Source organism: Helianthus annuus, chromosome 16, assembly GCF_002127325.2.
Source record: "Helianthus annuus cultivar XRQ/B chromosome 16, HanXRQr2.0-SUNRISE, whole genome shotgun sequence".
NCBI classification, from domain to species: domain Eukaryota; kingdom Viridiplantae; phylum Streptophyta; class Magnoliopsida; order Asterales; family Asteraceae; genus Helianthus; species Helianthus annuus.
Window position 1 is genome coordinate 111,209,011 of NC_035448.2, and position 72,089 is coordinate 111,281,099.

Sequence of the window (72,089 nt, forward strand, 5' to 3'; positions counted from 1 at the left end):
CCCGATCATATCCAACTCCACTAGGCAATAATGCCTCACCAATTCAGGAGGAAAAATATATTAAGAAGGGTAAATTACGCTTTTCGTTCTTTGTATTTATTCCTAATTGCAATGGATGCCCTTTACCTTTTAAAATTATATGAGTTGTCCTTTACGTTTTAAAAACCTTGGACCGTATGTCCTTTGACCCTAATCCAGTTAAATTTGGGCAATTTAGTCATTTTATCCATCTAGTATTTCACAACCCACGCGTTGCGACAAATCCGTTAAAAACAAATACAAAGTATTTCACAACCCGCATATTGCAGTGGATCCATTAAAAACAAATACAAACTTCACGCATTGAAAACAAATATATGAAATCTTATGTAAAAAGGTGAAGCGTGATGCATTGACAATATCTGAAATCTTATGTAAAAAGGTGAAGTGTTGCGGCAGTACCATTAAACTGAACGAAAAATTGTGGCATGTTAACTCGCAACTCAATCGGGTTTGAATGTATAAAATATATTATATAATTATATAATAATAATAACAATAATAGTGATTGTAACAATAATAATAATAATAATAATAATAATAATAATGATAATAATAATTAAATTTAGAAAGTATAGGGTTTATTAAAACTAGAGTAAATTGCCATTTTAGTCCCTGATTTTGTCTAAATTTGCCATTTTAGTTCAAATAGTTTTTTTTTGCCTCTGGGTCCCTGACTTTTCCTTTTTGTTGCCATTTTGATCACATGCACTAACTCCATCCAAAAACTCCATCTTTAACCAGGGGTATTTTGGGGATTTTCATTTTAAATGTTTTCAATTGCCATTTTGATCCAATTCCAAAAAATCAAAAAAATTCCAAAAAATTCTAAAAAATCATAAAAATTCTAAAAAATTCTAAAAAATCCAAAAAATCCGTTTCGGCGCGAACCGTTTCGAACCCGAACCGTTTTGAGCTGAACCGTTTCAACGCGAACCATTTCCTGAACCGTTTCGAGCTGAACCGTTTCGACGTGAACCGTTTCGACCCGAACCGTTTCGACCCGTACCGTTTCGACCCGAACCGTTTCGAGCTGAACCGTTTCGACCCGTACCGTTTCGACCGGAACCGTTTCAAGCTGAACCGTTTCGACCCGTACCGTTTCGACCCTTACCGTTTCAAGCTCGAAACGGTTTAGCTCGAAACGGTTCGGCTCGAAACAGTTCAGATCGAAACGGTTCAGCTCGAAACGGTTCAGCTCGAAACAGTTCAGCTCGAAACGGTACGGGTCGAAACGGTTCGCGTCGAAACGGTTCAGCTCGAAACGATTCGGGTCGAAACGGCTCGGGTCGAAACGGCTCAGCTCGAAACGGTTCGGCTCGAAACGGTTCGGGTCTAAACGGTTCGCGTCGAAACGGTTCAGCTCGAAACGGTTCGGCGGTTCGCGCCGAAACAGATTTTTTGTACTTTTTTAGAATTTTTTAGAATTTTTATGATTTTTTAGAATTTTTATTATTTTTTAGAATTTTTTGGAATTTTTTTGATTTTTTGGAATTTTTTTGATTTTTTGGAATTGGATCAAAATGGCAATTGAAAACATTTAAAATGAAAATCCCCAAAATACCCCTGGTTAAAGATGGAGTTTTTGGATTGAGTTAGTGTATGTGATCAAAATGACAACAAAAGGGAAAAGTCAGGGACCCAGAGGAAAAAAAAAACTATTTGGACTAAAATGGCAAATTTGGACAAAACTCAGGGACTAAAATGGCAATTTACTCTTAAAACTAAAAGTAAACCATAAGGGTTATTTCTTATTTATACTAATACTCTAAGAGAAACTATTTTACTTCTAGTAATAGTATAAGGGAAGAAAACATAATTATTTTATGGAATAAAAGCTTGTACTGTAATAACCCGATATTTTCAAACGAATCATAGCGTGACACATGTCTTGAAAACCTTCCACATAATTCAAATATGTTGAAAAGGAGGGATTATAATTGTAAAACGGGCAAAATAAAGAGTTAAGGGGCTAAATATGCCTAAAAGGCAATTATTTTGGTCACTGGCGGTCCCTTGCGGAACGCATAACAATCCCCTTGCGGTCCACAAGGGTGTTTAAAATAATATACACATCCCATTTCCAAAAGAGCTTTCAGCAACCTCTAGGAACTCGATTAAATTTTAGTATGCCTTACCATCCACAGACCGATGGTCAAAGTGAGAGTACAATCCAGACGTTGGAAGACATGCTTAGAGCATGCGTCGTTGATTTAGGTGGTATCTAGGATGACCACCTACCATTGATTGAATTATCCTATAACAAAAGCTACCACACTAGTATAAAAGCCGCTCCGTTTGAGGCTTTTTACGGAAGTAAGTGTAGGATGTCCGTATGTTGGGCAGAACTTGGAGAAAGTCAATTTTCCAGGCCTGAGATAGTTCTTGAGACTACGGATAAGATTATACAAATCCATGATAGACTCAAGGCTGCCCGAGACAGACAAAAGAGCTATGCTGACAAGAGGAGGAAACCTCTTAAATTCCAAATCGGTGATAAAGTCACCTTGGAAAGGTGTAATGAGATTTGGAAAGAAGGACAAGTTAAGGCCAAGATACATCGGACCATTCTAGATAATCGAATGTGTCGACTCCATTGCTTACAAGCTTAAGCTTCCTAAGGAACTAAGCGGAATACATGATGTAGTCCATATTTCAAATTTAAAGAAATGCTTGGCCGATGAGTCACTAGCAATACCTCATCAAGATGTTCAAATCGGTGAGAAGTTACCATTTATTGAAAAACCTTTATCGATCGAAGATCGACAATTTAAAAAGCTCCGCAAAAGAAGTTCCCCAATGGCATCAAACCATTGGAGCATTTTGGTTGCACCTTCTTCGCCTGTGAAGGGTAGCGGGTTACAAGAGACGAACTGCTTGAAGGTGAAAGTTGACTTACGCGGTTCGGACTTGGAGTCAACTGAAGCATAAGGGGATTCAGTGTTAGGTGGGGGTTGAATCTTGCTAACGATATCAGGTATAACTTTGACCATCTGCTTGGCCATGAACTTCATGAGATCCTTCTTCGACATCGAGTCAGAGTTGGAGTCCTTTTTGGTGCCATACTTGGAACCAGATTTGGATGCCTTGCGGGTGTTGGAGAGGCGTTGGGAAGACATCTAAATAATCGAAAATAGAGGGAAAGATGAGACTTTATCATAATATGTTTATAAAAATTACATTGTTTGCATATATGAGCATGTAAGTATTCACATAACACGTATGATTTACATAGATTGCATGAGTATAACAAGTATTTACAAAGCATACTCACATATAAATGCGAAAAGGAATATAAATTTAGTTTGTTCACAAGAATTATTATTGTTTTTGATTGCGAGAGACGTGCAAATTGTGCATTGGTTTTGAAACGAACGAAGGTATCAAGTATAAAACACATTAAAATTGAGATAACATAAAAGAGAGTTAACGTAAAATATTGAATGTCACGGAACGTAACTAAGATTATTCCAAAGTGAATCGAAGATCCTTTCAAATTAGGAACACATGTTTTGGCCTAATAGACAAAATACTCTCGTCGAGAAGCGATTAACGGTGTTTTACCCTTCCAGTTACTACACGTCCCTAATCGATTGAAAAATTGAAACTTTGGCGAGATTGAAAATCAAGGAGTGGGATTAGTTGACAAGATGCGGGTTTCATCCCTAACTTGACAACATCTGTCACGGCCCCCGACCCGGTTTGACCCGTTTCAGGAGCCGCGAGACAGAAATCCCGTGATATTTATGTGATTTTAGCAGCGGAATTCTTTAACATCAGGATCGTTATAAAGCTAAAAACTTTTCCCGATTATTTTATTTCACAATTCGGGCTAAAACCCCGATAATTTACAAAAATAAGATTTTTCTGATAAATCTTTATTTCAAAACATATTTCTTTATTTTATACTAAGCCACTATCTTAAGCTTGAAATGCACCCCGGCACTTTTCCTGAATTACAGTAGATCACCTGAAACATGTTTGAAAAAGGTTTTGTCAGTGGGGAAATACTGAGTGAATCATTCATTTTACTAAAACGACACAATTGTTATAATTCACAGTGTTAAGATCTTTTACACATGTTTCTGATATCAACCAACTACCCACAGTATTTGTCACTCGACCGGATCTGTGACAGTGGTCATATCACCATTAGCTGCCCCAATGAATGACGTATCACTAAATTTTAGGTTCGCCCACCTAAAGTGATAAAACAATAGTAATGTGCACAATACCCCACATACTGGCTGTAATTTGGTGATTACATCAACTTAATCACTGTAATTATAATTCTGAAAATAATTTGGAGTATTGTAAAATAGTTGATAAAAAGAGAATGACTCACATTGCAGATTTGATACAGATAGAATATGATTTAGCCTGGTTAACCTAATTGCAATAATAATGCACACAAAACTGGGTTAGTGATCAATACAGCAGTCACGATAACTCACGAAATCAAATTCTCACAATGAACGACAAAGTGCAATACTTAAACATTCATCGATTTAACGACGAACGACAAAGTATAACCCAATGTGGGCAGCACTTAAACATTCTTTGGATATATTGATCTCGGAAAATGAATCGTAATAGCGATCGAGTAATTACCCTGTTTTGCGGCAGCGATTCGAAAGCAGTGTGTGTTTAATTGTGATATTACTGATCTATCTCGACGTACACAGAGCGTATTAACGTCGTTTCAACTTCTAAAGGCTACTGCCAATGTCTGCTATTTATAGTGAAATTTGGGACTCCCTTACGGACCGTATGGCTTTTCCCTTTACGGTCCGTAAAGGGTGCAGTCTATATACCTATGCTAGTTGGTTTCGGGACTAGCTTGCATGAATCACCAAAAATTTGAATTTCAATCTGTACAACGCGATTTTAAGATAATTATCAACTAGGGTTTACCCCCCCTGAGTTTTAGGGGCCCTGATCCTGATTCCGATTGTTCCGAAAATTTTAGGATTAGTGCGGAATTACTTGGGTGTCTCAATTAGGGTTTCTTTATTGACTAATTATAATTCTAATTATAAATTTTAATGAGAGTTGTTACATCCTCCCTACCTTAAGAAAAATCTCGTCCTCGAGATTCATTGAAATAGATGAGGGTATTTCCGCTTCATTTCTGACTCCAGTTCCCAAGTATATTCTGGTCCTCTCTTTGAATTCCATTTGACTTTCACCAGTACTAGTCGCTTGTGTTTGAGAAACTTGATTTTCTTATCTTCTATTTGTAAGGGTTTCTCTATGAATTTTAGCTTTTCATTTACCTCCACATCTTGAAGAGGTACTACCAGGGATTCGTCTGATAGACATTTCTTAAGATTGGATATATGAAATACATCATGTACTCCAGCTAGTTCTTCTGGTAGTTGTAAGCGATAAGCAACTGGTCCGATTCGTTGAATCACTGGGAATGGTCCAACATATCTTGGACTCAGTTTTCCTTTCTTACTGAATCGTACGACTCTTTTCCAAGGAGAAACTTTTAAAAGTACTTTATCTCATATCTGGAATTCTAGTGGCTTGCGGCGATTGTCTGCATAGCTCTTCTGGCGATCTCGAGCCGTCTTTAGTCTTTCCTTGATTTGTGATATCTTGTCAGTGGTTTCTTGCACGATTTCTGGACCTGATAATTGACTTTCTCCTATTTCTGCCCAACATACGGGAGTTCTACACTTGCGTCCATACAGTGCTTCGAATGGAGCGGCTTCAATGCTTGAGTGATAACTATTATTATAGGAGAATTCGATTAATGGTAAATGGTTATCCCAATTACCACCAAAGTCAATTACACATGCTCGGAGCATGTCCTCTAGAGTTTGGATCGTCCTTTCACTTTGTCCGTCTGTTTGTGGATGATATGCAGTACTTAAATTGAGTCGGGTTCCCATTGATTCTTGGAAACTTGTCCAGAAACGGGAAGTGAAACGACTATCTCTATCCGATACAATGGAGAGTGGAACTCCATGTAAGGATACTATTTCATCTACGTACAACTTGGCTAACCTTTCCATGTTAAAGGTTTCCTTTATTGGTAGAAAATGAGCGGATTTGGTTAATCGATCTACGATCACCCAAATGGCATCATTACCTTTTCTGGTTTTGGGTAACTTAGTAACAAAGTCCATTGTTATGAGTTCCCATTTCCATACAGGCATTTCTAACTGTTGTAGCAGACCTGAAGGTTTCTGATGTTCGGCTTTAACTTGTGAACAAGTTAGACACTTAGATACGTATTCGGCTATATCCTTCTTCATTCCTATCCACCAGAAATTTTTTCTTAAATCTTGGTACATCTTATTGTTTCCTGGATGTACAGTATACCTAGATTTATGAGCTTCGTCTAAAATCTTTGACCTTAAATTTCCCTGTTTAGGTACCCAAATTCTGCTTTTGTGGAATTTCCAAATTCCATCATTTCCTTGTTCCAATTCTTTTAGGTAACCTTTCATTCCTTCGGCATCGTCCTTGATTGCCGTTTCGTGAATTTCTTTCAATTGTTCCATTAAATCTACTTGTAGATTTATTCTAAGGGCACGGACTCGCCTTTGCTTCTCATGATACTTACGACTTAAGGCGTCTGCGACTACGTTTGCCTTTCCTTCGTGATATTGAATATCACAGTCGTAATCACTCAGGATTTCCATCCATCTTCTTTGCCTCATGTTTAACTCTTTTTGCCCAAATATATACCTTAAACTCTTATGATCTGTATAAATAGTAAACTTACTTCCATACAGATAATGTCTCCATATCTTAAGGGCAAAAACTATAGCTCCTAATTCTAAATCATGAGTCGTATAGTTTTCTTCGTGCTTTTTCAATTGTCTGGAAGCATACGCAATTACCTTCTTGCGTTGCATCAACACACCTCCATATCCTAATTTTGAAGCATCACAATATACTTCAAAATCTTCTGTTCCTTCTGGTAAGGCTAAGATTGGAGCTTTGGTTAATTTCTGCTTTAAGATTCTGAAGGCTTCTTCTTGTTTAGGTCCCCACTCAAACTTAGTGGCTTTACAGGTTAGCTTAGTTAATGGTATAGCTATCTTGGAAAAATCCTTAATAAATCGTCTATAATACCCAGCTAATCCTATAAAACTTCTAATTTCCATTGCAGTTTGCGGAACCTTCCAATTGGTAATTGCTTCTATCTTAGCAGGATCTACGTGAATACCTTCGTGATTCACCATGTGTCCTAAGAATTGCACTTCTTGTAGCCAAAATTCACATTTCCAGAATTTGGCGTACAACCTTTCTTTTCTTAACAAAGTTAGGAGTGCATGCAAGTGCTGACAATGTTCGTCCTGACTTTTTGAATAAATAAGTATATCGTCTATGAAAACAATTACAAATTTATCCAAATATGGTTTACAGATCCTGTTCATCATGTCCATAAATGCTGCAGGTGCATTAGTTAATCCAAAGGGCATGACTGTAAACTCATAATGTCCATACCTAGTTCTAAAAGCAGTTTTAGGTATGTCTTCTTCTTGAACCTTTAATTGATGATATCCGGAGCGCAAGTCTATCTTAGAAAAATATTTAGCGCCTTGTAATGGATCAAAAAGATCATCAATCCTAGGTAATGGGTATCGATTCTTAATTGTAACCTTATTCAACTCTCTATAATCGATACACATTCTCATCGATCCATCTTTCTTTTTCACAAACAACACTGGTGCACCCCAAGCGGATGAACTAGGTTGTATAAATCCTTTGCTTAGTAATTCATCTAATTGCTTTTTCAATTCTAGCATTTCGGTAGGAGCTAATCGATAGAGTGCCTTGGCTATCGGTGTAATTCCTGGAATTAGATGAATTCTAAATTCTACCTCCCTATCTGGTGGTAACCCAGGTAAATCTTTCGGAAGTACATCTGGGTATTCTGAGACTACAGGAATTTCCTTAAGTTCTTTTCCTTTAGTACAAATGATTACTGAAATCATATATACTATTCCTTGTTTTCGTTCATAATTAGCAACTTTCATTACTGATATGAACTTCAGCGGCTTTCGAGGTTTATCTCCTGTAATCATGATTACTTTCCCAGTAGGTGATTGAATTTCTATAGAGTTTCTATCACGAATGATTTGAGCATGGTTGGCTATCAACCAATCCATTCCTAACACAACATCAAATTCAGCTAATTTCATAGGCAATAGGTTTGCAGCAAATTTATGACCTGAGAGTTCTATTTCTACTTTTTGCAAAACCTGATTGATTTTTACTGTACTCCCATCTGCAGTTTCGACTGTAAAAATCTGCCTAACGGTAGTTAAAGGTAACTTAAGAGCTTGACAGAATGAAGTATTTATAAAACTTTGGTTTGCACCAGAGTCAAATAATACTTTTGCATAAACCTTGTGAACTAGAAACGTACCGGCGATGACATCCGGAATGAGCTCTGCTTCTTGAGTGGTTAGCTGGAATGCTCTGGCATTCTTCTTAGTAGCTCCTTCGGTCGCTTTGGGTTTGTTGTCTACTGGGTTGGCTAACTTAGGACATTCTGTTTTGAAATGTCCGGCTTCTCCACAATTGTAACAAATTATGGATTTCTTCCTGCAGTTTTCTTCACGATGTCCTATCGTTTTGCAAAAATTGCAAAGTTTGTTACATTTTCCAAAATGATTCTTTTTGCAAATTTTGCAGAATGGCAAAGTTGAGGATTGCCATGTTCCTCTTTTCTTGAAATTCCTACTATTACCCACTCTAAATCCTTGGGTAATTTTCTGGGCTAGTTCCTTCTTCCTATCTTCATCTCTTGTACGTATCAGTTCATCAGTTAGGGTGTTAGCTAATTCTACTACATCGTCAATAGTGCGAGGTCTCGCAGCCTTAACGATATTGCGAATTTCGCTAATTAATCCCCAAATATAGCGAGAAATGAGTACCGGTTCTGGCGAAGCCAGGTTAGGTACCACTCTAGCATATTCGAAGAATGTCGAAGTATAACCACGACAATCCACACCTAACATCCGATGAGTTAGGAACTTATTTGCCATTTGTTCCTTTTCATACTCAAGACAGAATTTTCTTTCTACGAGATTCTTAAATTCTTCCCAAGTCATAGCATAAGCCCTATCTCTTCCTTTAGCTTGTAACACAGTGTTCCACCATTCGAGTGCTCCTTCTTTAAACAGATTTGATGCGTACATGACCTGATCATCTTTGGCACACTTACTTATTGCAATTACTGCTTCGGTTTTCTCTAACCAACGCAGTGATGCAGTTGCCCCTTCATTGCCTGCAAATTCAGTGGGTTTACAAGCAAGGAATTCTTTGAAAGTGCAACCAGGTGTTGCAGCCTTCCGTTTCTTAGGGAGCGGCGTGTGCTGGGATTCATTATCATGATTAACATGATTATGGCCACCGTTGATACTATTACTGAAGTTATCTTCAGTAGTACGTTTACTAGGAATGATATGTTGCGGTTCGATTGGACTTTTTACAGCAGCAACAAATGCTGGAATAGCATTGGCTATCCCTTGAGCAACAATATTTTCAATATCTTGTCTAGTCATATATTGATCTCCTGGATGTTGCTCCGACTGATTAACCTCATTTACTGGTTCATTACCACTATTTGCCATCTGATAATATATAATAATTTTTATTAGTATTTGATAAATAGTAATCATACATAAACAATCAGACAATTTATAATACATGTATAGTCAAAACTATCGATTTCTCGATTCCATTTCATATCCGTTATAGTATGCATCACTACACACAGATATTTTACAAAGTTTTATTCGAAGTTATGTTACAGACTGATTTCATTATATACTATTACACAACTATAGTTTTACCATCCTCCTATCCCTCACCATTTGTTGTTCTAAAAACGCATTTCCCTTTCATCATATTTCCAGGCAATCTGTCCCCCTATCTCCCTGATTCTATTCCCTGCATCCATCAACTCTTCACCGAAATGGCGAAGTTCGGCCATATTCTCAGTGCTCATTGGTGGATTAGGTAGGGGTTCTGGATCAAATTGCGGGAGGAAGGAATAAGGGTCGTTGACAATATTTTGAAATTGCCAATCATTCGTCCACCATTCTTCCATTTCTATAGGTTGAGCGTGGACTATTGGTTCTGGGATTGCTGGTGCAAAATTCATAGGGATTGGATTTTCACTAGGATGGGTAAAAACATTCGTATTGAAAGGCTGAATAGTTTCACAGTTTGCCAATAGAAAATCTATTTCATCCTGAAAAGTTATTTCCTGGTTTTGGTTTTGATTGGAGCTCTCTCCGATTTCTATCTGAGTTGGTCTAGAACCTTGTCCTATTTCCATTTCTATTTCCTTAGAATATTCCTCAAACTGTATCTCCATTTGCCTAGAATCTTTCTGAACTTCAATTTCCATTTCCGGCTGTTTACCAGTTTCTTTTGCTATTTCTAAAGGATTGTTTATTTTAGGAAGTTTCGGGACTGGCTTTTTCCTACGGATACGATGTCCCCACACGTAATTCTTCTTTTTCTTTCGTTTTGGCTTTGTCAAAGGTGGAGCATGGAATTCTACAGGTTGGTCCACATCAGCAAAATATCCAGTAAACTCTTGGGAAACTTCTATATTCACCGGGTAAAGATTGAGGTTCTGAAAAGCTTCAGATATCTCGCTCATGCTGTGTAGCATATATGCAAAATGCACAGAAATGCTAAGTTAAAACTTTGGAACAAAGTTTAACAAATAAACATCGAAGTTTTATTGCACACTATTTGTACAAAATAACAGGAAAGAACACACTCAGATTTATTTATTTATTTACTGGGAAATGCTATTACTAGATTTAGGGTATTTAAAGATTTGCATGTTCTGCTACAGTGGCTAGCATATACAAATTTGTCCATTTCTCATCTAGCTTGTCTTCCCAAGGTGATTTATTAATTAACTCCTGGGTTTCCTTTTTAATTCTCTTTTCCCGGATTTGCTCCTTACTTTTCTTAATAATCATACTCCTTTTTCTAGGAGAAAGCGGTTTCTCATATTGTGCTTTTCGCACAAATATTCCTTCTTCAGGGATTGTAGGGAGTTTTGAAAATTTAGTTTTGGATGAACTTCCCTCTTCGTAGACTGACCTATCTAATTTAAGATAGATATCTTGCAACTTTTGCTTACCCATACTGTAACTAACAAATAGTCAGTTTAATAAAACACATAATCACATAATAGTAATCAGGAAAAATTAAGTATCTGTTAAATACTTAATTAGCTTAACTCAGTGGCTCTGATACCACCTTATTTCTGTCACGGCCCCCGACCCGTTTTTACCCGTTTTTACCCGTTTCAGGAGCCGCGGGACAGAAATCCCGTGATATTTATGTGATTTTAGCAACGGAATTCTTTAACATCAGGATCGTTATAAAGCTAAAAACTTTTCCCGATTATTTTATTTCACAATTCGGGCTAAAACCCCGATAATTTACAAAAATAAGATTTTTATGATAAATCTTTATTTCAAAACATATTTCTTTATTTTATACTGAGCCACTATCTTAAGCTTGAAATGCTCCCCGGCACTTTTCCTGAATTACAGTAGATCACCTGAAACATGTTTGAAAAAGGTTTTGTCAGCGGGGAAATACTGAGTGAATCATTCATTTTACTAAAACGACACAATTGTTATAATTCACAGTGTTAAGATCTTTTACACATGTTTCTGATATCAACCAACTACCCCCAGTATTTGTCACTCGACCGGATCTGTGACAGTGGTCATATCACCATTGGCTGCCCCAATGAATGACGTATCACTAAATTTTAGGTTCGCCCACCTAAAGTGATAAAACAGTAGTAATGTGCACAATACCCCACATACTGGCTGTAATTTGGTGATTACATCAACTTAATCACTGTAATTATAATTCTGAAAATAATTTGGAGTATTGTAAAATAGTTGATAAAAAGAGAATGACTCACATTGCAGATTTAATACGGATAGAATATGATTTAGCCTGGTTAACCTAATTTCAATAATAATGCACACAAAACTGGGTTAGTGATCAATACAGCAGTCACGATAACTCACGAAATCAAATTCTCACAATGAACGACAAAGTGCAATACTTAAACATTCATCGATTTAACGACGAACGACAAAGTATAACCCAATGTGGGCGGCACTTAAACATTCTTTGGATATATTGATCTCGGAAAATGAATCGTAATAGCGATCGAGTAATTACCCTGTTTTGCGGCAACGATTCGAAAGCAGTGTGTGTTTAATTGTGATATTACTGATCTATCTCGACGTACACAGAGCGTATTAACGTCGTTTCAACTTCTAAAGGCTACTGCCAATGTCTGCTATTTATAGTGAAATTTGGGACTCCCTTACGGACCGTATGGCTTTTCCCTTTACGGTCCGTAAAGGGTGCAGTCTATATACCTATGCTAGTTGGTTTCGGGACTAGCTTGCATGAATCACCAAAAATTTGAATTTCAATCTGTACAACGCAATTTTAAGATAATTATCAACTAGGGTTTACCCCCCCTGAGTTTTAGGGGCCCTGATCCTGATTCCGATTGTTCCGAAAATTTTAGGGTTAGTGCGGAATTACTTGGGTGTCTCAATTAGGGTTTCTTTATTGACTAATTATCATTCTAATTATAAATTTTAATGAGAGTTGTTACAACATCGTACCCTAAGTGTGGTCGGTACTCGTCGAATGGGTCGAGAAAGTTAACTCCGACTCGTCGACAAGGGTCCACTGGATGAGATTAAGAAATTTTCCATTAAGGTGTGGATTTCACTCCTAACTTGATGGCATAATCTCGTGCAAAAATCGAATACACGGATTGGGAGTCGTTCACCAAATTGTGGGTTTCACGCCTATTTTGATGAAGTTATCTCGTTTGTATGATACGAGTGTCTTTGAGTCCTCAAATGTGTATTGTGTAAATGTCTTAGGGAAGACACATGTATAATTAAGACAAAAGTATAAGATAGAAGCAAATTAGGAAGAAATTGTAACATTTAAGCAAGGAAGCAAGAATGGTCAAGTTTGGTCACTTAAACTATAGACTAGGTCGAACATGGCAATTTTACCTAATTCCCTAAAGTTATGGCTCTTATACCAATATGTCACACCCCAACCGAAGGCGGAAACATCGGACTGAGACGAAAACGAGATTGCTCGAGACTTCATAACACTATTGCGATAATATTTAATTCAAAACTGATTTCATTCATCTCAAATAATTCAAGTTACAACAAATGAACTTTAAAGTACAACATTGGAAGGAAAAAGTACAACATTGTTTAAGACAAAATACAAAAACAATACAACAACATTATCTAGAATCTAAGTGTGTATCTAAGCATTTCCTACTAGATTCCATGAGCATCAATGTCATCAATCTACAATATGTTTTAAAGTATAGTTCAATACACAACGTATTGGCGAGTATACAAGTTTAATAATAGCATAAGTATATAAAATGGTTTAAACAAATCCACATGGCAAAAATTAGGGGTGAGCAGAAAACCGAAATAACCGAACCATAACCGAAATAACCGACAAAACCGAACCAAAAAAATCGAACCGAAACAAAAACCGACGGTTCGGATTTCAAATTTTTAATAACCGAAAATTTCGGTTCGGTTTTTGGATAACCATTTTCAATAACCGAAAAAAACCAAAACGAACCAAAACGAAAAAAAACATATATTTTTACGTTTAAGTTTAAGTTGTTTATGTGTTTAACCCATGGTACTAGAAATTATTAATTTCTATTCTTGAATATTAAGTATTTTATAATAAAACATTAACATGTTGTTTATAATTGAGATGATTTATTTATTGCCTACAACAAATAACAAAATTTAATATAAAATTAAATAATCTTCAAAGTATTATAAAAGAAAATGTCTTGATAAAAACTTTAGAGAAACATAAAAATATATTGGAAGATTAGGTTTATATAAACATTATTAATTAAAAAGGCTAAATATAACAACTTAGATCTAAATATATAATAAAGATCCTTGAATTTTAAATTATATCTTTTATTTTTTAATCTTACATAATTGTGTTTCAAAAATCGAAATAACCGAAAAACCGAACCGAACCGGTGAAAAAACCGAAACCGAACGGTTTTCAAAAACCGAAAACCGAAAACCAACATTTCGATTTCGGTTTTAGTTTTGCCCAAAAACCGAACCGAACCGAACCGTGCACACCCCTAGCAAAAATAGTTAACTAGACTAATGTAAACCTGGCATGCAACTATACAAGTCAATCCTCTAATTACCGCATGTTTTAAAGACTTAACATGACCACAAGACTACGGGCAGTGCATTACTCCTATAGCGTTATACATGTTAAGGGGAGGCTCGTACGAAGTTAATGACAAGTAAATTACATAAGAATGCTCCAATGAATATAAATCAAGTATAACGTATCTAAGCATGCATGATTGGATTGTTTGTGTTTGTATAAAGTATAAGTGTAAATGTGTAATTTGATAATGTAAACATATTGCACCCAAAAGTGTAAAATGGAAAAAGGGCGTTCGAGTATACTCACAGTTTTGCAAATCTTCGATTAATAAACCCGCGAGTTGTTGTGTAATTGGCGAGAGTGCTGGAACACCGAGGTTACCCTACATGGGGTGAACGAAGGTGTGAGTCGTTGGAGTTTGAAGGAAGGATTCAGATTTGGAATGTAAAGTAGATAAGTATATAAGTATAAAAGTATGATAACACAGAAATTATATTTCGTCCTGGCACTTGTTACAACACTGAGTTACTGTGATTTCATGGGTCCTGATTTGCCAGTCAGAATCAGTAACGAGGAACATGGAAACGAAATAAACGGAAACTGAGCATCACAACTCTGTTCGGGTGAATGGACAGGTCGAACGAATGGACAAGTACCCTTCGTGCGAGTGGGAGTCCCCTTCACGCGAATGGCGTCTGTTTCTGTGGACAGAACTTCGTTTCGAACGTTTTAACTATTAAACAGTGTTGTGAGTTCAGTTGGGTTATTTAGTTATATTATATAGTATAGTAACAGTCCTATAGTCATATAGATCACAGAAGTCATGTATGGAGGTAATAACCTCATTATAAGTTCACCAAAAGCACAAGTTCATTAACTAAGTTAACAAATAGGTTGGTCATGAATAACATAAAGTAAAAACAGAATGTAAAATGGCAGAATGTAAAATAACAGAATGTAAAATACCAAACGGCCGACCGAGGACAACCCGGGTGTGGCGTCTCAACATGGAAGGTATGAACAAAGTGTTGGAGGCTGGACGGGGTTAACTCAATCTAGGTCTAGGAGATCGTTTGGGAGTTCGTTTGCAAGTTTTTAAGTGAGGCGGTGGAACTAGATTGGAAGCCAAGGCTCCACAGTTCACACTCTGTTAGCACAGAATTGTCCATATTGAGAATGGGGATCTGAGTTACATTCAACACTTAGAAAAATGCCGGAACGAAAGGAAAACAGGCATTTCGCACGAAAGGGAAGTACCCTTCGCGTGAATGGGAAGACCCTTTGCAGAAAGGTCTAACCTTTCATGCGAATGGTCCTGTTTTGGAGACGCAACAGTTCGGTTTTGTTTGAACAGTTCATCTTATTGGCTGGAATCAACCTCAACACTATCCCACAGCTATAGACTTAGCTTGTGAGCTCGGTGGGTTCATGATCCTGCCAATATCAGATTGTTGTTTATAAAAGTTTTGAAGTAAAAAGGACTTCAATCCTAGCTTGAATCTCCAAAAATGGTGAGCTTCATTGTTCAGACTGCCATGGCAAGTTTGTGAATGCTCCCAAGAGGATAGATAAGCTGAAAGATGAAGAAGATAGTAGAAAAGTAGAAGGGAAATCATAGAAAGGATGATGTTAGTGAGCTTAGAACTCACTTAAAAGGTTCTGGAAGTGTTCTGCTCGAAATGCTCGATTTCAGTAAGTTGGGAGAGAAATTCGGAGGGTGGAAGGTGAGAAATGAAGGTGAGGGTTCGTATTTATAGGCTGAGATGGGCCTTGGAACGAGTGGGCTTTGGGCAAATGGGCTTTTGGGACTAAAGGGCTCCGGGCGAATGGGCCATTCGCATGAAAGGAAAGCCCTTTCGCATGAAAGGTCCAGTCGCTCGGAAAGTTAGGTTTTGGTCGATTTTGCGTATAATTAGTCCGTTTTTTAGCGTTTTAAGCGTGTAAATACAATGCATAAGTGTAATGTATGTGTCAACTGTATTCGCATGTATAACAAGTATGAGTTTGCTTATAAAAGTATCAAGTTCGCACGTATAACGAGTATCATAATGAATGTATAACAAGTATGTATGAAATGTGTATAGCACGATGTATAAAAATGATCAAGTTTTATTATGATCTAAGTCTCGGATTACAAAGCTTGGAAATGAAAGATGAATACAAGAGAATACAAGTTTCCATAAATAGAAATACAAACAAACTTTCTAAATGAGGAAAGTTTCAAAAAACGAAGCATTACAACAAACATGATTAGTGGTGCTATTTTAGTGGTGCTATTGAGTCGATATAAACTTAAACATATTTATTTGATACCTAAAACACTACACAAACTAAAAATGCAATTATATATTATAACTTAATTATTTACACTTAAAAGATTAGGTCACACTAAAATCATCCCATCAAAACAACTACACTAAAAGAATTTGGACACACCACCTAAATAAAAAAGGAGCAATTCAAAGTTAATTAAAATAATTAGAGCAACCATCACAATCATAGCAACAATAATGATTCACTGTTTTCGTATAACAAAATTGGTGTCAAATTAAAATTAGGATAGTATTTATGTCGTTATGATATGTTATTCTATGTCATCTTATGTTGCATGCACCATGTTGTCATATATTATGTTATATTAGATCATATTGTATCATAATCTATTCTATATATATAATGTATAAGATAATGACATTTTTAAGTATCCAAAAGTTAAAAACTTTTTGTTGCTTTAATGTATATATATAATGCATAAGATAATCACATTTTAGAGTACACAAAAGTTAAAAAAAAATTACTTTAATGTATAAGATACAACCTAAAATGAAGGTAAATTGGTTTTTTGAATACTAATTACATTTTAATATTTTCATCTTAATTACACTTCAATTCCCTTGTCTTTACATTTTAATCATTTCATCTTAATTACCCTTTAGTTCCCTAGTCTTTAACAATATCATTAGTTAATAGTTACACTTTACCATCTTATAAAAACTAAATATCTCCACGATTTTTAAACGATCATAACTTTTTTGAACGTTACATTTTTAATTAAAAAATTGATATGTTACGTGATTAACAGTGTCTAAGGGTGTGCAATAACTGAATCGCTAACTGAAACCGAACTAAAATCAACCAAAAACTAAATTAATTGAAAACCGATTAACAGAAATTAGAATTAACCAAAACCGGTTATCAATATCCTAGTTTAAACAAAATTAACTGAACCGAACGATTCATATTTTTATACATGTCTAGTTTATACCTTTCGTTTATGTATTTTATATATTATACCTCTGTTTTATGTATGTATGCATACATTTGATGTATTTATACATCTTTATACTTCAATTTCATGTATTTCTAAACTAAAGTTTTAGCTTTTGGTTTTGGCTATTAATTGAAATTAAATGAATGAAACAAAAAACCATCCGTCTAACCGAATTGATTAAATGAAAACTGATTGGTTAATAAAATAGACTAACGGATTACTTCGGTTTCAATTAAGAATAAAAACCAAACAACGCACACCCCGACAGTGTCTGTGTTTCCCGCCGCATCACGTGAGCACCCTTCTAGTATATATTTATTTATATGTTTAATATGGGGTAAGATTAAAATAAAAAGTTAAGTTTTTGTCTAAGTAGGCTAAGAATGCGACTTTTCCCTTTCATTTTTCAAATCAATGGTCAAAATTAAAGTGTACGGAAAAATGGGTGTAAGGGTACATTTGAAAAAAAAAATTACATATGTTAACTTTTTTCAACCTTCCTACCATTTTTCAAATGTTCATAACTTTTTAATGTCATTATTAAAAATAAATTAATTGAACCATAAAATGTAGCATATGTTTATCTTTATTTGAATACAATATTGCTTTACAGAAATGACAACTAAAAATAACACAAAAAAATTGTGTTTTAATTCTATGTTGCATAACGTTTTTGTGCTGGTCTTTTTATACTGCATTTTTTATTACCTTTTTGTACTAGATCTTTTATACTGTATTTTTTATGATATATTTTTTAGGATCATGATCAAATATGAAGTTTATTTTGGCTAGGAAGGATAGAACCAATAGGATTATGACAAGTGGCAAAATTTAAAATAAAGAGGAAGGGTATTTTAGTCAATTGTATCCAATCTTCTTCTTTCTTCTTTCCAGTCCGTTGCGTTTTAGAAAGTATATTTTGTTTTGTGTTTTTAGGCTATTGCATTTTAAAAATAAAACATTTCTTTGTGTTTCTGGCCAATGCGTTTTACCAATAAGACATTTCTTTATGTTTTTTGTGCATTGCATTTTAGGAAAAAAAGTCATTTTTTACGTTTTTTTTTCTATTGCGTTTTACGCAACTGGGTTTTCTTCCATTGCATTTTACGCAACTGGGTTTTCGAAAAAAAATCGAAAATTTAGCAATAGTATACTCGTTTTAAAGATCAAAAACTCTCGTTTTTTTTGGTGCAATTTTATAAAAAAAAATAATGTCGTATGAAAAAGTTATTAACGTTTAAAAAATGGGGGGAATTGGAGGAGAGGAAAACTATTGTCTTGGATTGATTACAATGCCCTTACACAAACCCACGCGCCTCTTTTCTTCTCTTCAATTTCACCCATTTAATCTTAGCCCTTGATTAAATCAATTGATGGTCAAGATTACTTCCTAGCCTTCCTAGCCAAAAAAACTTTCTATTATATCATAACCCTATTTTTTATTATATTTTGAGAAAATAAAAGGTGAAAGTTTATATTTTAAGATAAAGTCCTTTTTAATTATAATAACTAGGTTTAAATAAGTTCGCCGCGTTGCGGCGAATTTCTTTTGTTATTTAGTATGTGTTTACATGTGTTTTAAAATCACTACGAACGTGTTGCGAACAGAACTGCTAACAAGAATAAAAAGAAAATGAAGAAAAAAACACTAAAAGATAACCGAAAGAAAATCAACCAAAAAAGTTGTATGGTAACGAGGTTGTTCGTATGAAACTCGTGGTCAGAGATGAGCAAATTGTTCTGGGTACCGGTACCAAATTTTCCGAACCGAAAGATCTTAAGTACCAATTCATTACCGACTTTTGGCGTTCCTGGTACCGGTTCACTACCATTTTTTACCTTCATATACTGGTACCGTAACCGGTATTTTCGGTATCAGTACCGATTCTGTATCGGTTGGCACCGAGCTCACCCCTACCCGTGAAACGAAAAAAGAAAAAATTAAAAGTTGAAGAAAATCAACAAAAAAAGTTGTACGATGCCGTTGTTGGTACGGTAACCGTGATCAGGGATGGGCAAATGGTACCGGGTAGCCGCACTGAATTTCCCAAACCAAAAGATTTCCAATATCAATTCGGCACCAACTTTTGGCGTTTTCTATATTAGTGCCGATTTTTACCTTCATGTACTGATACCGAAGAGGACCGTACCGGTATTTTCGATACCAGTACTGGTTCGATACCGGTTGACACCAACCTTATCCCAACCCCTGATATTAAAAAAAAAGGATTAAAGTAAAAAAGTAAAGAAAATAACTATTATTATAATATTAAAATAATAAAAGTATTTAAAAACTATATATCATTATAATATTAAATCACTATTCATTTCAATTCGTTTAGTAATATACTAGTAGTAAGACCCGTGTGAACACATGGGTAGGTTTAATGACGATCGAAATCAAATACTAAAAAATAGATTATAATATATCATTTAAATTGTTTGCGTTTAGTTACATATCTTTATAAAACAATGTTAAAGACAGTATGTGTTAGAACATAAAAATTTCATTACTATGTTACGAAAAAATTATTAGTTCAGGTTTGATATAGAAATAAGCTAAGTAATTGATAATATGTTGTCTAAAATGAAAGCATGACCTAATTTTATGTTGTCTAATAATTAAAACATGACCTTAATTCATCACATATTGTATTCACAAGAATTCATATATGTATAATAAAAATATTATATATTTTTATATATATTCAAAATGGTACAAATATTCAAAATATAGGTTGACAATGATTAAACTTTCTTTTACAATGCCTTTACCTCTAAATCATTCAGATTATCGTCATCTTTCACGGCTTCATTTGAATCCAATCGAATCGACCTTTCAACGACACATTATTTACGACGTGTTGGGATTGAACCCTATCAGAGGAACAAATATTTAAAGCCAAAACTGGATCAGAACAGTGGATCCAAAATAAGCAGAAGTTATGTTTACATTCTCTCCCCTTGAAAGTGGTTTCAACATCTGATGACCTCCATCCACTGATCCTTTACAACATCTGCTGATTACAACTGCTGACCAAGTTAAAGGCTGATGAAGACTAAAGCCCTGTTGATCAATCTACTGCTATGGGTCAAGCATTGCTGGAGTTATCAAGTACTGCTAGAGTCACAACAGTGGAAGGATAAAGCAGTAGTTTAGTTTTCTTATGTAATGTATTGTAAACAGTAGATAGCATAGCAGTGTTTGTATTAGATCAGTTGTTATAGTTTGTTAGGAGGTTAGATGTCACTTTCATGGTGACGTCAGCCAAGATGCTTCAGTGGTTTGGGCGTGCCTATAAATAGAACAGTACCCTGTACTGTTCTATTAGCTCTTCATCACTTTTCTTCCTGTACGAACAAACACAGTGAGCTCAGGCTGAGGGGGAGTTTGTTACATGCATGCATTGTAATCGTAGTTGAAATCAATTCAATCATTTCGTTCTATGTGAAAATGTGTGTTAAAAGCAATTCTCCTGTTTGATTGTGTGCAAAGTTTATTTCCTTTTATATTCCGCTGCATTACTTGTTCATCTTTTGTCTTAAATCAAACATAAAACACAATCAATCCAAAATCAGATCCTAACAATTGGTATCAGAGCTCGGACAGTCAAATTTGATTTAACAATCATTTTGACATAAATAGTTCAGCTCACAATCGTTAATACTGATAGTTGTTCGTAGGGGTGCAAACGAGCCGAGCCTTATCGAGCCCAAGCCGAGCTTGAGCCTCAAAACAAAGCTCGTTTGTTTATCGAGCCCGAGCTCGAGCCTCGCATGTGAAGCTCGTTAGGCTCGTCGAGCCTTATCGAGCCTTAGTGTAAACGAGCCAAGTCGAGCCGAGCTTATTTAAACTTGTTTACAAGCCGACCTCGAACCTAAAAAGTCTATTATTTATATTATTTTTATTTAATATACTAATTAATAGATAATAAACGAGCCGAGCCCGAGCCGAGCTCGAGCTAGAGAAAATATAAACGAGCCGAGCTCGAGCTATGAAAACAAAGCTCGAATCGAGCCGAACTCGAGCCCGAGCTCTCATAAGTTAATCGAGCTCGAGCCTGGTCGAGCTCGGGCTCGGCTCGGCTCGTTTGCACCCCTAGTTGTTCGTTTTGTTGAAAAACAGAGCAAGGTTTAATCACCATAAAAGTTGATTAATCAGTGCCTGTAAAACAACCAGGATGACGTCACAATCACAAGATGATAAGAATAACATCGGTTCACTTTTCAAACCACCCATGCTTAAACGTAATGAATACAACATCTGGGAGAGAAGGATGGGTCACATCCTTGCTCAACAGAATACCGGATGTTGGAGATCTGTTGTTTTTGGACCACATGTTCCCATGGTGCCAAGTGCTGAGGATACAAAGAAGTTCGGATCTAAAAAACCTGAAAACTATACTGAAACTGATTTTCAAAAGTTCGAACTCGATGCCAAAGCATTTAGCATCATTACATCTGCATTACCCAATGAAATTTATGATGGGCTGTTACACTGTAACGGTGCCAAGGAATTATGGGATGCACTTAAGGAACAATTTGGGGGAACTGAAGAAGTAATTGAAAATAACCGGGAAATTCAAAATCAGCAGTATGAAACCTTTTATCATATTAAGGGTGAATCATTGACTCAACAGTTTGAGCGATTCAATTGTCTCATTAGTGAGCTAAGGCTTGTTAAGGTTGTATTTGCTAATTCTACACAAAATAGCAGGTTCCTTAGATCACTACCTGAAAAATGGGATACAATTGCCTTTGTAACTAGAAACTCTGCTGAGTTCAAAGATCTGACACTGACCCAACTTCATGGTAGACTCTTGACCTATGAAAGGGAGTTAAACCAGAAAAAGAATTAGTTGCAAGAGTCTGGAAAAGTTGCTGATGACTACTCATTTGGCAGCACAGCTCTTTTTGGTCAGGAAGAATCTAGTAGCAGTAGTAAGGATCAGAGTTATGATCATTACATTGACATAACTGCTAGTGGAAACTTTAACAACTCTGATTCTCACTCTGCAAATTATGCTTTTACAGCTAATTGTGAAAACTAGATGTCAGATAACCTGAGCTTTGAACTCAATGACTTACAGCACTTTGATCCAACTGATCTTGAAGAAATGGACATTTTGCACCAATTGGCTTTGCTTAGTGTAAGAACAAGCAAATTTTATAAAAAGACAGTGTAACATTTGTGCTTGTAATCTTTGTGAACAGTCCAGTTATCAATAAAACAATGTTATTTTATCCCAATGTTTGTTTGGTTGTGTTTTACATTTTTCATGTTTTGACTTTTGTTCAATTTCAAACTCTACATTGCTTTCTGGAGAGTTATACGCTAACTGGTGCTTAAACGTACTCAGTTTAATGCGACAAATACTCCGGAACATCAACATATACTCAACATACCTTAAATAACCTTTACATAACTTAGAAATAAGTTTTGAAGGCTTTGGTATGGCAAAAACAAGTTAATTCGCTTACAGGGACTAAACTTGACAAACTGCGAAAGTATGCCAATTTGAACTGTAACGAACATCCCGGAACATGTCCATAAGTTAAACATACCATAAATATCCTTTACATAGCTTAGAAATAGGCTTTGAGGGGTTTGGTATGCTAAAACAAACTTTTGGATCATTCAGGGACTAAAAGTGTCAAAAAGTGCACAAGTTTGCACTTTCGCGCATAACTTACGTTCAGAATACATCCGGACATCCAAAAATTTATGTAAGCATCCTTATATTATGCCTTATTGTATGGCATGAGAAAATTCCATTCGTCGTGCAATTTGGATCGTCTTTCGCGCTTATGCGCATTCCGTCGTAATTAAGCAAACATCACGATCGTACGGCCAAATGAACGAACATCCGACATATTTTTAAGCATGTTTCATGTCCACAATGTTTAGGCATCATTTTAGGGCCTTAAAGTTGGCTTTACGTGCCTTAGAAGTGTCGGAAATGGCTTAAACACGCAACAGGGACCTGAACTGTAAATTCTGCAAGTGTCGTTAGTACATTATAGTACATCGTTTTACATTACATTTCATGCTATGTATGCCCATTGTGTGCGTACTTAGTACATTGTTTTACATTACATTTCATGCTATGTATGCCATTGTGTGCGTACTTAGTACATTGTTTTACATTACATTTCATACTATCTATGCCCATTGTGTGCGTACTTAGTACATTGTTTTACATTACATTTTATGCTATGTATGCCCATTGTGTGCGTACTTAGTACATTGTTTTACATTACATTTCATGCTATGTATGCCCATTGTGTGCGTACTTAGTACATTGTTTTACATTACATATCATGCTATGTATGCCCATTGTGTGCGTACTTAGTACAATTATTTACATCACATGCCTTCATCTTGGTACAGCATTTGGTTTGTTTAACATGGAACAATACATTCATTAACATTAGCTACGCCGTTCGTTAGTAGGTAGTGGTACCATAGGAATTGACAACTCCCGTTCCTGAAATCCTGGGTTTGATAGGATTGGAAGGAATGACCGAATTCGATATACATAACTTAGATAAACCTTTAATTTGTTTAAGGGTTTATCGCCGCAGTCTCAAGGCTTGGATGTATGCATATTTCACAATACCGCATAAATGTTTATATCAGTAGAGCATGCATTGTTCCACAAAACATAACGTTGATTTAAACCATGTTTTACTTCAACACCTTGTTTTGTGCATTTTACATATGGTTTAAGTTGATACATCTCACTTACCATACGAGATATATTTTGAGTACACATTACATTATTTACATTGAACATAAACATTTTTGACATTGATATACATACTTGGTGGTTTACATTGAACATAAACATTTTTGACATTGATATACATACTTGGTGGTTTACATTGAACATAAACATTTCGACATGGTTTACACAGTAACACTTGACAATTGATTTATACATGAACAATTTACATGCTGGTTTGTTTTGGGTAAATGGTTGGAGTAACGTAGCGTATGTAATATGATACAAACATGGTGGATACGCCGCTGGTACTTCCTATATATAAGTGTTTGTATAATGTTACATATCGTGGCGTTATCCAAGTCATTTCAGTTTAGACACATTACATTTTACACAAATAACATACTTTTCACAAGACATTATTGTTACAAACAACTTATCTTATTCAACTCATTTCACTTGGTTACTCGTTTAACCTTACACTTATCTATACATATCATCTGATGTTATCGTTTTTCAAATGGTTTACAAAGCAAGACAAATTACAAGGTTCATGACTGACTGTTATTAAACATTTCTTTAAACTCAAGTCATGAATCCCATTTTCACAAAACCTATGTATCTCACAGGCATTTTTATGCTGACGTGCCTACTTTCACATGTGTTTTCAGGAGCTGTTCCATAAGATGTTGATCACGATACTAGGGCGGACCTGTGCCTTAGAGACTAAAAGTGAAGATAGAACTAGTATAACTATGTTTTGAATTCTGTACTTCCTTTTAAGACAATGTAACACCCGTGTTTGATAAATAAAATGTAACTTTAATTTCCATGGTTGTATAACAATTAATTCTGTCCACAACACTCCCCGGCGTTTCCGCCGCGATTGCACATTACACGCGGCCGGGGTGTGACAGAAGAGTTGGTATCAGAGCCAATGGTTATAGGGAATTAGGTTATTAGTAATGCTTTGACCTAGACTATAACGTTCTAGGACCCTAACACAAGTTATCTTGTGTTTAGATTTTAAAACATGCACTTCACCTATCCTTAGGTGATAACCACAACGAGAATTTCGATTCCGAATCCGCTTTGAAAATTAATCATCTGTTCTAGGATGATTGATTACTAGGTTTTGAACCCTCTGTTATAAGGTTTTGAACCCCTTTGGATTCTCAAAAATCTCGTCTAGGTTTTGGGGCTTTAATAATGTGAACACGTGCGAACTGGAAGGGTGAATGCCTGTACCTGAGTTTTCTGTCTAAGGCTAGAGTGTTCGTACAAATCCACATAATCAGACCAGTCACTCTTACCTGGGAACTCTTGGGGTGAGTGTTCACTTATAGGCAAACATGTCTTCGCGATACATTATTTTTGACCCACTTACTTTGACTAGACATTTCGTGTCGCTTGTTTGCTTTGCGATGCGTAACCACCATCTTTGCTTTTGTTGATTCTGTTTCATCTCATTCTCTTCATCCAATCATCTCACTCGTTTCATTTCATGTTTTTCTCTTCTAGAATGCCTCCTCGACGTGACAACCAGATAGTTACTGCCGAGCTGGCAGAAATTATTGCGCAGCAGATGGCTGCTCAATTCCCAAATCTCTTTGCTCAATGGAACCAGGCCAACAACAACAACAATGGTACATGCAAATACAAGGATTTTAACTCGGCTAAGCCACTCAAGTTTAGTGGTTCTGAGGGAGCAACTGGGCTTCTTCAGTGGTTCGAGAGCATCGAGAACACTTTCCGTCATGTGCAGTGTCCTGACAATCGCAAGGTCGAGTTTTCTTCGAGTGTGTTTCAGAAGAGGGCTCTTACGTGGTGGAACGGGGTTATGAGAGATCAAGGTGCAGAAGTTGCTCTAGCTCAGACATGGGCTGAACTGAGAGCTCTTATGATGAGGGAGTTTTGTCCTCGTCATGAACAACGAGCGTTGGAGAAAGAATTTGATGTTTTGAAGCAAGATGGTGGCGAGCACAGGGCTTATACTGATAGGTTTGAGGAGTTGAGTCTGCTTTGCCTGACTATGGTTACCCCACTCGACAAGGCTATCGAAAGATACATCGACGGCCTGCCTGACTCGGTACAAGACATCCTTACTGGTAGCAACCCTACCACACTCCGTCAGGCAATCGAATTATCAGCGACATTGACTGAGTCGCAGATTCGAAAGAATAAATTACACAGGAAGGGTGACAAGAACAAGAAACAGTCGGCTGACAAGGAAGATAGCAAGAAAGGTCAAAACAAGAATGGAAAGGATTCTGGTTCATCAAAAAGGGCAAAGAAGCGTAAGGCTTCCCAAAACTATGCTGTCACTGCCCAAGCTAACCAGACAGCTCCCAACCAGCCTCCAGCAAAGAAACCCTATTCAGGAAGTGCACCTTTGTGCAATCGATGCAAAAGTCACCATCAGCCACAATATTAGTGCCGTTTCTGTACCACTTGTGGGAAGTCAGGTCATCTTGCCGATGTTTGTCGGTTTGCTCAAAATCGCGCAATTCAGAACCCTGCTCAACAAGTTGCTTAGCAACAGGGTCAGGCTGCACGACCAAACTACCCACCAGGTGCTTGTTATAACTGTGGGGATCTGACCCACTACAGAAATCGGTGTCCAAGACTAGCCAACCAGAACCAGAATGCAAACCAGAATCAGGCTCAGGCTCGAGGGCGAGTCTTCAACATGAATGCTCAAGAGGCACAAGCAGACAACGAAGTGGTGAACGGTACGTTCTTTATTAATAATCAGCCAGCATCTGTTCTTTTTGATTCGGGTGCCGACAAGAGTTTTGTGTCATTGTCTTTTGAGACAATGCTTCGCGTGTTTAGAACAAAACTAAGTAAACCTTTGACAGTAGAGGTTGCCAGTGGTGAACCCGTTGTTCTTAATTCTGTTCTACGCAACTGCCAGTTGAACCTTAACGACCATATTTTTCCTATTGACCTCACGCCAATGCAACTTGGAAGCTTCGACGTTATAGTGGGAATGGATTGGTTATACAAGCATCGCGCAGAGATAGTTTGTTCTTAGAAGATTGTTCGTGTACCGCTGTCGACAGGCGAGATCCTACAGGTTCATGGTGAGAAGCCTGCCGGTGGTCTCAAACTCATGTCTTGTTTTAAAGCACGGAAGTATCTACGGAATAAATATGTGGCTTTCTTAGCACATGTTACAGCAGATAAAGGCAAGGGTAAGACTATTTCAGATATTCCTGTCGTTCGGGATTATTCTGAAGTTTTCCCTGAAGAGTTACCTGGTCTACCTCCAGCACGCCAAGTCGAGTTCCGTATTGATCTCGTACCTGGTGCAAATCCCATAGCCAGAGCTCCATACCGTCTTGCACCGTCTAAGATGCAAGAGTTATCTAAGCAGCTTCAGGAGCTCTCTGACAAAGGTTTTATCCGTCCTAGCTTTTCACCTTGGGGTGCTCCCGTTCTCTTTGTAAAGAAGAAGGATGGATCTTTTAGGATGTGTATCGATTATCGTGAGCTTAACAAGCTTACCATAAAGAATCGATATCCCCTACCTCGCATTGATGATCTCTTTGATCAATTGCAAGGCGCCTCTTACTTTTCGAAGATTGATCTGCGATCTGGATATCATCAACTTCGAGTGCATGAGGAAGATATACCCAAGACAGCGTTCCGTACTCGTTATGGACATTATGAGTTCACAGTCATGCCATTCGGTTTGACTAATGCTCCTGCTACTTTCATGGACTTGATGAATAAGGTCTGCAAACCTTATTTGGATAAGTTCATCATCGTTTTCATTGATGACATTTTGATATATTCTAAGACGCGAGCTGATCATGAACAACATCTTCGTCTTACTTTGGAACTCCTAAAGAAAGAGCAACTTTTCGCCAAATTCTCCAAGTGTGAATTCTGGCTTAAAGAGGTTCAATTCTTAGGACATATTGTCAACGAACAAGGTATTCATGTGGATCCCTCCAAGATCAGTGCGATTAAGGATTGGGATACGCCTACTACTCCTACTGAAGTTCGTTCTTTTCTTGGTCTAGCGGGTTATTATCGCCGCTTCATTGAGAACTTCTCAAGTTGCAGTTCCTCTAACTGCTCTAACTCAGAAGAACAAGCCATTTGATTGGGGAATCAAACAAGAGGAAGCGTTTCTGACTTTGAAACAAAAGCTTTGCGACGCGCCTGTCCTAACATTGCCTGAGGGCAATGATGATTTCGTCGTTTATTGCGACGCATCTAAATTAGGTCTTGGCTGCGTCCTGATGCAAAGAAACAAAGTCATAGCATACGCATCGAGGCAGTTGAAGATTCATGAGAAGAACTACACCACTCATGATCTGGAGTTGGGCACAGTTGTCTTCGCTCTCAAAATCTAGAGACACTATTTGTACGGTACAAAATGTGTGGTTTTCACAGACCACAAAAGTCTCCAGCATATCTTCAATCAGAAAGAACTCAACATGAGACAATGACGTTGGGTTGAACTTCTAAACGACTATGACTGCGAGATTCGCTACCATCCTGGTAAGGCGAATGTCGTGGCCGATGCTTTGAGTCGCAAGGAACGTACTAAGCTTCATTGTGTACGTATCCAATCTGTTATTCAAGCTCAATCCGATATCCAAGCTCGTATTTCTCAGGCTCAACAAGCTTGTGTTTCACAAGGTTTGATGGATAAGGAATTTCCTTACCACATAACTCCTGCTCTAGAACTGAAGGACAATGGATCGTATTACTTCATGGACCGTTTGTGGGTCCCGAGCCAAGATAATCTTCGTACCTTGCTTATGGATGAAGCCCATAAGTCTCGTTATTCTATTCATCCTGGCTCAGATAAGATGTATAAGGATCTTCGTATTCAGTATTGGTGGCCTGGTATGAAGAAAGACATTGCCTTATACGTATCCAAATGCCTTACTTGTCTTAAGGTTAAGGCTGAACATCAGCGTCCTGCCGGTTTATTGGAGCAACCGGAGATCCCAGTTTGGAAATGGGAAAACATTACTATGGATCTCATTACCAAACTCCCGCGCACAAAGAAAGGTCACGATGCCATTTGGGTAGTTGTTGATCGTCTTACCAAGTCAGCGCATTTCTTGCCAATCCGTGAGGATTTTTCGGCTGACAAACTTGCTCAAATATATGTAGATGAAATTGTAGCTCGACATGGTGTTCCTTTGAACATCATTTCTGACAGAGATGCTCGTTTCACTTCTCATTTTTGGAGAACCATGCAATCTGCTATGGGGTCTCAACTTAATCTGAGCACAGCCTATCATCCACAAATGGATGGTCAATCTGAAAGAACAATCCAGACACTAGAGGATATGCTTAGAGCTTGTGTGATCGATTTTGGTGGTAGTTGGGATTCCCATCTTCCGTTGATTGAATTCTCCTACAACAACAGCTATCACTCCAGCATCAACATGGCTCCTTTCGAGGCTCTCTATGGTCGAAAATGTCGTTCACCAGTCTGCTGGAATGAGATTGGCGAGGCTCAACTTACTGGACCTGCCCTCATTTTAGAGACAACAGATAAGGTAAAGAAAGTTCGTGATAACCTTCAGACAGCTAGAAGCCGTCAAAAGAGTTACGCGGACCTAAAACACAAGCCCTTGGATTTTCAAGTCGGTGATCGTGTATTACTTAAGGTCTCACCTTGGAAAGGTGTGATCAGATTTGGAAAGAAAGGAAAACTTGCACCTAGATACGTTGGACCATTCAAGATCATTGAAAGAATCGGTAAGGTAGCCTACAGACTTGAGTTACCTCCTGAACTTGGAAATGTTCATCCAACCTTTCACGTGTCCAATCTCAAGAGGTGTTTAGCTGATGAGAACCTCCACATACCGCTTGACGAAATTCGTGTTGATAAAACACTGAAATTTGTTGAGAAACCGGTAGAAATCATGGAACGTGAAGTCAAGTGGCTTAAACGCAAGTGCATTCCTTTGGTCAAGGTTCGTTGGGAATCTAAGCGTGGACCCGAGTTTACTTGGGAATGTGAAGATCAAATGAAGGCAAAATATCCACATCTTTTTCCACGAGTTTCCTCTAAATAAATTTCGGGACGAAATTTCCACAAGTAGGGGAGACTGTATCGTTTGTGCTTGTAATCTTTGTGAACAGTCCAGTTATCAATAAAACAATGTTATTTTATCCCAATGTTTGTTTGGTTGTGTTTTACATTTTTCATGTTTTGACTTTTGTTCAATTTCAAACTCTACATTGCTTTCTGGAGAGTTATACGCTAACTGGTGCTTAAACGTACTCAGTTTAATGCGACAAATACTCCGGAACATCAACATATACTCAACATACCTTAAATAACCTTTACATAACTTAGAAATAAGTTTTGAAGGCTTTGGTATGGCAAAAACAAGTTAATTCGCTTACAGGGACTAAACTTGACAAACTGCGAAAGTATGCCAATTTGAACTGTAACGAACATCCCGGAACATGTCCATAAGTTAAACATACCATAAATATCCTTTACATAGCTTAGAAATAGGCTTTGAGGGGTTTGGTATGCTAAAACAAACTTTTGGATCATTCAGGGACTAAAAGTGTCAAAAAGTGCACAAGTTTGCACTTTCGCGCATAACTTACGTTCAGAATACATCTGGACATCCAAAAATTTATGTAAGCATCCTTATATTATGCCTTAGTGTATGGCATGAGAAAATTCCATTCGTCGTGCAATTTGGATCGTCTTTCGCGCTTATGCGCATTCCGTCGTAATTAAGCAAACATCACGATCGTACGGCCAAACGAACGAACATCCGACATATTTTTGAGCATGTTTCATGTCCACAATGTTTAGGCATCATTTAAGGGCCTTAAAGTTGGCTTTACGGGCCTTAGAAGTGTCGGAAATGGCTTAAACACGCAACAGGGACCTGAACTGTAAATTCTGCAAGTGGTGCAGATCAGACGGGGCCATGCGGCCCGCATTAGTCTGGCCTGCACCTTCACGCGGGCCGCATCAGACTAGCAGATCAGATAAGATCGATTAGTCAGCAAATCTCAGCTGATTAAACCTCATCCACATGTTCTTACTTGCCCTTTCAGCTCACTAAGGGTCATTTTCAGTAACCACAAGTTTTCGACAAGTCTACGCACGAGATTCGATCACGTTTTTCAAGAAACGATCCTAACGGTTCGAGAAATACTATAAATACCCCACCCCCATTCTTGCAAAAACCCACACAATCTGATCAAGAGCTCTAAGTTGGAACCTTTGTTTCATACCTGAGCCATTTTGATCTAGATTAGCATTCGGGGACCCTCCGTAAGTATTCTTTCGCTCTGTTATTCGCTTTTCGAGTCCGAAAGTCAACGTTTTGTTGACTTTCTGCATTGACCAGCCTATGGTCAACACAAAGTTCATGAAACTTCATAACGTGAGCGTGATCACGATGGTTATAGTCCGTAGTGACTATACCTACTGATTACCACGTTACCTAGGCTCAGTGACGAGTCGTAGTTTCGGCCAAAATGCGCATTCTTGCGTATTTTGTAACCAAACTACTCGTGGGCATCAAAGCCGTTTGTTTTGATGCCAAACCTGTTTTCTAAACTTAGTTAAGCATGTTCTAACATGCTTAGCTCGTCACTTTTAGTATAGTGCTTATATAGGGTCGTAAGGTAAGCGATCTAAACCATCGCTTATACTTTCGAACCCGACCCATTTGGTCGATCATTAGGATCCGACCAAACACATTAGGTGACCATAGCTATAACCTTCCGAGGTTATACCTTGTGGTCACGATGTTAGGCGTTCCAAACGCGTTCTACGCGAACGACGCGTTAAGGTAGCATAAGCTACCTAAACGGGTCGTGATGGGCCGTAAGCACTTAGGGTAGGTTTCATTTTAGTATGTAGGCTTTATTAGACCATATTACACGAGTCTCCATACTTGTTTGGTTTACGAACCCGCATACTATCCGATCCTTCCGATTTTGGTCCGGTATATTAATATAGCTACCTATTAGGTGCCGTTTGATATTCCGTGATCTCTAGCATTATCTGGTTATATTACAAGGAATTCAAAGCAACCTCAGGTGAGTACATAGAACCCCATCTTTTACTGTTTTCCAAACTGTTTTGGGGTGAAACACATGTGCCTATCTGTTACTTTCATGCTTTCCATGTTTTCACATCGTATACCTGCTATGTTCGTTAGTACATTATAGTACATCGTTTTACATTACATTTCATGCTATGTATGCCCATTGTGTGCGTACTTAGTACATTGTTTTACATTACATTTCATACTATCTATGCCCATTGTGTGCGTACTTAGTACATTGTTTTACATTACATTTTATGCTATGTATGCCCATTGTGTGCGTACTTAGTACATTGTTTTACATTACATTTCATGCTATGTATGCCCATTGTGTGCGTACTTAGTACATTGTTTTACATTACATATCATGCTATGTATGCCCATTGTGTGCGTACTTAGTACAATTATTTACATCACATGCCTTCATCTTGGTACAGCATTTGGTTTGTTTAACATGGAACAATACATTCATTAACATTAGCTACGCCGTTCGTTAGTAGGTAGTGGTACCATAGGAATTGACAACTCCCGTTCCTGAAATCCTGGGTTTGATAGGATTGGAAGGAATGACCGAATTCGATATACATAACTTAGATAAACCTTTAATTTGTTTAAGGGTTTATCGCCGCAGTCTCAAGGCTTGGATGTATGCATATTTCACAATACCGCATAAATGTTTATATCAGTAGAGCATGCATTGTTCCACAAAACATAACGTTGATTTAAACCATGTTTTACTTCAACACCTTGTTTTGTGCATTTTACATATGGTTTAAGTTGATACATCTCACTTACCATACGAGATATATTTTGAGTACACATTACATTATTTACATTGAACATAAACATTTTTGACATTGATATACATACTTGGTGGTTTACATTGAACATAAACATTTTTGACATTGATATACATACTTGGTGGTTTACATTGAACATAAACATTTCGACATGGTTTACACAGTAACACTTGACAATTGATTTATACATGAACAATTTACATGCTGGTTGGTTTTGGGTAAATGGTTGGAGTAACGTGGCGTATGTAATATGATACAAACATGGTGGATACGCCGCTGGTACTTCCTATATATAAGTGTTTGTATAATGTTACATATCGTGGCGTTATCCAAGTCATTTCAGTTTAGACACATTACATTTTACACAAATAACATACTTTTCACAAGACATTATTGTTACAAACAACTTATCTTATTCAACTCATTTCACTTGGTTACTCGTTTAACCTTACACTTATCTATACATATCATCTGATATTATCGTTTTTCAAATGGTTTACAAAGCAAGACAAATTACAAGGTTCATGACTGACTGTTATTAAACATTTCTTTAAACTCAAGTCATGAATCCCATTTTCACAAAACCTATGTATCTCACAGGCATTTTTATGCTGACGTACCTACTTTCACATGTGTTTTCAGGAGCTGTTCCATAAGATGTTGATCACGATACTACGGCTGACCTGTGCCTTAGAGACTAAAAGTGAAGATAGAACTAGTATAACTATGTTTTGAATTCTGTACTTCCTTTTAAGACAATGTAACACCCGTGTTTGATAAATAAAATGTAACTTTAATTTCCATGGTTGTATAACAATTAATTCTGTCCACAACACTCCCCGGCGTTTCCGTCGCGGTTGCACGTTACACGCGGCCGTGTAAATACTGCTCATTATGCATACCCTGTTCCTGTGCATTATGTTCAAACCACTGTCCCTCAAATTCAGTATGTCCAGGCTCCTGTACCTCAGGTTCAAGTGCAACCAGTTGCAGCACAACAAGCTGCACCACCAGCAGTGGTTCAACCAGATCAGCAAAGCTTTTTCACCCAAGGCTTTGTTGACTGGAGCAGCTTACCTGATGAACTAGGTGATGAAAATTTTGCACTCTATGCTACTAATGATGAATTTTGTCTTATGGCATTAGAGTCAATACCAGAAGAGCTGGATGCTGAGAAAGGGCAAACAAGTGCTGAAACAGTGGATGAAGTTGCTGAAGCAGTGATTACTGCTGTTGCTGGTGAACAACTGCTGGAAGAAAGTTCAGAACCCCTGATTGAACCACTGAATGACCCCTGGTCCAAAGAAGAAGAGAAGAAGCATGGTGAGAAGGAAGAGAAGGTGACTGATGAGGAAGAGCATACTTGTGATTGTGCCATGATGGCTGCAGCTAAGGTATCATCTCAGGTTCTTGAAAATCTGTGTTCAAACAAGTGCATCATAGCATTTGCCAACATTAAAGAGGTGAATGAAAACCTTAGGGATAGAGTGTTGATTGATGAGGTCAAATTTGAAAACTCTTTAAAAGAACTTAAAAACAAATTGGCTGAAAAAGATAAAGAAATCTGCAGTTTAAAAGAAGAGCAAAGCATAACCAAGAACCAACTCCAAACAATGGTAGAAAAATACCAGGTTTGCAAAAAGGAGTTGGAATCCACCCAAATCACTTGTGAAAAATGGGTGGAATCATGTAAAGGTTATGAGGTTATGCTTGAAAAACAGATCAAAAGCAATGTGAAATTTGGTATTGGTTTTAGAAAACATGATGAAATTGAAAACAATGCTTTAAAAGATTCTGTTTAATCCACTGTTGAAATTATTCCCACAAACAAGGATGGCCAAGAAGTTAAAATCACTGACAAACTTGGTAACAAGATTACTCTGGAAAGATCTGTGGGATCCTCAACTTTTGAGGAAATTGAGAAATACCAATTTAAACCCACATGGTCTGATGAGTATGACATCCTTGAGAACTTCAAACCAATGGACTTCACAACCACTGATGGTGTAAAAGCTCCTAAAGCAAACACTACAAAAAAGATGAGTATTTAAGACAGAAAAATCAGTCTCTAATACATTCAAATCAGTTCCTAATGGTTATTAGGGACTGATTTGCCAGTCCCCAGCCAGTAGCAGATACCTAGTCCTAGATAGTGGTTTTAGTGACTAAAAATCAGTCCCCGTTGCATGAAAACAACAGAGACTAACAATCAGTCTCCGATACATAAAAATTTAGTCCTCAATTTGTCCCCCAGAGTCACATCATTTCAGTCCTTAATACATTTCTTCAGTAACTACAAATCAGTCTTAGATACTATGATATTTTCAGTCCCTAGTGTATAACTTTAGGGACTGAATATCAATACTCTAAACATGTCTATATTGTCCCTAATACGATTTGTTAAATTCATGATTCCAAGCTTTAAAGACTGAGAATTAGTTCTCAATACCACATGTATTCAGTTGTTAATATGTTTCTTTTAGGACCGAAAATTAATCTTAGATGGCATGTTATTTTAGTCTTAAATACGTACTTTTAGGGCCAAATAATTAGTCTATGATAACATTTATTTTCAGTCTCCAATATGTGTATTTAGGGAGTCTCCAATATGTGTATTTAGGGACTGGAAATAGTTTTCAATACCTTCTTTATCCAGTCTTGAATATGTATTTACAGTCTCTAATACATTTTTTAGAATTGAAAACAATCTTCGATACGATGTCATTTCATTCTCAACGTATTCAACAAATTATACAATGACGCTTTGATTTAAACTTTAAAACGATAACCAATCGAATGTATGAATAAATTATACGAATTAACTAAATATGAACTTTATATAATATTAAATAATATGTTTTTACTAACATCCTCGATCAGGTCATCATTTCACTTGCATGTTCGGATATTATGCCCTCAAAATCCATAAACTTTGTGCTCATGAACATTGACATTCTTTCATATTCCCTGTAGATTTGTCTCGATCTACCGTCGTTAGCTTTAAGTTCCCCTTCGAGTGCAATAACCTAAAAACCACAATAACGAAGAATATTGCACAAAGTTCGAGAAATATTTAAGTAAAAAAATTAAATATCTCGGGTACCTCACATAATAGAGTATTAAGACGTGGGAGATGTAATTCCAAAAATAAAATATGCGCTTAGTTACAAAATAGAACATTTTGTAAGTTAGGTATGTTTACCAGGAATATATTATTATCACATATACGCTCAACACTTTGTTTGGCAAATGACATATAAATGTAGTGATGTTTGAATAAATCTTTTTAAGGTGCATTGCAATTGTCGTGTAGCAGATAAAGAAGTGAGTAAAACTAGAATAGCATATGGTGATGCTCTGAAACATCTGTAAAATGCATACAAAAAATCAAATCAAAACATCAACGAAATGAATCAAAACGAGAAAACAAGCTACCGTTGGTGAATGCAGCACTAGTTTGTTGAGGAACTTTGAATTATTCAGCAACAAATTTAAGAGCAACACTAAAGGAGCTCCTTCTGGAGGGCTAAGTCTATAAATCACCAACAACTTTCAATCAGAAACACAATCAGCAAAATAAAGTACTTTTAACAGATATATCAATAAAAAAGCCCTAGAAATTGAAGGTGAAGATTGAATACGGACACTTTGATTGGCAGCTTGGGATCAGAGGTGCGATAACCTTGAAAGAGACCTTGCCGCCAGCACCACTAGCCATCGCTAGATAGGAATATTGATTAATGAGTAATAAAAAAATTGAGTTATGGTCATTTTCTTCAGCATCTACTTCACGTTCCATGTTGCACGCAAAATACATCCAAGATCTATCCATGATTTCATGGTTTGGGCTTATATTGGCTGTCATGGTCAACAAACTAGTGAGGATATCTTAAGTTTTGCTTCTTTATAAATGAAAGTAGTCATGAGAGGCACAAGCAATATGAATCAATGCAAGAAAGCCTTAATCGGCTGATTGAAATCAAATTAATACGATAAAGAAAATATACAGTTGGCCCATCATATAACAAAACAAATGATCAATTAAAAAATTAGCAGACGTGACTGGCTCAAAGAATAAATTGCAGAAAAAATTATCACTAACTGAATTAAAAAATTAAAAGATTGAAAATGCAAACATGAAACAGAGAAACTACAATTGTTTGAAGCCAAAATATCGTAAACTGAATTATGATGTTGCAATACACCATGATATCGCAAACGTGAAATTGAGAAACCACAATAAGCAAACTAAAGTTATGATTCCTGTAAGTTTAGGCAATATACCTGACAGCGAAGAAGACGAGTCACAAAAGACGAGACGAGCTTAATGACCTGCAAAAGCCAGAATAAACAGAGATTAGACATGCAATCTAGGGTTCCGATCAATTTGAATTGGCTAATGGGATTAATAATCTATTGAAAAGTAAATCAAATTGAATCGCAAATGATATTTGACCTGCAACCTAGGGTTCTAGAGAAAAAAAAACGACGCAACAATGAAAGACAAATTATAATTTTAGAAGAGGGAAAACGAGTCGGGGAGAAATTTTAGAAGGGGAGGGAAACCAAAAGTGAGAGGGAAATGAATGTTTTCAAGAAATTTTCACTGAGAATGTGGGAAATTTTGAAGTTGTAAAGCTTGGCATAAGAATTAAAAAATAACTCCAAACATAAACTTGTAACCTAGAAAGAACGGTGTAAATTTGTATTTATGTGTTGTCTTTTTGTCGCCCGGTTTTCGGGTTGGTATCATTAGTGAAGTTTATTTTTAAAAAAAGGTTTGGCATATGAGTTAAACGCTTCTTGAAGCGTATGTCAAGCTAATACATGGGTCTAAATAAGCCGAGCCGAGCCAAGCTTAAGCTTTGAAATTCAAACGAGCTGAACCGAGCCAAAGCTCAAACTCGTTTAATTTATAAAAGCTCAAACTCAACTCGGTTCGAGCTTTATTTTTAGACCTTGAGCTCAGCTCATGGGTAGTTTTCAAGCTTGAGCTCAGCTCAGGCTCAACTCATTTATTATTTATTAATTAAAATTAATTTATATTAATTATAATTATTATTATTAATTATATATATAATATAAGGTTAATTAAAAATATATAAATAATAGGCTCGATAAGTGAAGCTTGAGCTCGGGCTCATTTACGAAGCAAGCTTATCGTTAGGCTCGGACTCAGGCTCAAGTTAATTTAGGCTTAGCTCATTACAAGCATTTTTGAACCGATCTCAAGTAGTTGATGAGTGGCTTGGCTCGTTTACACCCTTAAGCTAATATAACACATGTGAAGTGCTATCAAAAAACAAAATTGGTGGCATGAAAGCTAAATGTCACTAAGTTGTGTGCCTCTAAATGGCTTTTTATTTGTAGTGGGTGACTGGGTGGTCAAAGTCCAAAATCCAATCCTGCCACATCATTACAACACATCATACCAAACCTTAATCATTCTACTCCTACTTTTACTTCTAACAATAAGTCATTTCAAACTCCATATCACACCCCACTTATACACAAAAAAAAAAAAAAACAAATTATATTTTATTGAATATGAGTGTGTGGTCCCCACTAAACCAAACCGGACGCAAAGAGTCAAACTCCTCTAACAGCTCACCTCGTTTGTTTTGGTGCTTTGGAATCTGGATGGGAACATGAGTTGTCGTTGATGCTTTTAGTCTCGTCGTCTCTCTCATCGGCCGAACGCAGTTCACTACGCCAATAGTTGATATGCATGCCTCTCCAGCCACATTGTCGTCCATATTGTTTCTTTCATTCGTTTGTTTGTTGTGTACAGAATTGTAGGCTTTAGATTAAGATAAAGATCAAATACAATAGGTCTTATCATACTAAACATGAAAAGAAGAAAACTTATATTATTTTATTTATGTTTTTTCCCATCTATTTAAGCATTGATGTTTAGTAGCCCAAAAAAAAAAAAAGGTTTTCGTGTATTACATTAGAGTAATTACATAATTACTCTATTAATGTAGATACACGTTTTTTTAGATTAAAATACATGCTTAATAAGATGGGGAAAAATTCAAAATAAAAATAAAATTCTCCCCTTCACTTTTCACATTAGTATTTTAACGACATTTGTACAATAACCTTACCCTGATATAGCAAGTGGTACTTATAGTAAGTGGTATTTAGTTTAGGACAAGTAATAAGCAGTATTCGCTTTTATAGAATCCAAATCAAAGAGATATTGCTTGTACCTCAATTCAATTCATTAAATCTTAAACCACCATTTTTAATTTAAACTAACTAGTTTTTTACTATCCCGCGTTGCGGCAAATGTCTCTTGTTGTTTAGTCTGTGTTTACATGTGTTTTGAAATCTCTACGAGCGCACGGAAACCGCTGACAAGAATAAAAAGAAAATATATAATAAAATACTAAAAGATAACCAAAAGAAAATCAACCAAAAAAGTTGTATGGTAATAACGTTGTTCGTATGAAACTTGTGGTCAGATTTGAGTAAATGATACTGGGTACCGGTACCGAATTTCCCGAACCGAAAGATCATAAGTACCAATTCAGTACGACTTTTGGCGTTCCTGGTATCGGTTCGCTACCGTTTTTTACCTTCATATACAGGTACCGTAATTGGTATTTTCGATACCAGTACCGATTCGGTATTGGTTGGCACGGAGCTCATCCCTACCCCTGAAACTAAAAAAAGAAATCATTAAAAGTTGAAGAAAATCAACAAAAAAAAGTTGCACGATACCGTTGTTGTTCGTACGACACCCGTGATCAGGGATAAGCAAATGGTACCGAGTGGCAGTACCGAATTTCCGGAACTAAAAGATTTTTAAAATCAATTCGATGCCGACTTTTGGTGTTTCTGTACCAGGCTGGTGTCGATTTTTATCTTTATGTACCGATAACCGTACTAGTATTTTCGATACTAGTACCGGTTGACAAAAGCTTATCTAACTTAAAAGGTAAAGAAGATAATAAAACTATTAAAAAAACCATATATATTTATTATAACTTTTTTTACTTTTCTATTAAAACATTAAAATAAATTTTTAATATATGAGACTACTGTTCAAAACATACAATTTTTAATATATAGGAGAATTTTTAATATATGAGACTACTGTTCAAAACATACAATTTTTAATATATAGGAGAATATAATATAATATAATATGTTATTAAATTTCCTAAACTTACGTTGCTATATATTACAAAAACAGATTACTTATTAGTTTTTTTATTTACTTTATGACATTATTGTTTAGATATTATCATATTAAAAGAAAATTACTTAATCATTTCATATACAAAAGGCATTCAAGAATAAATATTAGTCCTTAATCAGTTCATATTAAATTACTGTTTAGATATTATCATATTAAGGGAACATATTAAAGACTAAAAATTAGTCCTTAATCATTTCATATACAAAAGGCATTAAAGACTAAATTTTAGTTCTTAATCCAATCTAGTTACTGATTTTCAGTCTCTAATGAGTTACCTCTGTATTAGAGACTGAATATCAGTAGCCCTTACATTTACGCCATTTTTCATTATATATGGAAGGTATTTTGGACCAAAATTCAGTTGCGGATGAGTTTCCCTCCGGAACCCTTTATTGTGCGGACGCATTTGCGACTGAAATTTAGTCTCAGATAGGGTGTCAAGATATTAGCGACTAATGATCAGCCGCCAATATATGTTGCATAAAAATCAGTCCCAAATACTATCGCTAACTGATAAATCAGTCCTAGATATTACATATCTAAGACTGATATATTAGTCCCTAATAATTTAGTCTCTAATGGTCACTTTTCTTGTAGTGAAAGGTCATTCCTCTCAAAGACATCCCAACAGTGGTTCAAAGCTCTGTTGCTAAGGAGTCACAGAAGAAGAAAAGAAGAGAAAAAGTTAAAAACTTGTTTTGTGATTTCTGTGAAAAGAAGAACCATCTAACAAAACATTGTTTTCATCTAAAAGCATATGATATCAACAAAACAAGTGTCATTGTTCCTGCTGAGAGCTGCACCATCTGTGGTAAAACAAACCACAAAACTCAAGAATGTGTGTATCTCAAAAACTTTGATGTAAAAAAGAATGAGTACACTGCATAAACAACCTTGAGTTCATCAACATCATCTGTCAAATTCACCAAGAATCAACCATTGTTTGTGCCAGTTCGAACAGTTGTTACAAAACAGCTGAACCAAACATCTGTCAAAAGAGATGTTCAGGTGACTGATGCACCCACTGCCAATCAATACAGAAGAGGTAAGGGACAACCATCATACCAAAGGATCCCACATGTTTATGAGGTTTACAAAAAGCCTTCTAAACCAAGAGTGAACAGGTATCCTTTTGGCTATCAACAGGTGATTGGTCAAGACCCCCAACAGTGGTTAGAGAAAAACATTCCCAAAAATTTTCAAACCCCTGAGCTAACCACTGTCCATCCACTTGAACTCATCCCAGACACTGTTGAGACCCCATCCAAAGCCTTATTGGCTTTGGAGACCTTAATGAACTAATCCTTTTACTTCATGTGCAGGGAGCTTCTGCATGCTTAGATAGCCTTTGGTATGTTGACAGTGGAGGCTCCAGGCACATGACAGGATGTAAAGTCCTACTCAAAGATTTCAAAATCCATGGAGGGGGTGATATATCCTTTGGTCATAATAGTAAAGGGAAAGTTCTGGGGTCTGGTACAGTGCAGTCTGGTAATGTAAAATTTGAAAATGTCAATCTAATAGACAATCTAAAATTCAACCTCCTGAGTATCTCTCAAATGAGTGATAAGGGCTATGGCTCATTCTTCACAAAGGACTGTTGTAGGATTGTTGGACCAGAAATGGTTGAGAAGATTGAAGCAATAATAAAAAATGGAAAACCCAACTTATTGCTCAAAGAAGTGGCAATGTTTATGTAGTTGATATGTCAAAAGAGAGCCCCAGGACTGATGCATGTCTGTTCTTAGCTGCCTCAAACAAAGAGACAGAATTATGGCACAGGAGATTGGGGCACACAAATCTCAAGACAATCACTGCTATCTCAAAACAGGGGTTAGTAAGAGGGTTACCTCAAAAACTGTTCACATGTCCTGAGCATTGTGTTTCCTGCCTAAAAGGAAAGCAACATAAAAGCTCATACAAATCAATTGAAGAGTCCAAAACAACCAAATGTTTGCAGATGCTTCATATGGATTTGTTTGGCCCAGTTAAAGTCATGAGTCTCAAGAAAAAGAGATATTGCTTGGTTATTGTTGATGACTTTTCTAGGTTTACATGGACTTACTTTTTACACTCAAAAGATGAGACTGCGGGCATTCTGCAAAACTTTGTGAAACAGGTTGAAAAGCAGTTTGATCTTCTAGTAAAAATCTTTAGGAGTGACAATGACACAGAGTTCAGAAATAAGGAGTTAGATGATTTCTGTGTGTTAAAAGAAATTGTAAGGCAGTATAGCATTCCAAGAACGCCAGAGCAAAATGGGGTTGTTGAAAGAAAGAATAGGACTTTGATTGAGGCTGCTAGAACCATGCTTGCAGATTCAGGTTTGCCATTAACTTTTTGGGCAGAAGCAGTAAACACTGCTTGCTATGTCCAAAACAGAGTTTTAATCAACCCTATGCATCAAAAGACTGCCTATGAACTGCTGTATAAAATAAAGCCATTAATTTCATATTTCAAAGTTTTTGGCTGCCCATGCTTCACTTTAAACTTAAAAGATTCTATCTCAAAGTTTGCAGCCAAAATTGATTGTGGTTATCATCTGGGATACTCAACCACTGCTAAGGCCTACAAAGTGTTTAACACAAGGGCTAAGACAGTGGAAGAGACTTTGAATGTAAAGTTCAATGAACTTTCATCAATGAAAATCCCAGCAGATCCTGCAGATTTATTTGATCTTGATAAATTCACATTCGAAAGTGTTGCTGTCAAGTCTAACAATGCAGGTCCATCAGAAAACTCATCATCAGACTATGGATATGAAATCATCATTCCACAACAAAAGTCTGCATCAAGTGGAAGAGCAGCAGATGTTCAAAACAACTGTCAAAGTTCAACCACTGCTACCTCAACAGTTGTTGACCAAAGTAGCCCATCAACCCCTGCTTCCACATCATCAAACACTGTTGACAAAAGTCCTCAAACAGTGGATAAAAGTCAGCATGTGTCCACACCATTACCTCCCATTCCACCACCTTTTGAAGCCACTGCTGATCATCAAAGTCACCAGCAGTGGTTAGCTCAGATGATTCACATATGCAACCTTCCCCACTTAATGCTATCGTTCCATACCAGGGAGATCTTATCTTCTTGAAATCTCATCCACCTGATCAAATCATTGGCAACATCAATGAAGGGGTGCTCACAAGAAGTCAATCCCAAAACATTTGTCTTTTTGCTGGTTTCCTATCTCTCCATCAGCCAGTCAAGTACCAAGAGGCACTAATAGACAACAGCTGGGTAGAAGCCATGCAAGAGGAGCTCCAACAGTTTAGAAGACAACAAGTTTGGGAGCTTGTACCATTTCCAGAGGGTGTGAGTCCTATTGGCACAAAATGGGTCTTTAAAAATAAAACTGATGAAAGGGGTATTGTTGTCAAGAATAAAGCCAGGCTTGTGGTTCAAGGGTTCAGACAGGAAGAGGGCATTGACTATGATGAAACATTTGCCCCTGTAGCAAGATTGGAAGCTATCAGACTATTCCTGGCCTTTGCTGTCAACCACAACATCAAGGTGTATCAAACGGATATCAAATGTGCATTCCGCTATGGTAAGATTCAAGAAGAGGTTTATGTTTGTCAACCTCCAGGCTTTGAGGATCCATTTAATCCAAATCATGTCTACAAGCTAAATAAAGCTTTGTATGGCCTGAAACAAGCACCAAGGGCCTGGTATGAAACTATTTCCACCTTTCTACTTTCCATTGGTTTCACAAGAGGTAAAATTGATAAAACACTGTTTTTGAAATGGAGAGGGAAAGACTTGATGATTGTCCAAATTTATGTGGATGGCATCATTTTTGGAAGCACATGTAATAAAATGTGTGAAGAGTTTAGGAAACTCATGACAGCTGAGTTTGAAATGAGTGCAATGGGTGAACTCCAGTGCTTTCTTGGTCTCCAAGTAAGGCAACTGCAAAATGGAACTTTTATCCATCAAGGCAAATATGCCAAAGAACTTTTAAAGAAATTTGAGATGGATGATTGTAAGCCATGTAGTACACCCATTGCAACCAATAAAATAGTCATGTTTGATGAAAAGGATGATTTGGTTGATCAAACTCTGTATAGAAGCATGATTGGGTCTTTATTGTACCTAACTGCATCTAGGCCAGACATCATGTTTGCAACATGTGTTTGTGCAAGATCCCAATCAGCCCCTAGAAAGTCAAACCTTATTGTTGTAAAAAGGATATTCAGATACCTAAAAGGTGCTCCCACACTTGGTATCTGGTATCCAGCCGATGGTAAAATTGAGCCTTCAGGTTACTCAGATAGTGACTTTGCTGGATGTGACAAGACAAGGAAGTCCACTTCAGGAGGGTGCCAATTCCTAGGCAATTGCTTAGTATCTTGGCAAAGAAAAAAGCAAGCAGTTGTTTCCACATCCACTGTTGAGGCTGAATATATAGCTGCTGCAAGCTGTACAGCCCAACTGCTTTGGCTTCAAAATTAGTTGCTGGATTTTGGTATCACTGCCTTAAAGACACCACTCATGTTGGATAGCCAGGCAGCAGAAAATATCCTCAAAAATTCAGTTTCACATTCAACCACCAAGCACATTGATATCAGACATCACTTTGTGAGGGATTTCTATGAAAAAGGTTTGATTTCTCTGCACCATGTTCCAACTAAAGATCAGCTGGCAGATGTGCTAACCAAAGCATTAGACACATCCACCTTTGAAAGCTTGATCTCTAGGATTGGCATGCTGAACATGGAATAACAGGCAAAATCCTGTTTTTCTATGAATAAAAACATTAAAATGTTTTCAGAAAATCAAAAATCAATCCTTAAAAATAGCTAAAAATGAATTTTTCATTAAATCCTTAAAAGTCTGCCATAACCACTGTTTTGTTCAAATATCTGTTCTGCTCAATATTCTGTCCACTGCTGAAAGTCAACCCCTGTTCTCTCATATTCCTTGATAATCACTGTTGTTCAAAATCAGTGTTTTTATCCACTCATAGTAAAAATCACCCACTGCCTTCGTTATTACCGTTGTAACCACTGATCTTGTTCCATCAGTGTTTTCATAAAACACTTGTCCTTCATTTCATCAGGGGTTGGCACATGGACAGTACATAGCGGTCAGATCTGTTGTAACCGCTGCCACGTCAGCATTCACTTTTTCTTTATAAAACCCTTCTCAACACCCCCAAACAGGGTTTTTACTGCCGAATCGAATTCACAAGTTCTTTCTCAAAGCAGTTTCCATCTCTCTCTCTCTCTCTCTCAAATCATTCATCATTCTTCGTCTTCAACATGACAAAATCAAAGTCTTCTTCATCTGTGAAATCCACTTCAAAATCATCTTCCAAAAAGGCCACTCAAATGGCTACCACATCCATTGAAATTCCATACAAGCTCCTCACAACTATCTGGGTCTCCTTACAAAACCCGGTACCATCGATACCTACGATTCCATCATTGATACTATGTCATCTTCAAAGTACAAAACTTTGTTGACAGAAGATGCTCCAATTTACCTAAAAACCCAGAGAGAATTTTGGAAAAATGCCACACTTGAAACACAAGGTGAGACAGTCACAGCCATTAATTCTTCAATAATGGGTAAAAAGGTTCACATCACCCCACAATCCATTTTAGCGGTATTCGAACTCGATGATCAGCAAGGTAAAACTTATTTTCCCAAAATCGAGTATCAAAATGATTTTCTTGAAAGGGGGTATGCAGAACAAATGAGGAGGGATACCTTACAAAAAGGTAACTTTCCTCCTACAACAAGATTTTTATTCCATACCCTCTTGATGTGTGTTTCAAATAAAACAACTGCTTTTAATAAGATACCATTAAAGATTCGATACCTGGGATATGCTATTTTACAAAATGAAAATTTTAACTATTCCCAAGAAATCTTTGATGACTTGGTTAAAAATGGTTCTGCAAAATCATTTTTATTATTTCCAAGGTTCTTAAGTTATTACTTTCAAAAGAAATTTGGAAAGGATGATTCACATGTGCTCATCCAAGGTGATTCTTTTCAAATAAACAGCTTAACAGCTGAAACTTTTACAAGATTATCAACACCTTGCAAAACAAAAGCAGAGGTTCCTGAGCAGAATTTAGCAACTCCAACTGCTTCTCAGGTACCTGCTGCTGAGCCCACTGTTCTAGGTGATCATAGCAGCAAAACAACTGCTGTGAAACCCATACCTAAGATCACCAAAAAGCCAAGACAAAAGAAAACACAAAAACCCCCCAAACCTATAAAAAGGGCAACTCTGGAAGATGAGATCCCAGAGCAACTGCCAGTGACAACACAAAAGTCACAAGAAACCACTGCTGCTACTTCCTCACAGCAGTTGGTAGAAAGATCTCAACCCATGCCTAAAACTCCTCCTGCTTCTTCTCAACAAGAACAGGTTGTAACAATGGGGACACCACAATATGATGCTCTGGAATCACTTGCTTCCATCATCCACAGCCCACAGCCCGGGGCCAATTCGCTTTCTATACCCAACCTTACCTCCACAATTCCCCCACAAACAAAATTATTGTTGCATGCTCTTGATCTGAACCAGACACAAACCAGTCCTTCTCAATCACCTTTCAATGAGAACATACCTCAACAAGTGACTGGGTCTGATGTTTCAGTCATTGCTAACCCACCAACAACACCTGAGGAGGTTACACCCCTTGAGTTACAAGTAACTCTTGGTGGTAGTTCAAGTGAAGCAGCCACTACAAGTGCTGAACCCACTGGTTTGCATTTGGACAGTGGTTACATCAATAAGACTTCCTTGAACGCAATTTCTTCTCTGGGAACACTTGTGTATCCAGTCTTCATTGGTTCAATAAAAAGTGTTTCTCATTTTGAAGGAAGAAGTCCCCAGTTCCAAGACAAAGGGCATCAGTGGATGATTTCTGGGATACACTTCCTCAATCAACCACTGTTACAATCACTGCTAGTGGGAAATCAGATGATCCCATTAAGTTGGGTGATGGTTTAATGTACCAAGAATTGACGGATAGAGTTGATAAAGTGGACACTTCTGTTGCAGAAATCAAAGACATGTTGCAACAGTTGTTGAAAGTTCAAAAGGTACCCACTGCTGCACCAACTCCAACAGCTGCTCCATCATCTGCTCCTTCAACAGATGAGCTGTGGAGTTTATTTCAACCACTGCTCAAACATCAAAGAGAATTAGCTGATCAGCAGCATGAGATTCAAGTCCAAAAGATCATAAATCTCATGGAGTCAAGGTTTAAAGATACCTAAGCTGATATCAAGGCTATAAAGGCCCACATACTGAACACCACTGGCACTACTCCTCCCACTATTATCTTTATGGATAACCCACCACCAGATAATGCCAAAAAGGGGGAGAAATTGAAACAGATGAAAAAGAGGGGATATGAAGATGTCTGTATATTGAACCACAAAAAGATAGCATGCTTAAAGACATTCCCTTGCCAGATGGAACCAAGAAGATTGATGTAACCACAAATGCACTTGCTGAAGCAAAAGCAAGTGTAAAAAGGGATAGAGAGGCTAAGGATAAATCCAGGTGGGAACAGGAGAAAAGAGCATTTATGGAGCTGAATGAGCAGAGTATTTCTGAGCCAAAGGATGATAAAATCCTGAGCCAAAAAGTAAGAATCCTACTAGAAAAGTGAGGGAACCCAAACACACACCATCCAGACCCACAAAGCAAACTCCTAAACCTACCAAAAACCTCACACATTAATCTTCCACCCAAACAGCTGTTGTAACACCTGCTGTATCAACAACTGTTGGTACTTCAGTGGTTTCAACAGTTGTTAAACCAAAAACCATCACTTCAACCACAAAAACTGCTCCCACTTCAACCACTGCCCTACCAAATATTCCATCACCACCAAAAACAATCTCACCACCATCACCTCCGGTCAAAAAGCAGAAGACAGCTGATGACACATCATCAGTTGTAATGACAACAGTGGTTGAAACACCAGTTGTTTCAACAACTGCTAGTCAGCAACCTTCCACTTCAATCACTTCCACTACAATACCCACCACTCAAATCACCACCACTGAACCATCCAAAACATCATCAGCCTCACCTCAACCAAAAAGGAGAAGGTTAATTCTGAAATGATGATTCTTCACCACCACCAACATCTTCACAACCTTTATCACTTGCTACTATACCAAACCCTGTTCCTCTCTCATCAGCTCAAGTTCAAAAGCCAATCACTGACATTACTCCTGCAGGTGTCCAATATCCTCTAGAGCTTATAGCAGTCAGAGAAGAGATCAAATCCTTCTACTTTGAGGATGACCCTGCTAAAAGGAGTTTGCCATCTGTTGAAGGATATCCCAGGCCTAACAACATTGAAGAATACTTGAAAGTTAAGGCTCAACAAGCAGAGGATATCTCCAAAAGAAATTCACAAGGAAAGTCTGACAAAGAAATTCAAAGACATTATCAATTTCTACTCACATAAGCCAGATCTTTGGAGCAGTTTGCAAAGAATGTATGTCAGCAAATATCAGAAAGAGCAGATGAATCCCTGAGAAAAGACAACATTGAAAACATCATGACTTACAAGAAATATAAGGGAGAGAAATACATGTACAAAGAATGGACCATTCCTGAGCTTGAAAGTGAAGCAGCCAGGATTCAAGAAATGATCAAGAATAAGGTAAAACATACTCCACCTGATTGGGAAAAATACAAGAAGAATGTACCTGATAAGGTATTGGAGCTGAAGAGAATGAAAGAGGAATTGATCACTGCTGATTTTGGGTCAAAAAACCAAGTGATGAGATGGAAAGAAGACAAAGTCAGGGCCACTTACAAAAAGTTGGAGGAACTAAGGAAGAAAAATCCACAGATTCCACAAAAACCTGACTATCCTAAAGCAGAGGTTTCAACAAGACCACCAAAGCTGCAAGTCAGGAGAGCCACTGCTCCATCAGGTGCCTTTCTTTATCAAAGAAGAAGGCGAAAACAGATGGATGCAGAAACAGCAGAGGAAATAGCTACTGGTAATGAAGTTATAAAAATGGTTTATAAACAGATGATGGCTGATATTCCTGAACTTGCTCAAGCTCAAAGAACTGCTCAGTCAGTCATCACCAGGCCAGCATCTCCAAACTCCTCATCTAATAAAAATCTCCCAAGAAACCCACCAGACTCAAAAGTACTAAAGTGGAAAACTGACAAACAGACCCATGTACTAATTGTGATCAAGTCTAGTGGAGAAGTGAACAAAATATCAAGGGAACAAGCACTTGGCCTGATTGTTGAAGATCTGCAGGATCTACTTGATCTTCCACTTTGCAGGGATGAAGATGATACAGATGCCTTAGACTTTGAGTTACAACTCAAAGGGCAAATAAGGGAACTGTTGATGAGGTAATAAAGTTCCACAATAATGAAGGCTTTTGGTATTATCTGTTCCAGGGGGAGATTGTTGGGATTGAACCCTATCAGAAGAACAGATAATTAAAGCCAAAACTGGATCAGAGCAGTGGATCCAAAATAAGCAGAAGTTATGTTTACATTCTCTCCCCTTGAAAGTGGTTTCAACATCTGATGACCACCATCCACTGATCCTTTAACTGCTGACCAAGTTAAAAGCTGATGAAGACTAAAGCCCTGTTGATCAATCTACTGCTATGGGTTAAGCACTGTTGGAGTTATCAAGTATTGCTGGAGTCACAACAGTGGAAGGATAAAGCAGTAGTTTAGTTTTCTTATGTAATGTATTGTAAACAGTAGATAGCATAGCAGTGTTTGTATTAGATCAGTTGTTAGAGTTTGTTAGGAGGTTAGATGTCACTTTCATGGTGACGTCAGCCAAGATGCTTCAGTGGTTTGGGCGTGCCTATAAATAGAACAGTACCCTGTACTGTTCTATTAGCTCTTCATCACTTTTCTTCCTATACGAACAAACACAGTGAGCTCAGGCTGAGGGGGAGTTTGTTACATGCATGCATTGTAATCATAGTTGGAATAAATTCAATTATTCGGTTCTATGTGAAAATGTGTGTTAAAAGCAATTCTCCTGTTTGATTGTGTGCAAAGTTTATTTCCATTTATATTCCGCTGCATTACTTGTTCATCTTTCATCTTAAATCAAACGTAAAACACAATCAATCCAAACTCAGATCCTAACAAATGTCGTAATTGTACCTGCAAATTCATCACATATTGTATTGATACGAATTCAGATATGTATTCATTTCGGATGACTCGGACGATAAAATAAAAATATTATATATTTACGACTCGTTACGGACTCGATGCTTATTACGGACGACTCGGACGATAAAATAAAAATATTATATATTTACGACTCATTACGGACTCGTCGCTCGTTACGGACGAATCGGACGATAAAATAAAAATATTATATATTTACGACTCGTTACGGACGAGTCGCTCGTTACGGACGACTCGTACGATAAAATAAAATATTATATATTTATATATTCAAAATGGTATAAATATTCAAAATATAGGTTGATAATGATTAAACTTTCTTTTACAATGCCTTTACCTCTAAATCATTCAGATTATCTTCATCTTTCACTGCTTCAGTTAAATCCACTCGAGTTCACCCGAATACATTCCGCCTCCATCATCTGTAACAATAGTTCCAATATTTAGTTTAGCCAAAAATAAAATATTAGAAAACCCAGATATCATAATGAAAATATAAAATAAGTATGCATCATTTAAGTTTGGATTCAAAATACATGTCACCTAAATCTTAAAAGTCAAAGTGAACTTTGATTTCACGATGGACGGAGTAGTTTAGTTACAGATTCATGCCTGAAGCCTTTAAAGATATTTTCATAATAAAACTAAGTGTTGAACACATAGCAGTGAAATTTCAGAATGTTCTTCCCAAATGCGATTGCATTAATCACATGTTCACATTCTTTAAGAGCAAAATAAATCAAGAGTTGTCACAGTAAGTCATCAGCAAAGTAAATCAAGAGCTGTCACAGTAAGTCATCAAAAAATATTTTAGTACTTTATTGAATAAACTCTTTCTTAACATATTTGATTGGGTTTAGGTTCAGGAAATTTGGCGTTTGTTGACATCACAACACCCCAACGACTGCCAGTTGTAGTCATTAAAGTTACATGAAACTGTTTTTTTCCATTTTCTACTGATGCATATATACAGATGATTCACTCACTTTAATGAGGTTGGTTACGGAACCAGAACTCATTTTGGTTTGTTAATGACTTGTAGTAGACGGCTCAGAATAGGTATTGAAGATGTGACGGCTGCATAACAGGTTGCTAGTAGCAAACACAAGTCACATAACCATGATTAAGCATTGTTTATCTACTTTCATTTAATTCAAACTGAAATCATTAATCACCAAATTATTATTTTGAAGTTATGTTTCGTGACATATATTTCTTAATAATAATCTTGTTGTTTTAAAAGATGATTCCATCTAATATTCTATCACAAATGAGCATGCCATAATAATTGCAAGGATATTCAATCAGCATAATACAGAAAAATATATATTTACAGGAATCAAAACACTAACAACACTTGTAACACATTTAATAATAATAATAATAATAATAATAATAATAATAACAACATTAAACTGTAGAAGCACAAGCACTTGTCTATCTGCCTATTGGCAAAGTTATTCTGGGAAAACACATCAGAATTCAGGTATATACCTACTGCTGTAGAATGTTTGTATACAGTAACAATTGACTTTCAAACTAAAACATCAACAACATAATAAAATTTCAATAAAAGACTAATCAATTTCAACAAATAGCAGCCAAAAGAGATCAAAATTGAGATGAAAAATAAGTAGAAACGAACACAAAAAGGCGACCGTTGATACGAATGAGCAAATATAAAAGTGAATTTTAGAAATTAGAGCTCATAGGTCAATGACTGAGATCCATTTGAGAGTGGAGTAGACAGATTCAGATCATCGGTAAAATAGGATTCTTTGACGGAAGAAACGACACCGGCGAATGATTGTTTCTCTTTTTTGGTGGCGTCGGCGACTGGTGGCAGAAGCCAGGCGTTGTAGCCATGCATTTGTACCGGTGGTTTTTTGTGTAATTTTTTTTTGGGGGGGGGGGTGTAGAGATAGATTTATAAGGAACCCTTTCGTACCAAACACGTGAGCCTGGATGCACTTCAACAAAACCTCATTCCTGTACCAAACACCAAATGGGTTTTGGTACTACACTAAGGTTGAAAATAGACATTGTACCCACAATGCTTGCGTACTGGTTGGTTGAAAATTATAATGAAAAGACAAACACCCTAAATGTTGGCAACCATACCATACATATAAATGAAGAATTGGTAAACTCTTTAACGGGTATACCAAATGGAAGGGTGCCCGTGAACATGAAAAAAGACCAACAACTAAAGACCATGTGGTGGCTGAGTGGAAAGCACAGTTCCGAGGGGCTGAGTGGAAAGCAAAGATAGGAGGGTTGGGCTGGGTTAACAGACCAAGTGTGAGGATATACTTTGATAACGTTTTGCCTATGATGCATGGCTTTGGGAGAAACTTCTGTCTAAATTTCCTTGTAGCATTCTTCACTATAATGGGGCATGCAACTGACAATGCATTCGTCAACAACACAATTCTTGCACAATGTTACACCAGTTGTTCAAATAAACCAAATGAACTGGTGTAGTTATATCATCCAATGCTTGCAACACGCCAAAACCGCATGGGCTCCCAAAAAGCATTACACAGGGCAACTGATCATACTTGCAGTAAGAATAAAATTACACTATTCATTTGTGTGTCATTAAAACGCCAAAAAATATATGTCATTTGAAAATCTATTTTGTTACAGCTTGCCTTGGTAAGCGATGCTTGCAATTTGAAAAAAAGGGACCGAAAAGAAGGATACCCAATTGAGTGGGTTACAACAGAAACTCTTGACTTATTTGAAAGAGCAATGGCAAAACACCTTGTGGGCAATGAAGTAAAAAGGAATACATTCAAAAAAGGTAAAGGAAGCAAGCCCCAAAAAACAAGAAAAATGCAGATTGTTGTTCGTGATAAAGATGATGGTGATGATGCTGAGAATGAAGATGAAGATAATGTTCACAAGGTCGATGAGCATGATGATGAGTTTGATGATGATGATGGTTTTGATCATGATGATCATTATAACTATGAACTGCAAAACGCCAGGCCCTTCAATGATGCTGAAGAGGCTTCACTTCAAAGGATGGTGAATGAGGATATAGAAAGCCGGGAAACGATGTTTGAAGTTTCTGCATCAGGAAACCATGCTCTTATCAGAGAAGTAACACAGTATGACAACATTTTTGCTGAAGAAGAAGAACAAAACATAGAACCTGAAGAGGTATGTTGTTCAAATAATAAATTAAAAAAAAAACCAAAAAACACCATAATAAACAAAATCCTTTTATTTATTATAACAGGAAATGGCTGATAAATTGGATGGAGCATACAAAGAATTAGAAGACCGTTACAATAAAATGAGCACATTGTTAAAACAGTCAAAGACTGAATACCCAAATAGCCTCCTGGTACACATTAAATACTCACAATGTATGACATTGTTGGAGAACATCTCAAAATTTGTTGATGAAAACGCCAAAGAAATGCCAGCTAAAACAGAAGAAGATACACAAGAAACTGAGGATGAAAATGAGATGGTACTAGGAGATGAAAATGAACAAGAAAGGGAAAATGAGAAGGCTGAAAAAGAAAACGCCATTAAAGAGCAAACAGTTCATGAAAACGCCAAAGAATTTGAAAATGAAGAACAAGGAGAGGAAGGATGCGAAAATGAAAAAGAAAGGGAGAAGGAGATAGCTGGACTTGAAAACGCCATTGAAGAGGAAACAGTTGATGAAAATGCCATGCAAGTGGAAATACTTCATGAAAACGCCATTGAAGATGAAAATGAAGGAAAAGGAAAAGAAGAAGGAAAAGGAAAAGGAAAAGGGGAAGGAGAAGAAGAAGAGGAAGGGGAGTGGGAAGGGAATGGTGAAGGGATGGAGAAAGAGAAGGAAAATGAGAAAGAGAAGGAGAAAGGCAAGGAAGGATGGGGCAATAGAAAAAAATGCCGAACCCTCGACTGCTACAACAGCGCCAATATATGATGATGAAAAGGATAGTACATCATCAGATGAAGATGTAAACGAAAAGGATATTGAGAGGTGGAGTTGTGATTTCAAGACACTTGAATATCACATTTCAAGATACAATGGGGAAAAAATAATTAAGAGGAATATTGCTGAGATTTTGGAGCTGCCAGGACAAGATCTAAAACAAATGATTGATATTAAAGAAGGTCTTAACAATTCAAAGATGGTGGATGAAGCAATTAAAGCAATAAAAAAACATCCGCAACTTGCTGAAGAGACCCCAAAAATGCCTGTATTTGATAAGACACCAAACATCGCCACGACAGAAACAAAAGATAGCCAGGCATTCAACACTGAAAAAGAAAAAACTGAAGGGGAGATGGTGAACAAAAGTGTTGACCAAGAAGAGGCAGTGTTTGATAAAACACCATATGAACAGCCACCAACTACATCTGGGAAAAACCTCTTGTAAAGTTTTGAAGAGGAAAAGACACCAAATAAACCCCATGATGAAAACGCCATCAACACATCACCACCAAAAACGCCAAACATGTCAGATGTGCAGGAGAAAAGTGATGAGGACAACACTCCAGACATCACAAAGCTGATGCAAGAAAATAAAATTTTAAACCCTGAAGAGCTGCCTGGTGTTGAAAAAGCTGATAAAGATGATGAAGAAGATAAAAACATAAAAAATAAGAATGTGGCTGAAGAGGAGAAGAGAGATAAAAAATTGAGCAAGGCATGTTTGTCACCTTATCTATGGAGGCAAGTGGTGATACATGAAAAAAGGACAAACCCTGAAAATAACCTCTCCACATACATCTTCACTGGAATCGGCGATTATGAGTATGTACACTTCTCTCAAAATAAAACGCCAAACTTTCAATTCATAACATTTACTTGAGAATATGCATGCAAAAACAATCAAAACGCCATGTATTATAATAGAATGAGTTTGTATAACTAAAACGCCAAATGATATTCTTTTAGAACAGAGCTGTTCAAGATGGGAGAACAGCTCAAAATAAAACGCCAAACTATCCATTCATAACGTTTACTTGAGAATATGCATGCAAAAACAATCAAAACGCCATATATTATAATAGAATGAGTTTGTATAACTAAAACACCAAATGATGTTTTTTTAGAACTGAGCTGTTCAAGATGGGAGAAAAGTTTCTCATGAGGGTGATATGTGAGAGCATGAAACCAGGATTTCAAGCACACGTCTCAATTATTCTAAGTTGGGCACATATCCAGAACTATGAAGAAAGATACAAGGCTCAAGAATCACCCTCAAGGTTATTCTGCACAGAAATACTGCTGGTAACTCTTTTTCTATATATATTTGATAACATTATAAAATGACATTGTTTTGTTGTTTAATTATGTGGTACTCAATATTACAGAATACTCCGGCATACTACGAAACGACAACAGAAGATGCACGAAACAATGAATTCAACAGAAACATGAAACTGTTCTGAAAAACACACGTTTCAAAGAAGACAAGAAACAGAAAACCATCAAGGATTATGAACTGGTCTTCGTGCCAATAATCTGGGAAAGACATTTCTATGTTGTATGTTTCAACATGAAACACAAAAGAGTTGATGTATTGGACAACAGCCATGTAGGGGATAAAGTAAGCATAAAAAAAGTATGGAGGATGGGTGGAAAAATTGGTAAGTATCTTAAAAACTTTGAATATAGGAACTATGTTAACAAAACGCCAAACTAATATATGCAAAAAAAATGTGAAAACTGCAGCACGGAGCTTTTGCAAACTACTTGCGTATTAAAAATCACCCAAAGCATGAGATCATGAGCAAGGCGAAGGTTATCAGACAAATGATGGATTGGAGGACAAAGTCTAACGTCATCGACTGTGGAATTTTCGCAATGAGGCATATGGAAACATACATGGGGGATATAGCTAGTTGGAAAAGTGGTTTGGCAACAGAAGATGCCCCAAATCAACTCCAACAAAAACAGCTAAATGAACTAAGGGTAAAATAAATTGGAAAAATCCTGTTTCATAGCGAAAATGAAAACATAGACCCAGTGAAAAGTTGTCTGAATACATTCATGGCTTATGGGGGAGAAAGAATACGTAAGTTGTTTGACAAAGCAGAAGAGAGAATAGCAAAACGAATGTCAGAATATGTAGATTAGCTAAACACCATGTATTTTAATGTTGACTATCATGTTTTACTCTTTAAATCATTACATCTACATGTTTGGTTGTGTGATCTACTACCGTATTTCGGCAAATCAAATAAAACGCCATGATTAGAAAAATTAACAAAAAGTAACCATTTAAAACATAAACAAAATTAAAAAAAGAGCTAAAAAAACTAAATTAAGACAAGTAGAAAACACAAAAACGCCAAATCTATAGGAAATTAATAAAACGCCATTAAAACATAAACGCCATTCGTAAAAAAATACTTTTTAAAAAAACGCCATGAAAAAACAAGCATAAAGATGAAAACGCCATTAAAACACAAACGTCATTCGTAAAAAATACACTTTTAAAAAAAACGCCATGTAAACTAGCATAAAGATGAAACCGCCATATATATTTAATTATTTTTGGGCAAAGCAATCATAACGCCATTGTTTAGCGGGAAGTGGACAATGACAATCGTACCCCGGCATAACAATTAGCGCTCCCAGCCACGTGTTGGACCAGGATCCGTTTTCACCGTTCTCACACTTTTCACCGTTCTCTCCTGATCTCGTTTCTATATAATAAGAGTTAATAGCCAAAATGGTCCCTGAGGTTTGGTCATTTTTGCCACTTTAGTCCAAAATCCAAAATTTTTAAATTTGGGTCCCTGAGGTTTGCATTTTGTTGCCATTTTAGTCCAAATTTCAAATCAGATCAGATTTCTAAAAAAAAACACTGGTTTTTGTCCTTTTCCTCAGGGGCATTTTGGTCATTATACCCCCTTTAAAGTTCATCTTCCCAAAAAAAAAACCCAGTTCATCTGCACTTCCTCTCTCTTACATAACTCATTCTATCTTTAAATACCCTAATTCATTTAGGGTTATCATAGATTCATCTGCACTAAAGCAGACCACCTCCACCGCACATATTAAAGAGACCATCTTCTTCGAACAAAACCAAACCCTAACCGCCGGATCTGCAGCCCACAACCACCACCTCCACCGTCACATTAAACCACCACAACCTCCACCTCCACTTCCGGATCTGACCCCCACCGTCACCTTCACCACCCCCATGATATCCGGCCGATTACCGGCGTCTCGCACTCACATAACCCCTGTCACCACCTTCCCTCTTCGTGAACAACAAATCAACAAAAACCTAGATCATTTAGCACCAATTCTACACACACATCTATATTCAGAAGTGTAAAGGGAGAATCTGAGGAGAGAGAGAGAACGGCGGCGGTGGCGGAGCGGAGTGGAGTGGAGCTGCAGGGGAGGTGGTGGCGGAGCCGACGACAGTCCGGTTCATTCCCTCCTCGGTCAGTGATTGTATTTCATTTTCTTTGAGATTTTGGGTTAAATGATTTGGTATTTAAGGAATTTTTGTTACGAAATCCTCTTCAAAGGGGCTATGAAGATGAAGACATTCTGGGTTTTGTTGATTTGTTGTTCATCTGCATTTTGGATATTTGGGTTTTGGAATTTATGAAGATCTTCATCTGGGATTTGTTGTTCATCTGCGTTTTGGTCAGATCATCATCTGGGTTTATGAAGACATTCTGGGTTTTGTGAACAGTGGTGATCTGTGGATGGCGGTGGTGATCTGTGGATGGCGGATCTGTGTAGAGAGAGAGAGAACTGAGAGAGAGAGTGTGTGTATCTGGGTTTGATCTGGGTTTTGCTTGTTTTTGATATAGAGTAAACTGCCATTTTGATCTGTATTTATTTATAAAATATAAATGACCATTTTGCCCCTAAGGATAAAGACAAAATAACCAGTTTTTAATAGTCAAACAGAAGGTAATTTGAAATTTGGACTAAAATGGCAACAAAATGCAAACCTCAGGGACCCAGATTTAAAAATTTTGGATTTTGGACTAAAGTGGCAAAAGTGAGCAAACCTCAGGGACCATTTTGGCTATTTTTTTTTGAACGGCCAACGAATCCTCCAAATGGGCTACTGGCGAAATTCACCACATCGGGATACACTCGCCTTCCGAACCGGGGAAAACCCCCACCTAGGGCCGAAGCCCGTGAACACTCGCCCGAAGGCACGACAGTGCGGTGAGGTAAAACCCGCTCAGTTCAAGGATCGAACTAGCGATCGCCGCCTACTCGCCTAGTCTCCCATCATCACCAGGTGCCGCAGAAACTAAATGCTAGGGACCGGAATTGAACTTGAGTCACTTGGAACACAAGATCTCTCCCTTACCACTCCATCACTAGCTCATATAATAATTATCATAAAAAATAACACATTTCATCACTACGATGCTGTTAAGCAAAACCTACTGATTAGTTTAGGAATTTGTGCTATATACATGCAAGCCATTTATGTTTCCTACTTTTGGGTCCATATACATTTGTCATTTAAATCAAGGAATTGTGATTTAATCACCTTACAAATGTTCTTAATGAAGTCAAAAGTCATGTAGAGTTATACGATAATTACACATGGAAGTTTAGACGTATGTTTAAATTTTATCATTAATTTCGCATGTATTAACAAATTTTAAATAAGTATACTTATTAGATATTCAACATCAAAGTAATCAAATCCTAATAAACAAACAAAAAGGTAATTTAGTAAAAACTCCAAAGTGTACAAGTGTGGATAAATAGTGAATGAATTATACCTGGGATTGATAACGTCCCAAATACAACTAGTATGTCTCAAATGTATAAACTCTCACTCAAATACACTTAAAATTATAAAACATTAACTTGAATCATTTGATAGATTGTAATCAAGTTGTAAACAAGTTTACATATCAATCACGTATTATATATACTGTAAAAAAGATTGTAGTTCTAGATTCAAACGGGAAGACAACTCAACCCATTTAATTTTTATACAACTTGGACGTAACATATATCAACCGAAAAACATGAGATGTTTATTAAATAAGTTTAACTAGTCAATATAAAATCTAATATTTTCTGTCTCATGTTTCTTGTCATTTTTTTATACTAAAAATAGTTTTTAGTGGAGGGTTCAACTACATAGTCAAAAGCTCATAAAAGTGTGAGATGTCTATGCAGACATTGTGTTTTAAATTTTAGAAATGATGTTTTAGAATCTTTTGGTTTTGTATTATATAGAAAAACACAAAACGGAACAATCTAAAACACAATGAAATATATTATATGCATGAAAATTAAAACACACTATTGGCACGATGTTTTAAATTTCATGTCTAGAATACATTTATTTGTGTTTTAGATTGTTAAGTTTCGTGTTTTTTATATAATATCATAAAAGTATCTATAATATCATCCCTTAAAATTAAAACACAATGGGTACATATATTTCTAACATTTTTAGGAGCTTTTGACTTCATAGCCATCCTAACATACTTTTTAAAACATTTAAAATTCTATATATACCAATTTATAACTTTTAATCTTTTCTTTTATTAGAAGGAGAAATAATAACACAATAAAGTACATAAGTATCATAAATCTAGCAATCTATCTATAAAACTAAATAACATTTTATAATAAATATGACACAATGGCACATTATGGCAACACAAATAAAATTGTACATGACAACTATTAATTTGGTATTAAATTGGTTAGACCAAAAGATAAACCCTAATTTAACAACACTCCAAGCATCCTAATGACCTTATCGTCAAACATATATATATTCACACAGGAATTTAGATGTGACCCGAATTCATTCATCGAAAAAGTCGAGGGTTCAATTCAACAAACTTGAAGCAATTGTTTTCAGAGAACGATAATCTTCAAAACCCCTTTTCGGTGCCGACGAACGAATCTTGAAATCTTCATCATTCACACACATTTGATTTCAATCGGGTCTTGATCTTTATCAACCGTTGATCACTTCTTGTTGTTAAATTCAGTATCTTTTTCAATTTCCCCAAATACCCTTTTTCAGATTATTGATCAATTGATTTGGGTCAACAGGAATTGGGATTTTGTGGGTTTGATGGATCTGAAAGTGGGTTTTTGGTCATGATGGCTCTGGGTTTTTAATTATGATAATAATGGGTTTGCAGTCTTCTGGTAGATTAGTTTTAGTTTGACTATTTATGTGTTGTTATAATAACATTTGGATAGTGGAATTTTGTGGTGAATTGTGGTGGAGTGGTCATGGATGAGGTCAACACTGTGGTGGTGGCAGATGAGAGGTTGGTATCTGCTTCCCGTTCGGTGCGGTGGAGTCCGAAACAGCTTGGTTTTCAACCGTATGCCGCCCCCGTGGTTGGTAGCGGTGATGCCAGAACGCGGAATTCGAGTGGTTTTGTTAAAAGACCTGTGAGTGGTTTTGACTAATTAAATTATGTTCTTTTATGTTGTTTGATCATGTAATATGTTCTGTTTGAATGCTTGGTTAGTTGAAGCTATTGAAAATGGATTGTGGGATGTTGGTATTGCTAGATAAATGAATTTATGTGGGCTGAAGTTAATGTTTTTAGTAGTAAACTAGTAATCAAGATTAACCAGTAACCACTAAAGTTTCAGTTTTTTTTTTCAACCTTAGTGAATTCTTTGCAACATTTGGCTAAGTTGCAGCACTTGTTGTGTTTTCATTATGCTAAGTACTTTCATTGGCGAAGCCACGCCCCCCCCCCCCCAATTTTTCCGAAACCCGGGGGTGGGGGGGGGGCAACGTATATGCCTATACGAAAGTACTATTCATAACACTACACATCGAAAAGTTCGGGGGGCGGGCGCCCCCCGGACAATAACTAAGCTGCGCCCTTGAGTACTTTGTTGACATGAATCATTATATTGTGCAGCTGGTATCAAGATTAACCAAGGATATTGTTGAGACATACCGAATCTGCAATCCACAGTTTAATTATTTAGAAGAATTAAACCCCAAACGGTTTTTGACAAGCCCGTCTGCTGGAGTACTCAATGACGGTTTCGATAACGAAAATTCAGACTTTATTTTGAGCGTAAATTGTTCCCTTGTTAATCCAGAAACTCACAGAAGGTTAATACTTCTACTCTGTTTCTGTTGTTTGATTGAATATATCATTATATGTATCCGATTTTTTTTCTTATTTTTTTTTCGGATTATTTCAGATATATTGTAAAAGATATGCTCGGGCAGGGGACATTTGGGCAAGTTGCTAAGTGTTGGGTTGCAGAACTCGACCGTTTTGTTGCCGTTAAAGTTATAAAAAATCAACCTGCTTACTATCAACAGGCGTTGGTTGAAGTTTCCATATTGACAACAGTAAATAAAAATTTAGTTTTGGCTATGGTTTTGTTTTAAAATGAGTCAGCATTAATCATTTAGTAATGTCGCCTAATTTTCTTGTAATTGTCAGTTAAACAAAAAGTTTGATCCTGAGGATAAAAATCACATTGTTCGAATTTATGATTACTTTGTATATCAACGGCATTTGTGCATTGCTTTTGAACTGCTCGATTCAAATTTGTAAGTCTCAGTTTGCTGCGTAAAATATTTTCTTCCAGCTTTATATTAGGGTTTTGAGTTTTTGTTTTGTTTGTGATTTTACATCAGGTATGAGCTTTTAAAGCTAAATAAATTCCGCGGATTATCATTGAGCATTGTGCAACTATTTTCAAAGCAGGTTATTTTTTTATGAATATTTTAAAATTAAGTGTAAGCTAATATCGGTGATATATCATCACCAATGTATCGGTTATCGGTCCCCATGTAAAATATCGGTGTCAAATATCGGTACTGATATTTATTGGCGATATTGATCGATCTTTGACCGATATGTCACCGATTTTCCCGATATCAGTACCTTTCTTTTAGTTCTGTCTGTCTTCTTATTGCTGCTATTAGTGTTCTATGTCTAAATTGTTAATTGTTAGTGTTTTGCAAGTTGCAAAAGGTTAATTTGTTAATGGTAGGAGAGTATATAGAATTGTTATTGTTAAATCGCTATATATATATATATAAGTTCTACATGATATTAAAATTACTGATATCCCACTGCGATAACCTATATCTCAAATATCGGTCCTTGACCGATATCCGATATTTTACCGCGTTAACTGCATAGAGCATAAGACAGACGTTATTATTTGTGCCGCCTTTAACGATTTATATATTTGTACTAGATTTTATATGGATTAGCTCTGATGAAGGATGCTGCTATTATACATTGCGATCTTAAACCTGAGAACATCCTTTTATGCACAAGGTGAGATACTTTGTTAGGAAACGGGTCAAAATGGACCAGGTCACGTTGGGTTAGCCTGCAAACATGTTTTCTTGCATTAGTTGTAATTACGAAGACACTATTGTTACACTGATAATCGAAGTCTGAATAAAAACGATATAGGTGGACGTTAAATAGACTTTGGCAACTTTCAACCCATTTGACCTGTTCTCCTTTTAGATAAGTTGTCTAGTTTGACCTGTTTACGATAGTACAAAACCCAATCGACCCATTGATAAGTAAACATGTTAAAATCGCCACCTTTTTTTTTTCTGTTGATTAAGCTCAATCGTTCATATAATTGCTGTTTATTTCTTAGTACCAGAACCAGATCGGATCCTCCAGAAGTCAAAATTATTGACTTTGGATCTGCTTGCATGGAAGATCACACCGTTTATTCTTATATCCAGGTTCTTATCTAATACATCATCACTTAGTCGCAGGCATAAATTATGGCACGTTGATCAAAAGTTTTGTTATTTATTGTATTTCTCTTCTGCAGAGTCGATACTACAGATCACCTGAAGTTGTTCTTGGCTATCGGTATCCTTGAATTCGAAATCCGCTGTTATATTATAATTGTTGTTGTTATCCTATAAATACTTGTGAGCTTTTGTTAGACCTTAACCACCCTCAGGTATACAACTGCTATAGACATGTGGTCATTTGGATGCATAGTTGCTGAACTATTTCTTGGCCTGCCACTATTTCCCGGGGCGTCAGAATTTGATCTTCTAAAACGAATGATAAAAATAATTGGGTATAGTTCTTGTTATAATATTTTAGTTATATTTCAATCAGTTATTCTCTTCCAATGCTCATTCCTCGTATTTATACATATAACCCATGGTGCAATATCTGTTGAACTCTTGGATCGAAAAAGATATATAATTTGGATGATGGTTAAGTTTTCATATGATTTTTTTTTTGTTTTTATTTATTTAGGGAACAACCGCCTGATTATGTACTGAAAGAGGCCAAAAACACTAGCAAATTCTTCAAATGTGTAGGGACCGTAAACCATGAAGATGGTAGTCAAGCTTCTTCTTCTGGAAGAAGTATTTACCAAGCTTTAAGTGAAGAGGAATACGAAGACGTAAGTGCGCGTTTTCCTTTTTTAGTTATTATCGTATGTAATTATTATTTTAATCATGAAGGGCTATGCTACTATTATAATTGTTTATGTATGTCTTGTTTTACTTTTGCTTCAGAGGGAGATGAAAAAACCGCCGATAGGAAAAGAGTACTTCAGTCACATGAATCTCGAAGGAATAGTTACAAAGTATCCTTACAAGAAAGAACTGAAAAAAGAAGAGGTTTTTAGAGGTTAGCTCTATACTCTTAACTTAGTAATTTATTTTTCTCCTGAAATCTTAAAACATTATATATGATGGCAATTTTGTGATAAAATACTACAGAAAGTCAAATGCGACTATCGCTGATTGATTTCTTGAAGGGACTCGTAGAATTTGATCCAGCCAAGCGGTGGTCACCTTTGCAGGTCGTTAATGATGATATTATGATGTATCATTTCATGTAGAATTTGTTTGTTATGATGATATTAATAAGGTTTTTAATGTTCATGGTGCAGGCTTCTAAGCATCCTTTTGTTACTGGAGAACCTTTTACCTGCCCTTATAAGCCTGCTCCCGAGACTCCTCGTGTGGTAAGCAGTACTTATCAATTGATAAAAGTATATAATGTAATTACTCTTTTCTTTTCTTAATATGGTCAACTTACGGATCACTTATTGTTAAGTTTTTCTTTGACCAATGTAGCCCGTTTCGCATAATGTCAAGGTTGATCATCATCCTGCTGGAGGTCATTGGTTTGCCGCAGGTCTCTCGCCTAACGTGCGTAATACCTGATTCTTAAGTTAACTCTCATTTAGGGGTGCTTATATTTGCATTTTACTAACAACTAGATTGTTGCCATAAGCCGCCTTAGTTGTTTATAACTGGTGGCACGTCATGTGATGCGTTAACCATATGAAAAGCGTGTTTCGACGTATCCACTCTTACTCAGTGTAACCTATATAAGCATGACGGTTACAAAAGAAACAAATTCGAACCTGGGTTGGTTCGTTTAGTAAGGGTTCCACCTAACAACTACACCACCTTTATACCGTAGAATCAAAACGTTTTATATTTGTCTCGACTTGTTTCCGAAAGAAATTATGTAGAAACGTGAATTTATATCGTTTACGTTGAAACGTGAATTTATACAGACACGTACATGAAAATCACTACGTGAGAAAATAGTGTTTTTCTTTTATGCTAAAGAATGAAAATATGGGGTGAATCTGAAAAATTAGAACTCAAGGGGGTGAAAATGACATTTTATAAAGTTTTAAAAGTATAAGGGTTGTAAGTGACAATTTTCAAAGTCTTAGGGTTTTTTTGTTAATTTTCAAAGTCTAAGGGTGATTTTGTCGGTGGCATATACCACCGACCATTGGTTTAAAGGTTATATACAATATATTTTATATCTCCTTCTTTTACAGCCGATTATCTGATTGTTCAACTGATTATCTGATTCTGACAATTCCAATTCTAATTGCTATTCCGTATAGGTTCTAGGTGGAAATCGGGTTGCAATGTATAACAACTCTCATTTTCAAGTAATGCCTCCGTATGCACACGGGAACAATTTCGGAAGTTTAGGAAGTCACGGCAGTTATAATGACGGCACCGGACTTGGAAGTAGTTACGGCAGCTATGGAGATAACAGTAACATGCTTGCTTATTATTCACCGGTGGGCCCATCTGCTATGAACAACTATGCACAAAATATCCCAGTTCTTGGAAGTAGTCCCGATGCTAGGCGAAGAATTATGCAAATCCCACCTGGAAACGGGTTCGCGTTCAGTCCAGCTGGCAATTTAGCACCTATGTCACTCGGCACAAGTCCTTCACAATTCACTCCACCGTATAACCAGGTGACAGCTGGATCTCCTGGACATTACGGCCCGAGTTCTCCCGCTAGAGGCGGGAATACTCACGGGTCGCCCCTTGGAAAAGGAGCTGTTTCGGGTAATCAGATGAATAGAAGAAAAGGATGGGGGTATTCTGGTAATTTACCGACTCAAGAAAGCAATTCGTCTGCACATTGGCAAGGGCAGTTTCCCGATGTTAATTCACCGAATTTAAACGCTGGAAACTGGAAACAACAGCAAAGGAATAGTGGAAATGCTGGGGCCCACGGTTCAATTGGTTCGGGTAAACCTTTATTGCATCCGAAAAGTGCCGTTCATGACAAACCCGAGAGTAGCAGTTCGTTGCCTGATCCTGGGGACTGGGATCCTAATTATAGGTAATCATCGATGCCATAAATTATTACTTTTTTTGTTTTATCGTCATATTTATCGTATTTTAACTATTTATGTTGTTAGATGGTATGCTGAAAAGTTTTATTAACTTTTTTTTCTTTCTTTCAGTGATGAACTGCTTTTGCAAGATGATTCTTCGGAATTAAACAACATGACAATGGAATTCAGTAAGAGTATGCAAATTAGTCAAGGTTTTACTCCTACAGAATCTTTTGTTGGAGTTGGGCGATTTAATCAAATGTCAAACTCAAATATGTCAATACAAAGGTACGTTCCATACATCGTTTTATAATGATGTGGTGTTGTGTCATGTCATTATTTTCCCTGCTATAGAGTGGTAAAAAAAAAGATCTAGGGTAAAGACGTAAAGTGCCATTTTCGTTTTCGTCCCCTGAGGTTTGGCCAGTTTTGCGACTTTCGTCCGAAGGTTTGTTTTTCTGCATCTGGATCCAAAATGTTCGAAATCTTGCCATTTCATCTGGTTCGTTAACTTCATCCAATTTTCTCTGTTAAGTCCCGTCTTTTTTGTTAACTTAAAGGGCGATTCGGTCTTTTTCATTTTTGTCTACAAGCATTTAGCATAATGTACAAGTATTCACTTAAAGGGCAATTCGGTCTTTTTCACTGTGTACGAAAATACCCCTGATTTAACAGAGAAAATTGGATGGAGTTAACTAGCCAGATGAAAATGGCAAGATTTCAAACCTTTTGGATCTAGATGCAAAAAACAAACATTTGGACGAAAGTGGCCAAACCCCAGGGACGAAAATGGCATTTTACTCAAAAGAATGTGTTGGGTGGAAAAAAACAAAACATTTTTTCTTACATACAATGACAAAAAGGTGAAAGTAAGTTACATATTGGTGTAATAGATTTCCATTATACTTATTTTATTCTGTTTCATTGGTGTTTTATTCCTTACAGGCCAAACGGGCCTATTCAAGCATTCCCACATGCAGATGGATCTCCCGATGTGTATGTTCACCCTATGATGCATTCTTCCCATCTAACGCCCCATTTCTCTCAATTTGCACCCAGCCGGTTGGGTCAACAGCAGCGATTCAGTCACGGGCGGTCAATGGGTGCTCGTGGTGGCGAATGGAATCATGTCAAGGTCCAGCCCCCACTTTCCAATTACAGCTCAGTGGGTCAACGTTCCCCCGGAAGCAACAACAATGCGCCATGGGGTACGTTAAACAACCTTCCTTATTTCTTTTTTTTAATTGTTTTTGGATTCATGCCAATGTTGAGGTGAGTGGGAAAATGGATGAGTTGGGTAACGGGTCAAAATTGGCACTTTTTGGTACCCTGGTTTGGGTCTGATTGACCTGGAACACTTTTTGTCCGAGTCATTTGGTTTGTAAATAATCACGTCTCAAATGTGATTACAAAAATTGTATTATCTTGACAGTAACGGAAAAAAATTACGAGGTTTTATATATTATATATTTTTTATCAACCTTATCATATTAGTATAGTACACGGATGGTCCCTGTGGTTGACCATAATTTTGGATTTGGTCCCTAGCTTCTCAAAAGCACACGAACGGTCCCTGTGGTTTGCACGATGTAACACATTTAGTCCCCTACACGAATACTTTGTAACACATTTAGGCCCTTACTTATATTTGTTAGTTGGAGACCAAATGTGTTACAAAGTGCAAACCATAGGGACCATCCGTGTACTTTTGAAAAACTAGGGACCATGTCTAAAATTTTGGTTAACCGCAGGGACCATCCGTGTACTTTACTCTAATTAGTAATAGTTTTCCTTATTAAATTTATGTGAAAACACTTGTGTATTAAAAATATAATTTAGACTTTTGGCCCATTTAACATGTTTTACCTTTTAGCTAAGTCTCTCTTTTTTTTTTCCCTTTTTACCCAGTTCCCTTGGATAATTTATAGAATAAAATGATGTAGAGGTTTTACCCATATGACCTGTTTCTTTTAAGCTACTTATGACCCGTTAGAGATAAAACGTAACCCAGGTGGACCTACTTATAAGAGTCAAAACTGTCTGATGTGAAGTTTCTGTTCTTTGTTGTAGGGCGTAGGGGCAACCATCCGATGGCGACCAATATTCTACCATCTTCACATGGTGGAAACGAATATGGAAGGATTGCATGATGGTTACAGTTTGAAATTATATATAGAAAATATGGACTGTAAGGAAGGAATGTTGTGATGATAATTGGTAGTTGAAGTATGACTTATGGATGTGCATTCATAGTGATTCTTTTTATTTAAGACTTATGAAACTGGCTTCCTTCTATTTCTTCATTTGTTGCTATTTTTATTTCTTCTTTTGTGGGATGTCGAAAACGAGAAGGCGTAAAAGGGTTTGTTCATTTTTGTTTGAATTGGATTGTTTTGTTTGTGCAAAATGGTCAATGACCACTTCACTTGTAATAGCAACTTGTGTCAATGTTGGACTAGACATTTGTGTATTAGAAAAGCTGAAGTGTTGTGGATCTAAGGTCTATCAGCCAAATGGGTGATAAGTGTGCCTATGGCACATGTTGGTCGTCTCTTGTGGATCTTTAGGGGTGTTTGGATGTTATTGTGATAATTGTTGAAACTAAAAAGAGTTAATTACTTTCTTTGTTCATGTGGATCTTTAGGGGTGTTTGGGTGTTATTGTGATAATTTTTGTTTCAACTAGTCGCACTACGCGGCGGAAATATGGTCAAGTTCGTTTTGTTAAGGTATTGGTACGGTATCGGCACGGTACCGACACTCGCTATAGCAATTGAAATAGTCTTAAAAAAGAACAGGTCATGATTGACCTAAAAGGATGTCGGCACGTGTTATAATCGATTTAAAACTATAAAAAACGAATGTCGGTAAATTTTTCGATAGCACCAATACTTGTACCAATATTTTTTTGTCCGATGAAGAAACTAAATCATTAGGGAAGAGTGAAGCGAGGAAGTCTTTTTTGCATACTTATGTGTATGTTTTTATTCTTTTAAAACATATAATATGAATATTTCTTATGCTTTTCATCATAACTAGTTATTTTCCTCCCGCGCGTTGCGGCGGGACCCAATAACTACAAAAGACGTGTCAGTAACGGCAAACAGATACCGAATATTAAAACATAAATAAAATTACGTGGTAAGGATAATCACTCCGTCATAAAAAAAACGATTTTAAATAACCTACTATATAATAATAGGATCCACACGTCCTACACGTTGGAAATTCGGTTGTTTTCAGTTCAGTTATTATGGTGCTAACACGTTAAAATATGGATGAGCTCGGTACCGGTAACGGAAGCGAAAGTACCGATCTGGAAAATCATCGAAATTAGGTACCGGCACCGAAAATTCTCGGTACAATACGGTATGGTATTTGAAGGTAAAAATCAATAAATACAGGTATGGTGCTAGACCGGTGTCGAACCTAAAGTAACGATTCTGAAAACGCCAAAAGGTGGGTACCAAATTGGTACCGAAAATGATTTGGTATATTAAATTTGGTACCGATACGATACCGGTTCGTTTACAGGATTTGATACAATTTGCTCATCAATATTCTAAATATTCAAGTTAATTTTACATTCTACAATTCATTCATTACAGAAAAAAAAAACAAAAAAGTAAGCAAAATAAGTTATTGTGTATATAAAACCTCATTCAAACGAAATACAGTTTACTTACTGTGTGTATGAAAAGTAATCTAAACGGTGCAATTACTTGTATTGCTGCGTTGCTACAGGATTTGATGAGCTCGGTACCAACCGGTACCGAAAATACCGTTACCAAAATCCCCAAAAGTGGGTACCAGTACCGAATATACCTAGTATGGTACGGTTCGGTACCGGTCGGTACTGGTACGGCACCGGTATTTGAGGGCAAAAACCGGTGAATACCTGTGCAGAACCGGTACCGAAAATACACCAGTTTGGTAAATTTGAGACCGGTACCTATACCCGATACCATTTGCTCATCTCTTAATTCTAATTTTAAATAATTCTAATTTTAATTTAATAATAAATCACTACTGTTCATTATGGTACGGTTCGGTACCGGTCGGTACTGGTACGGCATCGGTATTTGAGGGTAAAAACCGGTGAATACATGTGCAGAACCAGTACCGAAAATACACCGGTTTGGTAAATTTGAGATCGGTACCTACACCCGATACCATTTACTCATCTCTTAATTCTAATTTTAAATAAAATACATCGGTTTGGTAAATTTGAGATCGGTACCTATACCCGATACCATTTACTCATCTCTTAATTCTAATTTTAAATTATTATATTACTACTGTTCATTCTGTTTCATTATTATCATATATGAATTTTGATTTTAGTTTCTATCTGATCCACACTATATTAGTTTAGTAATATTAGTTTTTATTGATTTTATAGAAAATTATGTTTATACTAGGGTTAACTTCGTTTTTGCTCCATGTGGTTTCACCATTTTAACCCTTTTACCCCAATAATTTAAAAATTACCAAAATACTCCCTACAGATTCTATTTTTTCTCCACTATACTCTCTGCCCCCAAACTCCATCCAAAATTATTTATCTTCTTAAATCCATTTTTTTCTTCTTTTATATGAAAAATAAAAAATATAAATCTCTCCATATATATAGAGAAAGTGTATTGTACAATTGTACGCATGATGAGTCTTCCGAGTTTGTGAAGTTTCCGAGTTTGAATCGATTGGTTTCCCACTGGATTTAATAGTGTAGATGTGGATTTGAGTAAAAAAAACAATTTTGATGGGTATGTTAACGGCCACCGGCGGAGAACCATTGCTGGTGGCAGGTGGTGGTTTCAGATCGGCTCCACGTTCCTCGTCTCTCGCGCCACCCGCCATCGCAAACCAAATCTTAGTCTTCTTTTCTAATTCCTAAGCCGCTCATGCGGGTCTTGCAAGAGGAGTAAAGACCATGCCCGGCCCAAGGGTAAGTCAAACAAGGCTCTTGCATTGGGCCTCCACACATTAAAGGCCCCCATTTTTACATTTTATTTACATATTATTAGGCCCAAGGGTAACTGGATGTTTAAAAGCTTGCTGGATGTTAATTTGTATAACATTTTTTTTTTCTTTTCTTTAGTTGACATAAGTGAAAAGATTAACTAGATCATTATATAATTGTTTAAGCATTTGGTACATTAAGTTTATTTGGTTTCAGTAACATGAGCCTTACTAATAGTCTAATCTTTGTTGGATGTTTATGATAAACAAAAAGGAGCACATTTACAGGATCCTAGAGATGTCTAAACCATCTGTTACTGATAAAGTTAGCAAATACTCGATACCGGTAACGTGTATTGTAACTTCATGTTTATATAAAACTTTAAGCGTTCTTTTTTTTTTCTTTTTACAAGGGCCTCAAATTTTTAGTTCGCTTTGGGCCTCACATTTGGTTGAGTCGGCCCTAGTAAAGCCTTATCGGTTATGTTCATGTGGTCAAATCTGAAACCAGTCAAACCTATATCACCAACTTAGTGGAGATTAAAGGAGTGAAGCTTAGGCATCGGAGCAATCATGAGCAGGTGATGGTCGTTGTTGTTAGCATGTGGTGCTGTTGTGGTGGCAGGTGATGGTGGTTGTGGTGGTGAGTGTGGGTGTTTGTGAGAGAGTGTAAAATAAACAAGATTGATATTTATGTTTATGTTTACGTAAAATAAACAAGTTTAATGTTTGTGTAGGTGAAAAGACTTAAATGCCCATACTGGTATCTACTAAATTACCAAAATATCTTTTCTAGTTAACGAATATTTTGGATGGCATTAGAGGCAGGGAGCAAAATGGTGATAAGTTAGGAAGATCAAGGTAGAAAATGATACTTTTTAAACTATTGGAGTAAAAGCGTTAAAATGGCCAAACCTCAGAAGCAAAATCGAAGTTAACTCGTTATACTATTTGTTAAAAATAATTTATGGGTTGTCCTCCATTGTTAACTAATCTTTTCCTGGGTCTTTTTTTTGGGT

General features: G+C 36.8%; 2 protein-coding genes and 1 long non-coding RNA gene across 4 annotated transcripts; 2 read left to right on the forward strand and 1 right to left on the reverse strand.

Moving 5' to 3' along the window:
• Window positions 1-35,888: 35,888 nt before the first annotated feature.
• LOC110917961 lies at window positions 35,889-37,772 on the reverse strand. The gene is made up of 5 exons (XR_002580974.2): window positions 37,596-37,772; window positions 37,424-37,471; window positions 36,785-36,997; window positions 36,575-36,671; window positions 35,889-36,165 (listed from the first exon to the last, which is right to left on the reverse strand). It is a non-coding gene; the product is annotated as an uncharacterized LOC110917961 (long non-coding RNA).
• An 8,014-nt stretch (window positions 37,773-45,786) lies between these two features.
• LOC110919445 (DNA ligase 1-like) lies at window positions 45,787-54,914 on the forward strand. Its single transcript, XM_022163710.1, has 6 exons — window positions 45,787-46,075; window positions 47,374-47,575; window positions 53,008-53,089; window positions 53,173-53,691; window positions 53,771-54,220; window positions 54,468-54,914. The coding sequence occupies exons 1-6, from the start codon at window positions 45,787-45,789 to the stop codon at window positions 54,912-54,914; spliced, it is 1,989 nt and encodes a 662-aa protein (XP_022019402.1).
• A 5,338-nt stretch (window positions 54,915-60,252) lies between these two features.
• On the forward strand, window positions 60,253-68,492 carry LOC110915714 (dual specificity protein kinase YAK1 homolog). Of its 2 annotated transcripts, none has more exons than XM_022160448.2 (18): window positions 60,253-60,910; window positions 61,396-61,595; window positions 61,688-61,841; window positions 61,936-62,045; window positions 62,133-62,202; window positions 62,702-62,784; window positions 63,122-63,212; window positions 63,305-63,345; window positions 63,440-63,562; window positions 63,748-63,898; window positions 64,014-64,128; window positions 64,221-64,303; window positions 64,394-64,468; window positions 64,581-64,655; window positions 65,375-66,114; window positions 66,239-66,397; window positions 67,055-67,317; window positions 68,180-68,492. In XM_022160448.2, the coding sequence occupies exons 1-18, from the start codon at window positions 60,746-60,748 to the stop codon at window positions 68,257-68,259; spliced, it is 2,778 nt and encodes a 925-aa protein (XP_022016140.1). In that variant the 5' UTR covers window positions 60,253-60,745; the 3' UTR covers window positions 68,260-68,492. The 2 variants fall into 2 exon arrangements, with proteins under 2 accessions (XP_022016140.1, XP_022016141.1); XM_022160449.2 differs by having other exon boundaries at window positions 60,302-60,910; window positions 63,128-63,212.
• The last annotated feature ends 3,597 nt before the right edge of the window (window positions 68,493-72,089 follow it).

Excerpts from the sequence above, each read along its gene's own strand:
- LOC110915714 (XM_022160448.2), top strand. The coding sequence starts at position 60,746 with ATGGATGAGGTCAACACTGTGGTGGTGGCAGATGAGAGGTTGGTATCT. Across the intron at positions 63,899-64,013 it reads GTGAAGAGGAATACGAAGAC|AGGGAGATGAAAAAACCGCC; the intron begins GTAAGTGCGCGT and ends CTTTTGCTTCAG. Across the intron at positions 64,304-64,393 it reads AGCGGTGGTCACCTTTGCAG|GCTTCTAAGCATCCTTTTGT; the intron begins GTCGTTAATGAT and ends TTCATGGTGCAG.
- LOC110919445 (XM_022163710.1), top strand. The coding sequence starts at position 45,787 with ATGTCATCTTCAAAGTACAAAACTTTGTTGACAGAAGATGCTCCAATT. Across the intron at positions 53,692-53,770 it reads AAAACATAGAACCTGAAGAG|GAAATGGCTGATAAATTGGA; the intron begins GTATGTTGTTCA and ends TTATTATAACAG. Across the intron at positions 54,221-54,467 it reads TTGATGAAAATGCCATGCAA|GATAGTACATCATCAGATGA; the intron begins GTGGAAATACTT and ends GATGATGAAAAG.